This window comes from Vigna umbellata, chromosome 6, assembly GCF_029865625.1.
Source record: "Vigna umbellata cultivar VRB3 chromosome 6, Vumbellata_1.0, whole genome shotgun sequence".
Classification (NCBI taxonomy): Eukaryota; Viridiplantae; Streptophyta; class Magnoliopsida; order Fabales; family Fabaceae; genus Vigna; species Vigna umbellata.
Genome location: NC_142170.1, coordinates 17317527 through 17389615, shown reverse-complemented (window position 1 = coordinate 17389615; position 72089 = coordinate 17317527). Strand labels below are relative to the sequence as shown.

Below are 72089 nucleotides of genomic sequence, written 5' to 3'. Positions count from 1 at the left end.
AGCTGGACGTGGCAACCAAAGACGTAACACCACAATGCTGGATGCTCTCCAATGTGCTCATGGGCTGCCTCCGTGTGAAAGCAGACGCTGCTTCTTTGCTTGCTGGACCGTGAATGAAGATCTCCCTCTCGGTGGCAGCTGGACGTGGCATGAGTTCCTAGGCGTGTGTTTGGAGTGTGCTGGGCCATGGCTTCCTCGTGCACACCCGCTTTGATTTGCTGGATGTCACTCTCTTTCCAATAATGAAACACCCCTCTCTCATAGGCCCAAAAAGTAAAATCACCGTAATACCCTTTGTGCACACTTCTTTTGTGGAAAGTCTTGAATCATGTGATGGCCCTCTAAATGTCTCAAATTATATTTCCAAAATTTTCCCTGAAATCAATAATGCAAATAATTTGCTCAAATAATCCAAATTAATTAAAATTAGAATTTTTGGTCAAATTAAGCACAATTAGTAAAAATGGGAAAATACTAGACAATTAAGCACAATTCCCCGATTAATTCTAGCACAATAAACTAAGTGAAGTGAACAAAATATTAACTCATCAGGAACGTGTGGGGAAGTCTAGATCCGGGGAATTTCTCCCAATAGTATATTGGTTGCCGTTAAGCTCCTGCACTAAAAGAAGTAATTATTAGGAATGCTAGGAATTGTATGAACTCGTAATTAGAGATTGGCCTTCTTGCAAGGTAATTTAGAGAGTGGCATTAACAATGATGAAAAGAATGTTGAATTCCTAAAGTATATGAGAGTGGATAAGATGAAATTGATAACCCCAACAACATACTCATCCATATATTCCATTGAAGTGTTTGTATTTTGTTTTAGCCATTGATCACATTCATGCATACATGTTTATTTTCTGTTTTGCATATTAAACTTCACTTATTTCGTTCTTAAGTCTTAAATAATCAACAAATCACATAACTAAACTAGGCTGTGAGTCCTTTGGGAGAACGATACTTGGTCTTACCGAGTTTATTATTTGATACGATTCGTTCACACTTGCCGATTGTTCAACAAGTTTGTGGCGCCGTTTTTCGGTGTTCATAAATTTGTCATCAAGTTTTTGGCGCCGTTGCCGGGGACTCGTGGTTTAACTAGTTTATTTGTGTGATTATTGATTATCTTTGACTTGAATTTTGAATTTTGAAATTTGAATTTCTGTTTTTATTTTTTGTTTTTATTTTTCGGTTTTGATTTTATTTTATTTTATTTTATTTTATTTTGATTTGATTTGATTTTATTTTATTTTATTTTCTGTTTTTATTTTTTTCGGTTTTGTATTTTTCTGTTTTTTTTATTTTATTTTCTGTTTTTTGTTTTTATTTATTTTTTTTTTTCGTTTTATGTTTTTATTTTTTCGTTTTCTATTTTTATTTTTTTGTTTTCTGTTTTTATTTTTTTTTTGTTTTCTGTTTTTATTTATTTTTTTTTTGTTTTTTTTTTATTTTCTGTTTTTATTTTTATCTTCTATCTTGCTATCTTTTATCTTCTTATCTTTTATTCTTTGTATCTTCTCTATATTTTTGTGCTAACAACTATTTTCTAGAGTTTTGTGCCTAATGCTTGCAGGATGCAATTCAGACAAGAATTTAACTATATGGGCACTCAATTCTACCAAAGTAATCTCAACCACTGGTGGGAACCTCACTCAAGCATCGATCAAAGTCAATTTTGGCAAGCTGCTGGACAATTTGAGAATCAACCACAACAACAATGGCAGCAACAACCCTTTTTATCGGCAAGAATTCCAGCATTGGAGGACACACTTCAACGATTTTTGAAAAATTTCACCTCTACTCAGAAAAACATTGAAGCATCATTTAAAAGGATGGAGATGAACCTTCGTTACATTAGTCAGAGATTGAACGATTTTAAGGTTAATACTGAAGTTAACCCTAAGGAGGAAGGTGAGGCCATGGCCACTGAAAGTGACAAGATTTTTTATGAGAAAAAAATAGTGAGAGATGAGGAAAAGATAGAGAGAAAAGAAAAAGAAGAGTTGAGTGAGAAAGATAAATATGAAGCAAAAGAAAAAGAAGTGGTTGAGAGAGAAGAGAGAAAGAAAATTTGTTTGAAAATAAAGAAGTTGAGAAGAAAAAGAGAAGGGAAGAAAAAAATAAGAGAAAAGAAAAAGAGGAAAAAGAAAGTGAGAGAAAAGAGAAAGAGGACGAGAGGAAGAGAGAGAGAATCATATGAAAAACCCTTTCGTCATCCAAAGAAGTATCATAGGAAGGAAAAGAAATTTAAGTGCTTCATGGAAATCTTCAAGAAATTGGAGATTAAAGTTCCTATGATTGAGACACTGCAACAGGTTCCTGGTTTGATCAAATTTTTGAAGAAGTTCAGTAGAAAGAAGAAGAAAAAGAAGAAGGAACTTGAGCTTTATTGGGTCATGATGAGTCGTTATTTCTTGAATTATATTTAGTTTATTGCACTTAAATAAACCAGGGAATTGTGTTTAATTGCTTGTTATTTCCCCGTTTTTCCGAATTCTACTCAATTTGGTCGGAAATTTGTAATTGTGCTAATTTGGATTTTCTGAGCTGATTAAGTGAATTTTTAAAGTGCAGGAAAATTTCGGAAATACATTTTGGGACATCAGGAAGAGTGCCAAATAAATTCAAGACTCTCCACACAAACATTTGTGAATTAATTAAATTGTAATTCAGTAGTTTAGAATTTCTGTATCAACTCTTACATTTTGGGTCAATTTTTGGTAAAGTAGATTAGGCCCAAAAGTAGAGATTAGTGACTTGGACCTAGGGTTTTTCTTTTGTGTGGACCCCACCCTCATTAAAGGGGAGACACATGGCCTTTAGGTTAAGCCGCCACTTGCCATTTTCATTTTTTTACACTCTCGGTCTTGGTTCTAAGTTTTTTTGGTTTTGAACGTTTTCAGCATGAATGAAAGGACACTTTGAATTTTCCATTTCATTTTTCTGGATTCATGAGCTTTAATTTTGCTTCCAACTGCCATTGGCAACACGGGATGCATTTCAGTTTTTTTTATTAGAAAGGAACGCTGATTCATAGCTATGCTTTAATTTTGGAAACGCACCCTACTGCTGGATCTTTGCTGGGACGAGAGAAGAAGAGTCATGACTGGAATGGTGTGCACGGACGTGGAGAAGAAGGGAGCAGCCTGCCGCCACTTGCAGGGGTGTTAACGCTGGTCTCATCCTAATAAGCAAGCTGGTTCCTTTTTTTTTCTTCCTGGAGTGAAGCGGTGTTGAATAGAGAAGAGCCACGCAGCTGCTAGAATGAAGAGAAGGAGCTGGAAGCAGTCCTGGAGTGCTCCTTCCGTGAATGAACTTTCTTCTTTTCATTTTGAGGATGCGGTGATTAGATGAGATGGAAGCAGCACGGTGACTAATTGAGAAGGAAGAAGCGGTCTGGATGGGATTGCAGTGCACGAGCAATGTGTGTGAGTTGGAGCAACGTGTGCGGACTTTCTTCTAGGCGTACAGTGATTCACGGAAGCATTCCAGAAGCACGTCCAGGGGGAGAGAACGAACGTACGGGAATGGTGATTCAAGGTGCTGGAAGAAGTGAAGCACCGAGAGAAGTTGGCATACGCACGTTGGAACGCTTTGAAGAAGTGCAGCACGAGAAATGAAGAAGTGATTATAAGAAGGAGCATGTTGATTGGATGAAGTGGTGTGCACGTCCCATCATAGGGGTTCGGTCATTGGAAGCATTTATTCCACTTTGAAAAGCAATATTTAATCGTTTAGATGGAGAAAAGGGTGTGCACGGGGACATTTATCTAGAGGCAGTAGCATCATTTAATTTGGAGAGAAGAATGAATTTGTTTTCTTTTAAAAGCACACACACATGAACAATACAAGAAACATTCCAGCAGGTTGCTTGTCAAGCATATTCACGTGAATGTGGACCATAGTGTGCACGGTGATGGAGCACTTTCAAGAGGCTAGAAAGTTTTATTCTCTTTAGTTAATCATTGAAGGAAGATGGTGCAGAGGTATGGAATTTTATTTCGGAAAAGAAGTAGGATACGTTGGGAGATGTGGTGACACGGTTAAGGAGGTAGTTCTTTATAAGTATTTGCAAATTTTAAATTCTCTTGGTAGATGTGTGGGTCATGGTTAATGGTATAAAAGTTTTATTTTCTTTCATTTCTTTTGTCTTGGAATATTTTACATTGTATGTTTAAATGCTTTTCTTCTTTTTGGTGGTGAATGTGTAGGATAGCTTACAACATTGTGCATTTAATGTTCTAGTTTAGGTGTTTCAATTGAATATCTTTAATTGTATTCCGTTGTGTTTACTTTTAAGTTTTAATTCAGTTTATTAAAAATCAAAAAAACATTTTCAAAACCCCCCCCCCCCCACTGCGTGTTTGACTTGAGACTTGAACCAAAATTGGTCCTTGAGAGACGACCTAGGAGTCACTTCCTAGTACTATACTGCATTCTTTTATGCACAACTTTTGTTGGGAGGTGCGACCCTCTCATCAGGTCAAGCTAGTGACATTAAAAGAGCGCTTGTTGGGAGGCAACCCAATGATTTAAGAACTTTTAATTTTTGGTTTGGTGATGTAATTTTGAACTTTTGGGTATTTTTGTTTTTGTTATAAGTCTGTTACAGGGTTTACATCTACTGATGGATGTTAGGTGGAAGAGTATCTACTGAAGGATACTATGTTTTTATACACCTACTGATGGGTGTTGGTAAGAAATATTTGCATCTACTGAAGGGTGCTGGAGGATTTTGGGTCAGGCTCGTGACGTTAAACAAGCGCTACCTGGGAGGCAACCCAATTGATTGATTTTATGTGTATTATTTGTTTTGATTCTGCTTTAGTTGCATGATAGGGATTGAATGTTTGAGTGATCTGAGAACTTAATTACAGGGATCAAGTAAGGTGCATGAGTAGAAGGCACCTAGGTTAAGCTAGGAATAGGAAGAGCACTTCACGAAAGTGCCGTTGAGCGGCAAACTACCGCTGAGCGGTAGTGTCACAGAATGGGCTTAGGTTGCCCTTTAGCGGAACCCGAGCCCATTAGGGTATTTTTATACCCTAATTCATGCTTTGGCCTCTATTTTCAGGCTCTTCTCTGCACAAACACTCCCACATACCTTTTCCAACGTTCTCCACATCTTTTACCTCTTCTCTTTTGAAAAATTTCTCTTCCACTCACTTTCTCACTAGTGTTTCATCTAAGTTTGGGTTGGAAGAGAGCATCTTAGCTTGGAAGCATTCTCATTGCATCTAGTATCTCCACCCAAGTAAGTAAAAGCATTTTGTTCATTCTAGGGTTCTTGATTTTGAATGTGATTGTCAAAGCATGAATATTTAGGGGTTTTGATTTCTATGCATGATTTGATGATATAATTGATGTTTGAACCGATTAAACTGCATGATTTTGATCTGGAAAACTGAAAATTGCATTTGGGTGGAGTTAGGACAGCTTAAAAAGAGGTTTTTCAAAACTCTCCAGAGTTACAGCTCAGGGGTAAACTGCCGCTGAGCGACACTCTGCCAGACCTGAAATTTTTGAAAATTTGTGTTCTGGAATGTGGCACTGGTGGCGCTGACAGGTAATTCTGACCCTCAGTGGTGGTTTAGCTTCGAAAGGAGTTGTATTCTGTGTTTTACTAATGATTAACATCATGTTCTGTGATTTTGTATCTGTGTTTGATTGCAGGAATGGCATCCTCTTCAGGAAAAAGATTGAAAACCATGGCAACCAAGGGAAAGGAAAAGGAACCAGAACAACCCCATTCTAGTAGGTTCTTCTCTCGGAAACATGAGAAGCACTTAAAGGTGGTGCAAGACAAGAGACTCTTTATGGAGAGAAAAGTTGGAATGATACCTAATTTTGCTCCTCAATTTGGAGAGCAATTGTTAGGGAATGACTGGGGAAAGCTAGCCACATATCCTGCACCTGCCAGCATAGCTGTGGTAAAAGAATTCTACACCAATGCAAAGAAGATTGGTGATTATCCAGCTGAAAATTATCTGGGCTATGTCAGAGGCCATGCTATCAGGTATGATCCTGATTCTATTAATAACTTCCTGGATACTGTGTGGGCTGGTGAGCAGTGCCAGTTTGCTCTTTGCATGGAGGAAGGGGCTGATTTTGAGGATGTAGAGAGAGTACTATGTATACCTGGAGGACACTTCCAAAGGAATTGATCTGGTTCAGTGGTAAACATTAGGAGGACTGATCTGACTCCTCTTGCAAAGTATTGGATGGCATTTTCTCATGCCAACATTCAGCCATGTTCACATGTGTCAGATATTATGGCTTATAACGTGGCTGGGCTAACAAGAAAATTGGTTTTTCTAGATCACAAAAACCCTTGAGTTAAGAGAAACATATAAACACCATCATTCTTATTTATTCCCAACTTTCTTTTCCATTGAGCTTTGCTTTTTCTTTTCTTTTCTTTCTCTTTTTCTTTTTCTTTTCACATACTTAATTATTAGCTCTTAGCTCAATGCTTTCAATTTCCCTTTCCATTTTCCAACAACCCCAAACTTGAACATTTGTCAATACCACAAAATATTTTCTACTTAACTCAAGGTAAAGCTTTTCAACAAGGGTTTTCAAATCATGTTCAAGGCTAGAGGTTCAAAGGATATAACACATAGTGTTCTCTTTTAGTGGGCTAAATTTATGAATTTGGCTAATAGAAGGGTTATCAACAAATGGCCTTGATCATATGATGCACACAAGCAAGTAATTCAATCATAGAAAACCTGGGCAAAGTCATTCATGCTTCCAAAGGAATAACACCCAATCACACAAACTCTGGAGCTTAAAACCTCACATATAAGCTCATTCACATTTGACATACACATCCTGCTTAATATCATAATCACAATCATAACATCATGCATTTGTTCACAAAGCTTGTGAACCACCTATATAAGCATATAATGTGCACATCTCAACATCAATCTATATCAAAGCATCATGAAGCATTACTTTATCAAACAATCACAATCACAAGCAAACCATCATAACAGACAAAGTTTTCAATTGAGTACATCAAACCCTATTCCAAAAACATAAGTAATTTCATAACAAAACAAAAGCATAAATCCTGCTCTAGTTATGATAGCATTCATCATTAAATGCTATCTCAGCTCTTCATCAATCTCAGCTGTCAACTGTATCCTCCTCTTCTTCCTCATCTTCTGCATCCTCAAATGCATCATCATCATCAGCATCATCTTCATCCATCTCCATAGCTGAAGCTTCAGCTGCTCCAGCTTTGCTGCCTTGTACCTGCTCTTCTGGCCAAGCTACCACATTATGAAACTCCTCCATAGTCCACCTGTGTGCTGGAGGTGTATCATACATTCCAACAATCATCTCAGCAGTGGCCACTGCCCTTTGTGGATAGACTGTAACTGTGCACCTATAAGAGACATGTACATGTCCCTCATTTGGAAAGGTTCTGCTTCATGTGTCTCAGCAGATGCCTGACTCTATGCTTGCCCTCTTGTTCTGCGAGTACGGCGTGGTGGAACTGGCTGAGCTGCTTCCTCACCTCCATAGTATTGTATATAATAAGCCTCATCAATTGCTTTCCTTGGCCTTTCAAATGATGGAGCAGAAGTATCCACCCAGCTATCTTGCAGAGGTGTGTGATTAAAGAAGGATGTCCTAAGGGTGCTTTGTTGTTTGTTGTGTTAGCACACACCCTTATCTCATTAGCTATTACCTGTCCAATATTAACATTCAAGTTCCTGATTGCACAGTAAAGGAGGAGTGCCCTGCTAAGAGTAATGTCTGAGACATGAGAACATGGCTGAATGTTGGCATGAGAAAATGCCATCCAATACTTTGCAAGAGGAGTCAAGTCAGTTCTCCTAATGTTCACCACAGCGCCAGTTCTATTCCTCTGAAAATGTCCTCTAAGTACACATAAAATTCTCTCCACATCATCAAAATCAGCACCTTCTTCCATACAAAGAGCAAACTGGCACTGCTCACCAGCCCACACAGTATCCAAGAAGTTGTTGATGGAATCAGGATCATACCTAATAGCATGACCTCTGACATAGCCTAGGTAATTCTCAGCTGGATAATCAGCAATCTTTCTTGCATTAGTGTAGAATTCTTTCACCACAGCTATATTGGCAGGTGTAGGGTATGTGGCTAGCTTCCCCCAATCATTCCCTAACAATTGCTCTCCAAATTGAGGAGCAAAGTTTGGTATCATTCCAACCTTTCTCTCCATAAGGAGTCTCCTATCTTGGACCACCTTAAAGTACTTCTCATGTTTGCGAGATAGGAACCTACTAGAATGGGGTTGTTCTGGTTCCTTTTCTTTTCTTTTGAATGCCATGGTTTTCATTCTTTTGCCTGAAGAGGATGCCATTCCTACATCAAACACAGATACAAAACCACAAAACATGTTGTTAATCATTAGTAAAACACAGATAACACCTTATTTCTAAGCTAAACCACCGTTGAGGGTTAAAATCACCCCTGAGCGCCACCAGTGCATCAATCCAGAACGCAACTCAGAAAAAAAAAGCATGTCTGTCCGATTGCCGCTCAGCGGCAATTTACCCCTGAGCGGTGACTCTGCAGATATTTGAAAACTTCATTTTTAACCTGTCCTAACGCCACCCACATGCAATTTTCAGTTTTCCAGATCAAAATCATTCAGGTTAATCGGTTCAAACATCAATTAAATCATGCATAGAAATCAAAACCCCTAAAGATTCATGCTTTAACAATCAAATTCAAACTCAAGAACCCTAGACTGAAAAATGCTTGACTTACTTGGGTGGAGATGCTAGATGAAATGAGAATGCTTTCAAGCTATGATACTCTCTTCCAACCCCAAACTTAGATGGAAAACTAGTGAGAAAGTGAGTGAAAAGGAGATTTTTTCAAGAGGGATGAGGGAAAAGTTGTAGAGAACCTTTGAAAAAGTATGTAGGAGTGTGTGTGCAAAGAAGAGTCTGAAAAGAGCAGCTAAGGCGCAACTTAGGGTATAAAAATTTCCTAATGGGCTCGGGTTCCGCTAAGGGGCAACATAAGCCCAGTCTGCGACACTACCGCTCAACGGTAGTTTGCCGCTCAGCGGCACTTTCGGGAAGTGTTCCTCTTCTTCCTAGCTTAACCTAAATGCATCCTACTCATGCCCCCTCACTGGTTCCCTGCAATTAAATTCTCAGATCACTTATGCAAATCCCCATCATACAACTAAAATAGAACAAAAAGAAATATCATCAATCAACTGGGTTGCCTCCCAGGTAGCGCTTGTTTAACGTCACGAGCCTGACCCAAAATCCACCAGCACCCATCAGTAGGTACTAAACTTTCTTACCAACACCCATCCGTAGGTGTAACAAACCTAGTATCCTTCAGTGGATACTTAACCACCTAGCATCCTTCAGTAGATGCTATATCCAAAATCATATTTACAGAAATAATGTCCAACTAATTAAAAAAAAATTAGAAATCCAAAAGAAAAGTAAAAGAAATATTGTCCTCAAATCATTGGAATGCCTTCCAGCAAGCGTTCTTTTAACGTCATTAGCTTGACCCAATAAAGTTCAAGTTCCTTCTTCATGGTTGATGTCTATCTCCCACCAACTCCTCAACTGCTTCCGGTGTACTGTTTTGACTCTTCTAGAATATGGAGATTCTATCTCTATCATCTCCTTTTCTTTGTAGCCTTTCACAACCCACAACTTGTTTTTGAATCTCACAGGTGTACCCTGTTGGAGTTGTTCTTTCATCCAGTCATTAGGAACTTTTCTTCCTCTTCCAATCTTCTCTTTTTCCTGTACCTGAAACAATAAACAATGTGTACCTTTAACCTTGGGCTTTTCATCTTGAGGGCTAGTCATGAGTACATCTTGAAATGCAGCTTTATGACTAGCTTCTTCCTCCTGCATCTGCCTTTCTTCTTTGAAGACATCTACCGCAACTCTCTCTTTTCTGTCTTGAAGCACCACTATACCTCCGTTCACATCAATGATGGCTTTGGCCGTTTTCATAAACGATATTCCAAGAATAATAGGTATCTTTTAAGTTTCCATCTCCATCACCACAAAGTCTACCAAGAACTGGAGTTTGCCTACAGAAACTATAATATCTTCTGCTATTCCACAGGGTTCCTTTGAAGATCCATCTGCCATTACTAAGTTAACCTTTACAGGCTTCACATCAACATCACTGATCTGCTCCAGTAAAGAATAAGGTATCAAGTTAACACTTGATCCTAAATCAAGTAAGGCCTTTTTTATCCTTTTCTTCCCTATTGTGCATGGAATGGAAAAGCCTCCTGGATCTTTTGATTTTGGAGGGAATGGCTCCTTTTTAACAGCTTTATACTTTTTTGTATCATCATCTCGACGTCTTTTCTTTGTAGAGACTTTGTCCTCAGGTTTAGTATAAACTGCAATTTGTTGTAATATCTTATTCCAAGGTACATCATTGTCCACCATCTTGAATAATTCTGTAAAATCAAATTGTTTCTCTTGATTGATTGGAAAAGGAAAAATATCATTACTCTTTATTTCTCTTCTCTCTCCTTTCTCTTTTCTCTCTTCTTTTTCTTTTACTCTCTTTTCGCTCTCTTCTTTTTCTATCTCTCCTTTTTCTAACTCAACTGTCTCATCATTTATACTCTCCAACACTTTACATTCTTCTCTGGGGTTAACCTCAGTATTAGCCCCAAAATTTTTGTTTGGCCTCTCTTCCAACTGTTGCCATAAGGTTGGTTGTTGTTGTTGCTTGTTAAATTGCCCAATTTGTCCGGCTTGCCCAGTTTGTCCGTGACCAATGCTTGGGTGTGGTTTCCACACTTGATTAAAATTCCCCTGACGGTATTGATTGGCCATGAAGTTAACATCCTCTAAGGCTTCTGCTGGAAAAGCGCATTGACCATTGATATGGTCACCTCCACATAATTCACACAATTGTGATTGAGCTTGTGCAATAGTCTTTAACTCTTTTGGCAGTTGTGCAAGTGTTTTTGTAAGAGTCTCTAGTTGTTGAGTTAGTATCTTGTTCTGTGCTAGCAAGGCATCATGGGTTTGTAACTGTAGAACTCCTTTTTGTTGAGTAGGAGCTCCTCTTTCACTATTTAGTTCATTATCACTAGTAGCCACATTGTCAATTATTTCTGTAGCTTCCTCTGGAGTTTTTCATTTGATATTTCCTCCTGCTGAGGCGTCAAGCATCATCTTGGTTTGTGAACCAAGACCTCCAAGGAAGATTAGGACTACTTCCACTTCATCAAATCCATGCGTGGGTGTCTTTCTTAATAAGCTTTTATATTTGTCCCATGCATGCCCTAGTGATTCCTCCATGCTTTGCCTGAATGATGAAATCTCTTGCTTTCCTTTATTCACCTTTGATTGTGGAAAGTATTTGTTTAGGAATTTGGTCACCACTGCTTCCCACTCTGTAAAGCTTCCTTCTGGAAAAGAATTTAACCAAAGCTTAGCGTTGCCTCCTAATGAGAATGGAAACAGGCTAAGTTTGATTGCTTCGTCCGACACCCCATTTATTTTCACCGTGTTGCAAATCTCATTAAAAGTTGTCAGGTGCTCATATGGGCTTTCGTGAGACAACCCATTAAATTGATTACTCTTCACCAGTTGGATTAATGCTGGTTTCAGCTCCATGTTGGCTGCATTGACCCTCAGTCTTGCTATGCTATTAAAATGTTGAGGTCCAGCTATATTTGTGTAATCTGCAAGAGTTCTTCTAGCATTATTATTCTCCATATTCTCAGTGCTATGGTCAGAACCTTGTGGTGATGGTTGTAACAGAGTTTCCGGAGGAGGAAAAAGTTCTCTAGATGTACGGATTCTTCTCTTCCGTCTACTCTCGTCTAAACCTTCAAGAAGAGGTTCTGTAGTTTTCTTACTCCTCGTTCGGATTGTCTCTTGCATACACAAGAAAACAAAACCCTAGAAAAATTGGTTAGCACAAAAAGATATAGAAAAAGATATAAGATCATAGATAAGAAGATAAAATAAAAAATAGAGAAAAAAATAAAAACAGAAAACAGAAAAAATAAAAACAGAAAAATAAAATAAAATAAAATAAAATAAAGTAAAAACAGAAAAAATAAAAACAAAAATTCAAAATTCAAAATTCAAAATTCAAAATTCAAGTCAAAGATAATCAATAACCATGAGTCCCCGGCAACGGCGCCAAAAACTTGATGACAAATTTATGAACACCGAAAAACGACGCCACAAACTTGTTTAACAATCGGCAACTGTGACCGAATCATATCAAGTAATAAAATTAGGTAAGACCAAGTATTGTTTTCCCAAAGGACTCACGGCCTAGTTAGCTATATGATTTGTTGATTATTTAAGACTTGTTAACAATTGATTTGTAGGGTTTAAATGCAAAAGATAGTAATTAAACATGTATGCATGAATGTTGATCAATGGAAAAGAGGAAAACAAACACTTTAATGAATTAAATGGATGAGTATGTTGTTGGGGTTATCAATTTCATCTTGTTCACTCTCATATACTTTAGGAATTCATCATTCTTTTCATCAATTGCTAATGCCACTCTCTAAATCACCTTGCAAGAAGGCCTATCCTTAATTACAAGTTCATACAATTCCTAGCATTCCTAGTAATTAGTTCTGAAGTGCAAGAGCTTAAAGGCAACCAATATGCTATTGGGAGAAATTCCCCGGATCTAGATTTCCCAGTACGTTCCCATATCGACAAAATCAATAATCATGGCAATGAATGAGTTAAACAAAGCAAGCATTAAGCAAAGAGGAAAATCCCTAACTAAAGATGAAAGAAAGCATGTATCTTAATATAAGATGTTAAAACAAATTCCATATATGAGAGTTTCACAAGACTACATTGATTCCCCAACAACAATACAAGGTTTAGTTCACCATATTCATGGTGAAACTAGATGAACAATAATGAATGATAGAAAGATAGAACCCTAGAAAGATGAGGAGGTAGCCTGAGCGTCCAAGATCTTCCTTCAAGGGGTGGAAAAGAGAGTGTTTGCTTCGTCTCAGCCAAAGATACAAACCCTAGGACCACCTAAAGCTTATATACTATTCTAAAATATACAGAAAATTAGGCACAAGCCCAAAATAGTGCCGCTCAGCGATAAGTGCGTGAGTTGTTTTCGTCCCCTCAGCGGCCTTTTCACCCATCAGCGGATCCACCGTGATTTCCTGAGTGCCACTCAACGGTAAACTACCGCTGAGCGGCAGTTGCGGCTTCCCCTTTTGCACTTTTTTTATGTCTTTTCTGATTCCATCTCTATCCTTCTTCACTTCTTTCACCAAATTCACCTTAAAACCTGCATAAAACACTGAAATCAAGCATAAACCTGTCCAACTCTCTTATTTCTAAAAATCTACCCAAAAGCATGATTTCAAGCTAGTTTCTAAGTGTTAAAGGTTGCTTTTAGTATCAATTTTAAGCATGAAAATAACAGTTTTTCAACTGTTATCAATCTCTTCTCTCTCTTTTTCAATTCATCTTCTACTTCTTTCTTTTTCTCTCTCTCAACTCTTTCTTTCCACTCACATGTTTCTTTTTCACTCTCATTTTCTTTCTCCTCTCTTTCTGTTTTTCTCTCCTCTAACACCTTACCACTTCTGGTAACAATAGTCTTACACTCCTCTCTGAGATTACCATTTTTCATCTTGTCGACTATTTGCCCAATATGGATCTTCATATTTTTAAATGCAACTTCCACATTCTTACAATAAGATGCATTTGTCTTCAAGAATTGTTGGAAAGTCTCGTCAAGTTTTGTTGTCTTCCCATATGGAGTAGGTTGTGTTTACCATCTTTGCTGCTGCCATTGAACCATGGAGACATTTTGTATCTCTTGTGGTAATTGAGAAAGTTTCTTAATGACTTCTTCCAACTGCTGAGAAATAATCTTATTTTGAATAACCAAGGCATCATTTGATTGAACTTGTAGCAACTCCTTCTGACTAGGAGCTCCTCCTTCACTGTTCAGCTCATTGTCATTAGTAGCCATGTTTTCAATTATTTAAGAATAAGACTCCATTTAATATTGCCTCCAATTGAGGCATCTAGCATCAACTTGGTTTGTGAACCAAGACCTCCGAGAAAGAATAGGACTACTTCTACTTTGTCAAATCCATGCGTGGGAGTCTTTCTTAATAGGCTTTTGTACCTGTCCCATGCATGACCTAGTAATTCCTCCATGCCTTGCCTAAAAGATGAGATCTCTTGCTTCCCTTTGTTTACCTTGGATTGTGGGAAGTATTTGTTCAAAAACTTTGTCACCACAGCTTCCCACTCTGTAAAGCTCCCTTCTACAGAAGAGTCCAACCAAAGCTTAACATTGCCTCCCAATGAGAAGGAAACAAGCTAAGTTTGATTGCTTCGTCAGGCACCCCTTTTATCTTCACTATATTGCAAATTTCATTAAAAGTTGTGAGGTGCTCATATGGGCTTTCATGTGACAACCCATTAAATTGATTACTCTTAACTAGTTGGATTAACGCCGGTTTCACCTCCACGTTAGCTACATTGACCCTCGGTCTTGCTGTGCTGTTAAAATGTTGAGGGCCAACTACATTGGTGTAATCTGCAAGAGTCCGTCTAACATTATTATTCTCCATCTCCTCATGGCTATGGTGAGAACCTTGTGGTGAAGGTTGTACGAGATCTTCAAGAGGAGGGAAAAGTTCTCTAGATGTACGGATTCTCCTCCTCTGTCTACTCTCGTCTAAGCCTTCAAGAAAAGGTTCCGAGGTTTTCTTGCTTCTAGTTCGAATTGCTTCATGCATACACAAGAAAACAAGTCCCTAGCAAAATTTGTTAGCACAAAAAGATAGAGAAGATATGAAATAAGAGATAACAAGATAAAACATAGAAAGATAGAAGATAAAATAAAAATAGAAAAATAAAAACAGAAAACAGAAAAATAAAAAAAGGAAAAATAAAAACAGAAATTCAAAATTCGAAATTTAAAATTCAAAATTCAAAAAGAAGGCAAAGATAATCAATAATCACACAAATAAACTAGTTAAACCACGAGTCCCTAGCAACGGCGCCAAAAACTAGATGACAAATTTATGAACACCGAAAAACGGCGCCAAAAACTTGTTTAACCCTCGGCAAGTGTGACCGAATCGTATCAAGTAATAAACTCAGTAAGACCAAGTATCGTTCTCCCAAAGGACTCACAACCTAGTTAGTTATATGATTTCTTGATTACTTAAGACTTGTGAACAAGTTGTTATAAGTTTCAAATGCAAAAGACAAAAAGTAAACATGTATGCATGTGATGATCAATGGGAAAGAAGAAACAAAACACGTGAATTGAAATATGTGGATGAGTATGTTGTTGGGGCAATCAATTTCATCTTATCCATTCTCATACATTTTAGGAATTCATCATTCTTTTCATCAATGTTAATGTCACTCTCTAAATTACCTTAAACCCGATGTCTCGGCGAAGAAAGCCTAATCATAATCACTAGTTTACAATGTCTTGTCTACCTAGCAATTAATCATGCATTATAGTGAACGGAAGCTTAACGGCAACCAACCATCATATTCCTATGTCTAGGTTTATACTACTGTTGGGAGAGTTTCCCCGGATCTAGATTTTACCGCATGTGTCCATATCAATAAAACCAATAATCATGACATCGAATGAGTTAAACAATGCATGGTTTGAGCAAAGAGGAAAAACACCCTAACTAATGATGAAAGAAAGCATGTATCATAAATATGATGTTTAAACACAAAATTCCATATATGAGAGCATCAAAAGATTACATTGATTCCCCAACAATAGGAAGAGTTTAGTTCACCATATTCATGGTGAAACTAGATGAAATACAATAAAAGAGTGAAAGATAGAATCCTAGAAAGTTGAGTAGGTAGCCTTAGCATCCAAGATCTTCCTCTAAGGGGTGGAAAGGTGTGTGTTTGCTTCATACTCTGCCAAAGATACAAACCCTAGAAGTCTTAAAGCTTATATACTATTCTAAAAATTACAGAAAAGTAGGCCTAAGCCCAAAATAATGGCGCTCAGGGGTAAAATACCACTCAGCGGTAAGTGCGTGTGTTGAATTCTTCCCCTCAGCTGCACTTTCACCCTTCAGTGGTGCCAACGAGTGTTAATTAGTACCGCTCAACAGTAAAGTGACGCTGAGCCGTACTTGCGGCTTATCTTCTTTTGCACTTTTTGAGTTCTTTTACGATTTCATGTTTATCCTTCTTCATTTCTTTCATCAAATTCACCTTAAAACCTGCATAAAATACTGAAATCAAGCATAAACCTGTCCAACTCTCTTATTTCCAAAAATATAAACAAAAGCATGATTCCAAGCTAGTTTCTAAGTGTTAAAGGTTGCTTTTAGTATCAATTTTAAGCATGAAAATAACATTTTTTCAACTGTTATCAATACAATCCTAGCACACAGGTGGACTATGGATGAGTTCCATAATGTGGTGGATTGGCCAGAGGAGCAAATCCAAGGTAACAGAGCTGGAGCAGCTGAAGCTTCAGCTATGGAGGAAGATGAAGATGATGATGACGCATTTGAGGATGCTGTAGATAATGAAGCGGAGGAAGATACAGATGATAGCACAGGCTGATGAGGAGCTGACATAGCATCTACTGATGGATGCTATTGATAACAGTTGAAAAACTGTTATTTTCATGATTAAAATTGACACTAAAAGCAACCTTTACACTTAGAAACTAGCTTGAAATCATGCTTTTCTTCATATTTTTAGAAATAAGAGAGCTGGACAGGTTTATGCTTGATTTCAGTGTTTTTGTGCAGGTTTTAATGTGAATTTGGTGAAAGAAGTGAAGAAGGAGAGATATGGAATCAGAAAAGATATCAAAAAGTGCAAAAGGAGAAGCCGAAGTCACCGCTCAGCAGCAGTTTACCGCTGAGCGGCACTCAGGAGCTCACGGGAGGACCGCTGAGGGGCAAAATGGCCGCTGAGGGGAAGAAACGTAACACGCACTTACCGCTGAGCGGCACTTTAATGGGCTTGGACCTAATTTTCTGTAATTTACGAATAATATATAAGCTTTAGGGTTTCCTAGGGTTTGTATCTTTGGATGGAACGAAGAAAACACTCTCTCTTCCACCCCTTTGAAGGAGGATCTTAGATGCTGAGGCTTCCTCTTCACCTTTTTAGGGTTTTATCTTTCATTCTTTCATTGTAATTCATCTAGGTTCACCATAAATATGGTGAACTAAACTCTGTATGTTTGTTGGGGAATCAATGTAATCTTTTGAAGCTCTCATATATGGAATCTGTTTTTACATCTTTTAATTAAGACTTATGCTTTCTTTCATCATTAGTTAGGGTTTTTCCTCTTTGCTTAATGCTTGCATTGTTTAACTCATTCGATGCATGATTATTGGTTTTGTCGATACGGGCGCGTACGGGGAAGTCTAGATCCGGGGAATTTCTCCCAATATTATATTGGTTGTCGTTAAGCTCCTGCACTTATGAACTGATCATTAGGAATGCTAGGAATTGTATGAACTCGTGATTAGGGAGAAGCCTTCTTGAAAGGTACTTTAGAGAGTGGCATTAACAATGATGATTTGAATGTTGAATTCCTAAAATATATGAGAGTGGATAAGATGAAATTGATCCCCAACAACATATTCATACATATATTTCATTGAAAGTGTTTATCTTTTGCTTTTTGCCATTGATCAAAACTTCATGCATACATATTTAATTTTCGTCTTTTGCATATAAAAGCCAAATATTTCGTCTTTAAGTCTTAGCTAATCAAGAAACCACACAACTAAACTAGGCCATGAGTCCTTTGGGAAGAACGATACTTGGTCTTACCAAGTTTATTACTTGAACGATTCGGTCACACTTGCCGATTGAAAAACAAGTTTGTGACATCATATTTTGGGGTTCATAAATTTGTCCATCAAGTTTTTGGCGCCGTTGCCGGGGACTCTGGTTTAACTGGTTAATTTGTGTGATTATTGATTATCTTTGACTTTAATTTTGAATTTTTGTTTTTATTTTCTGTTTTTATTTTTTTCGGTTTTTTTTATTTTATTTTATTTTATTTTATTTTATTTTTCTGTTTTCTGTTTTTCTGTTTTCTGTTTTTATTTTCTGAATCTTATATTTTCTCTTATATCTTTTTGTGCTAACCAAATATTTTCTAGGGTTTTGTGTTCTTGTGTATGCAGGAGGCAATATTAAATGGAAAACTCCAGAGGAAGCCACAGAAATTATAGAAAACATGGCTACTAGTGATAATGAGCTGCACAATGAGAGAGGAGCTCCTATGCAACAAAAAGGGGTTCTCCAATTACAGACACATGATGCCTTGTTAGCTCAAAATAAAATTCTAACTCAACAGCTGGAAACTCTGACGAAAACTCTTGCACAATTACCTAAAGAGTTGAAAACTGCTGCACAGGTACAAACCCAGTTGTGCGAATTATGTGGAGGTGACCATATCAATGGTCAATGTGCCTTTCCAGTTGAAGCTGTAGAGGATGTTAATTTCATGGCCAATCAATTTCCATACCGTCAAGGGAATTACAATCAAGGGTGGAAACCACACCCAAGCATTGGTCAAGGACAAACTGGGCAAGCTAATCAATGTAATAAGCAGCAGCAGCAACCCAACTTTTGGCAACAATTATCTATGCTTAATGAAAGATCCACAAGGTTGGAAGAAACTCTTCAGCAATTCATACAGAAAACTGAATCTTCTCAAAAGAGCACTGAAGCTGCTATAAAGAATTTGGAGATTCAAATGGGTCAGATTACCAAGCAATTGGAAGAAAGGCCAAATAGAAATTTTGAGGCTAATACTGAGGTTAACCCCAGAGAAGAGTGCAAGGTAGTAAAGAGTGTGAATGAAGAGATAATTGAGTTAGAAGGAGGAGAAACAGAAGAAAGAAAAGAAATAGAGAGCGAAAATATTTTTCCTTTTCCAATAAATCAAGAGAAATAATTGGATTTCACAGAATTATTCAAGATGTTGGATAATGATGCACCTTGGGAGCAGATTCTACAGAAAATCACAGTTTACACAAAATCTGATGAGAACATCTCTACAAAGAAGAGACGTAGAGGTGATGAAGCAAAGAAATGTATAACTGTTAAAAAAGAGCCATTCTCTCCTAAAGCATCAAATCCAGGCAGTTTTTCTATCCCTTGTACCATAGGGAAGAAAAAGGTGAAGAAAGCTCTTCTTGATTTAGGTTCAAGTGTTAACTTGATACCTTATTCTTTACTGGAGTAAATCGGCAATGTTAAAGTGAAACCTGCAAAGGTTAAAATAGTAATGGCCGATGGATCCTCAAAGGAGCCATGTGGGATTGTAGAGGACATTATAGTTTGTGTTGGCAAACTTCAGTTCTTGGCAAACTTTGTGGTGATGAAGATGGAGACAGAGAAGATACCTATCATTCTTGGAAGACCGTTTATGAAAACGGCCAGAGCTATTATTGATGTAAATGAAGGTATAGTGGTGCTCCAGGACAGAGAGGAGAGAGTGGTGGTAGACGTCTTCAAAGATGAGACACAAGCAAGGGAGGAAGAAGCTAGTTATAAAGCTGCATTTCGAGATGCACCCATGACTAGCCATAAAGATGAAAATCTCAAGATTTCAGGTAACCATTGTTTGTTGTTTCAGGTACCCAAGGAAGAAGAGATTGGAAGAGGAGGAGAAATTCCTAATGACTGGGAGAAAAGAAAACTCCAACTTGGCTCACCTGTAAGAATCAAGAACAAGTTGTGGGTTGTGAAGGGCTTTAAAGAGAAGGAGATGATAGAGATAGAGTCTCTATATTCTAGAAGAACTAAAACAGTTCAAAGGAAACAGCTGAGGAGTTGGTGGAATGACAACATGAACTATAAAGAAGAAGGAACTTGAGCTTTACTGGGTCAAGCTAATGACGTTAAAAGAGCGCTTGCTGGGAGGCAACCCAGTGGATTTAAAGACTTTTGATTTGGTTTTGTAATTTTTAATTTGTGAACATTATTTTTGTAATTATTTTGTTGGAGATAGCATCTACTGAAGGATGCTAGGTGGTTAAGTATCTACTGAAGGATACTATGTTTGTAACACCTACTGATGGGTGTTGGTAAGAAAATTTTGCACCTACTGATGGGTGTTGGTGGATTTTGGGTCAGGCTCGTGACGTTAAACAAGCGCTACCTGGGAGGCAACCCAGTTGATTGAATATTTCTGTTTGTTTATTTTAGTTAGGGTTTGCATAAGCATTTTAAACATCGAATTGCAGGGAACCAGTGAGGGGCATGTATGGGAGGCACGTAGGTTAAGAAAAGAAGGAGAAGAGCACATCACGAAAGTGCCGCTGAGCGGCAACTTACCGCTGAGCGGTACTCTCGCAGATGGGCTTTAGTTTCCCCTTAGCGGGACCCGAGCCCATTAGGGTATTTTTATACCCCAAGCTGCGTTTTAGGTCATTCTTTCAGGCTCTTCTCTGCACAAACACTCACACATACCTTCTCCAAGGTTTTCCACATCTTTTCACTCTTGCCTCTTAAGAAAATTTCTCTTCCACTCACTTTTTCACTAGTGTTACATTCAAGTTTGGGGTTGGAAGAGAGTATCTTAGATTGGAAACATTCTCACTGCATCTAGTATCTCCACCCAAGTAAGTAAAATGCATTTTGTTCATTCTAGGGTTTTTGATTTTGAATGTGATTGTCAAAGCATGAAAAGTTAGGGGTTTTGATTTCTATGCATGATTTGATGATATATTTGATGTTTGAACCGATTAAACTGCATGATTATGAACTGGAAAACTGAAAATTGCATTTGGGTGGAGTTAGGACAGCTTTAAAACAAGATTTTCAAAAATCTGCAGAGTTACCGCTGAGGGGTAATCTGCCGCTAAGCGGCACTCTGCCAGATTTGGTTTTTCTGAATTTTTGCGTGTTGGAATGTAGCACTGGTGGCGCTGAGGGGGAATTCTGGCCCTCAGCGGTGGTTTAGCTTCGAAAGGAGTTGTGTCTATGTTTTACTAATGACTAACATCATGTTCTGTGGTTTTGTATTTGTGTTTGAATGTAGGAATGGCATCCTCTTCAGGAAAAAGATTGAAAACCATGGCAACCAAGAGAAAGGAAAAGGAACCCGAGCAACCCCACTCTAGCAGGTTCCTCTCTAGGAAACATGTGAAGCACTTTAGGGTGGTTCAGGACAGGAGACTTCTGATGGAGAGAAAGGTTGGAATGATACCTAACTTTGCTCCTCAATTTGGAGAGCAAGTGTTAGGGAATGATTGGGGAAAGCTAGCCACTTATCCTGCACCTGCCAACATAGCTGTGGTAAAGGAATTTTACACCAATGCTAAGAAGATTGGTGATTATCTAGCTGAGAATTATTTGGGCTATGTTAGAGGCCATGCTATCAGGTATGATCCTGATTCTATTAATAACTTCCTAGACACTGTATGGGCTGGTGAGCAGTGCCAGTTTTCTCTTTGCATGGAGGAAGGTGCTGATTATGAGGATGTGGAGAGAGTATTGTGTATACCTAGAGGACACTTCCAAAGGAATAGATCTGGCTCAGTGGTTAACATTAGGAGGACGGATTTGACTCCTCTTGCAAAGTATTGGATGGCGTTTTCTCATGCCAACATTCAGCCATGTTCACGTGTGTCAGATATTACTCTCAGCAGGGCATTCTTCATCTACTGTGCTATCAGAAACTTGAATGTTAATATTGGGCAGGTGATAGCTGACGAGATTAGTGTGTGTGCCAATACCTCAAACAACAAAGCACCACTGGGACATCCCTCTTTGATCACGCACCTTTGCAAGATAGCTGGGGTGGAGACTTCTGCTCCACCATTTGAGAGGCCAAGAAAAGCTATTGATGAGGCTTATTACAGGCAGTACTGTGGAGGTGAGGAAGCAGCTCAGCCAGTTCCACCACGCCGTGCTCGTAGAGAGAGAGGGCCAGCACAGAGCCAGACATCTGCTGAGACACATGAAGCAGAACCATTCCAGATGAGGGACATGTATATGTCTCTTATAGGTGCTCAGTTGCAGTCCATTCACAGAGGGCAGGTGGCTACTGCTGAGATGATTGTGGGGATGTATGATACACCTCCAGCCCACAGGTGGACTATGGATGAATTCCATAATGTGGTAGCTTGGCCAGAGGAACCAGTGCATGGAGGAGGAGCTGGAGCAGCTGAAGCTTCAGCTAGAGAGATGGAAGAAGATGAAGCTGATGATGATGATGCATTTGAAGATGATGAAGATGAGGAAGAAGAAGAAGATACAGAAGACAGCTCAGACTGATGAGGAGCTGAGATAGCATTTACTGATAAATGCTATCATATGATTATGCTTTTGTGGTTTAAGTTTTCTGAACTCATTTGCTTTTGTTTTTAGATTAGGGTTTGATGTACTCTATTGAACACCTGGTTTGTTATGATGGTTTGCTATTAACTGTGGTTGTATGATAAGTAATGCTGAATGATGCTTATGATTAATTGATGTTGAGATGATGTGCACATTAAAATGCTTATACCGGTGATTCACAAGCTTTGTGAACAAATGCAGGATATCATGATTGTGATTGTGAAATTAAGCAGGATGTGTATGTCAAATGTGAATGAGCTTATATGTGAGGTTTAAGCTCCAGAGTTGTTATTGTTGAATGCTATTACTTTGAAAGCATGAATGATTTTGCCCAGGTTTTCTATGATTGAATCAATTGCTTGTTTTGCATCATATGATCAAGGCCGTTTGATTGGAAACCTTTTTATTGGCCAAATTCGTAAAATTAGCCCACTAAAAGAGAACACTTTGTGTTCTATCCTTTTGAACCCTTAGCCTTGAACATACACTGAAACCCTTGATTGAAAATCTTTACCTTGAGTTAAGTAGAAGATCTTGTGTGATATTGTTAAATGTTCAAGTTTGGGGTTGTTGGGAAAACATGAAAAAGGAAAAGCATTGAGCTAAGAGCTAAAAAGTAAGAATATGCAAAGAAAAAGAAAAGAAAAGAAAAAGAAGCAAAGCTCAATGCAAAGGCAAAAGAAAGTTGGGAATGAATAAGATGATTGTGTTGTTATGATTCTCTTAACTCAAGGATTTTGTGATCCAGAAAAACCAATTTTCTTGTTAGCCCAGCCACATTATAAGCCATTGAAAAGTCCTTGTGATGATGCATGCTTGTGAATGTTTTTGATTATGGTAAAATGAAAGGCAAAGTTGATTCGGGTGACATTGTGATAGTAGAGTGAATGAGTGATTACCTTTTATACACTTGTGTGTTGAGTGAAATACTTTACCTAGTGAGGAAATATTCCATTAGCACATGAACATCCATGCTTAATTGATTGGTCATTCATGAAAAAGAGCATTTGTTGGGTATTAACTGATTTTGTGAAACACTAAAGCATGTGCACATCCTAATTGAAATCTTGATCATTGTTTGATTGATGTTTTTACTTATCTTGAAAAGAAGATTTTTGAATGAAGTGAACCATCATATGAATTGGTTGAAGATTGAGTTATATCTTGTTTGCTTGAGGACAAGCAAAGTTCTAAGTTTGGGGTTGTGATAACAGTTGAAAAACTGTTATTTTCATGCTTAAAATTGATACTAAAAGCAACCTTTATACTTAGAAACTAGCTTCAAATCATGCTTTTCTTCATATTTTTAGAAATAAGAGAGCTGGACAGGTTTATGCTTGATTTCAGTGTTTTTGTGCAGGTTTTAAGGTGAATTTGGTGAAAGAAGTGAAGAAGGAGAGATATGGAATCAGAAAAGACATCAAAAAGTGCAAAAGGGGAAGCCGAAGTCACCGCTGAGCGGCACTTTACCGCTGAGCGGCACTCAGGAGCTCACGGGAGGACCGCTGACAGGCAAAATGGCCGCTGAGGGGAAGAAACGTGACACGCACTTACCGCTGAGCGGTATTTTACCGCTGAGCGGCACTTTAATGGGCTTGGACCTAATTTTCTGTAATTTACGAATAATATATAAGCTTTAGGGTTTCCTAGGGTTTGTATCTTTGGCTGGAACGAAGAAAACACTCTCTCTTCCACCCCTTTGAAGGAGGATCTTGGATGCTGAGGCTTCCTCTTCACCTTTTTAGGGTTTTATCTTTCATTCTTTCATTGTAATTCATCTAGGTTCACCATAAATATGGTGAACTAAACTCTGTATGTTTGTTGGGGAATCAATGTAATCTTTTGAAGCTCTCATATATGGAATCTGTTTTTACATCTTTTAATTAAGACTTATGCTTTCTTTCATTATTAGTTAGGGTTTTTCCTCTTTGCTTAATGCTGGCATTGTTTAACTCATTCGATGCATGATTATTGGTTTTGTCGATACGGGCGCGTACGGGGAAGTCTAGATCCGGGGAATTTCTCCCAATATTATATTGGTTGTCGTTAAGCTCCTGCACTTATGCACTGATCATTAGGAATGCTAGGAATTGTATGAACTCGTGATTAGGGAGAAGCCTTCTTTTAAGGTACTTTAGAGAGTGTCATTAACAATGATGATTTAAATGTTGAATTCCTAAAATATATGAGAGTGGATAAGATGAAATTGATCCCCAACAACATATTCATACATATATTTCATTGAAAGTGTTTATCTTTTGCTTTTTGCCATTGATCAAAACTTCATGCATGCATATTTAATTTTCGTCTTTTGCATATAAAATCCAAATATTTCGTCTTTAAGTCTTAGCTAATCAAGAAACCACACAACTAAACTAGGCCGTGAGTCCTTTGGGAAGAACGATACTTGGTCTTACCAAGTTTATTACTTGAACGATTCGGTCACACTTGCCGATTGAAAAACAAGTTTGTGACATCATATTTTGGTGTTCATAAATTTGTCCATCAACTATCAGCACTAGAGCAGGATCTTTTCTATCTTTTGTTTTGTAATATTGAACTTATTTGCTTCTGTTTTTAGAATAGGGTTGATGTACTCAATTTGAAACTTGTCTATTATGGTGGTTTGCTTGTGACTATTGTGTGATAAGTAATGCTTGATGATGTTTTGATCTTGATTGATGTTATGATTGTGATTGTGATGCTAAGCATTGTGAACAAATGCATGATGTTATGATTGTGATTGTGATGCTAAGCAGGATCTTTATGTGGAATGTGAATGAGCTTATATGTGAGATTTTGAGCTCCAGAGTTGTTGTCGAATGTTATTACTTTGAAAGCATGAATGACTTTGCCCAGGTTTTATGAATCACTTGCTTGTTTGCATCATATGATCAAGGCCATTTGTTGGTAACCCTCTTGTTAGCCAGATGCATGAATTTAGCCCACTAAAAGAAAGCACTAAGTGTGCTATCCTTTGAACCCTTAGCCTTGAACATGATTTGAAAACCCTTTTTGAAAAGCTTTACCTTGAGTTAAGTTGAAAACATTATGTGGTATTGATAAATGTTCAAGTTTGGGGTTGTTGGAAAATAGAAAGGGAAAATAAAAAGCATTGAGCCAAAAGTTAAGCATGTGAAAAGCAGAAGAAAAAGAAAAGAAAAGCTCAATGAAAAAGAAAGTTTGAAATAATTAAGAATGGTTGTGTTTAGATGATTCTCTTAACTCAAGGGTTTTGTGATCCAGAAAAACCAATTGTTATTGTTAGCCCAGCCACATTATAAGCCATTGAAAAGTCCTTGTGCTGATGCTTTTTTGTAAGTGTTTTTGATTATGGTTAAATGAAAGGCAAAGTTGATTCATGTGACATTTTGATAGTAAATTGAATGAGTGAATATCTCCTATACACTTGTGGGTTTGAGTGAAACACTTTATCTAATGAGGATAGATTCCATGAACACATAAGAACATCTTTGCTTAGTTGATTGATCAGTCATGAAAATAGCATTTGTTGTATTATGTGATTGAGTGAACACTGAAAGCATGTGCAAATCTTGATTGAAGTCTTGTAGATGAGCTAAATTGAGTATTTTCTTATCTTGAAAGAAGGATTTTTGAATGTGATGAACCATTGAATGGATTGGTAGAAGATTGAGTTACATCTTATTTGCTTGAGGACAAGCAAAGTTCCAAGTTTGGGGTTGTGATAACAGTTGAAAAACTGTTATTTTTATACTTTAAATTGACTTCAATTACAACCTTTATGACTTAGAAATTAGCTTGCACTCATGATTTTGTTGAATTATTGGAAATAACAGAGTTGGACAAGGTTTTATGCTTGATTTCCTTGTTTATGCCGCTGAGGGGAAGAATTGGCAATGCGTTACTATCGCTGAGCGGTATTTCTTGCTGAGCGGCACTTTTCTAGGCTTGGGCCTACTTTTCTGTATTTTTTAGAATATTATATAAGCTTTAGGACGTTCTAGGGTTTGTATCTTTGGCTGGGACGAAGCAAAAACACACTCTTTCACCCCTTGGAGGAGGATTTTGGATGCTAAGGCTCCTTTTTTCAACTTTATAGGGTTCTATCCTTCACTCTTCTATTGTATTTCATCTAGTTTCACCATGAATATGGTGAACTAAACTTAATTTGTTGTTGGGGAATCAATGTAAATCCTTAGAAACTCTATTGTATGGAATTTGTTCTTCAAGATCATTTATATGATACATGCTTTCTTTCATTAATAGTTAGGGTTTTTCCTCTTTGCTCAAAGCATGCATTGTTTAACTCATTCGATGTCATGATTATTGGTTTTGTCGATATGGACACTTACGTGGAAATCTAGATCTGGGGAATCTCTCCCATCAGTATATTACCAACCTAGACATAGGAGTATGATAGTTGGTTTCCTTTAAGCTTCTGTTCACTATAATGCTTGATTAATTGCTAGGGAGACAAGACATTGTAAACTAGTGATTATGATTAGGCTTTCTTCGCCGAGACATCGGGTTTAAAGTAATTTAGAAAGTGGCATTAACATTAATGAAAAGAATGATGAATTCTTAAATACAAGAGAGTGGAAAGGATGAAATTGATAAACCCCAACAACATATTCATCCATATATTTCAAGTCACGTGTTTTGCTTCTTCTTGCCCATTGATCATCATATGCATACATATTTACTTTTCAGTCTTTTGCATTTGAAACTTAAAACAATTTGTTCTCAAGTCTTACTTAATCAATAAATCACATAACTGTCTAGGCCGTGAGTCTCTTGGGAAACGATACTTGGTCTTACCAGGATTATTACTTGATACGATTTGGTTACACTTGCCGAGGGGTAAACAAGCCTCCACTGGAAAAGCACATTGACCATTAATATGGTCAACACCACATAGTTCACACATTTGTTGTTGAACTTTAGCAACAATTTTTAACTCCTTTGGAAATTGAGCAAGTGTCTTTGTTAGATTCTCCAACTGTTGAGTTATAATCTTATTTTGAGCAAGCAAGGCATGATTTGACTGCAATTGTAGAACCCCTTTCGGTTGAACAGAGGCTCCTCTTTCACTATGCATTTCATTGTCATTAGCATCCATGTTCTCTATCAATTCTGTTGCTTCCTCTGGAGTCTTACATTTAATATTACCTCTAGCTGAGGCATCTAACATCAACTTGGTTTGTGAACCAAGACCTCCAAGGAAAAGTAGAACTACTGCTGCTTCATCAAAACCGTGCATGGGAGTCTTTCTCAATAAGCTTTTGTACCTGTCCCATGCTTGACCTAATGTCTCCTCCATGCCTTGTCGGAAACAAGAGATTTCTTGTTTCCCTTTGTTAACTTTGGATTGTGGGAAGTACTTGTTCAAAAACTTTGCAACCACAACTTCCCATTAGACTTTCATGTGATAGCCCATTGAATTGATTACTCTTTACCAGTTGTATCAATGCTGGTTTCACCTCCTTGTTTGCAGCATTGACCCTCGGCCTTGCTATACTGTTAAAATGTTGAGGGCCAACCACAGTGGTGTAATCTGCAAGAGTGCGTCTACCATTATTCTCCTCTGCCATATTTTCACTGCTTTGGTTAGACCTTGGTGGTGAAGGTTGTAAAAGTGTTTCTGGAGGAGGGAAAAGTTCTCTAGATGTACATATTCTTCTCCTCCGTCTACTCTCGTCCAAGCCTTCAAGAAGAGGTTCTGAATTTTTCTTGCTTCTAGTGCGAATTGCTTCCTGCATACACAAGAAAACAAGTTCCTAGAAACAATTGTTAGCACAAAAAGATAGAGAATAAAAATAGAAGATAGAAAGATAAAACAAATAAAATTAGAAATACAAAAAGATAAAAACAAAAACAAAAACAAAAAAGATAAACTTAAAGATATAAAAAAATCACAAATATACAAATCAAATCAAAGTAAATCAAAAATCACACAAATAGACTAGTTAAACCACGAGTCCCCGGCAACGGTGCATAAAACTTGATAAATAAATTTTCAATCCCCGACAACGACGCCAAAAACTTGTTAAACCCTCGGCAAGAGTAACCGAATCGTATCAAGTAATAAACCTGGTAAGACCAAGTATCGTTCTCCCAAAGGACTCACGTCCTAGACAGGGTTGTGGTTTGTTGATTAATTAAGACTTGTAAAATCGATTAATTAAGATTTAAATGCAAATACTCAACAGTGCGGCCTCGCTCTGCCCACAAGGCCGCAATTTCCTCTACGTGCTTTTGCTGCATCTCTTGCTGTGCGTGCGTCTGTGCCTGTATGGTTCTTGTCTGTGCCTGTATTTGTGTTTCCATCTGTGCTATCAAATCTCGAGTACTCTGCTGTTCGTCAATGCTCCTCGTGGTCACCAATTGGGCTTCTTCTGCCTGCTCTCATCCCCACGATGGGCGCCAAAATGTTTCGGTAAATATCTTGTGGGACCGAGACATTAACCTTTGCTAACGTGTCTTCCTTCCTTCCAAACGCTGGAATCGTCTCAGCTGCTTGCCTTTCTTGTGTCAGCGTCATTCGGTTGACTTCCGTCTGGGCCGTTCGGTTGCCTTCGTGCACCAGGGGGAGTACCTACAAAAGATACTCCCACGCTCAAGTTAGGCGTGTGATTTAAAGAGCCTCGGCTCTTGGTTCAGTACTTAGTGAATGATTATCACTATATGAATATTTGAGAATATGAGTTGAGTGAGAATAAACTTTGAATGGAATGTTGATGAGTGCATATTTATGCCCACATTTATGCTTTAAAATTAAAATTTTTGATGGGATAATTGTGCTTAAATGGTTGATTTTAAGTGAATTTGTGATAATTGGAATTGTTGGGTTTGGAAATTAAAGAGACATAAAAGGTGAGTTTTAGCGCATAAATTATTTTTGGATGATCTAATATTTATTTGTGCAGCTGAAATTAAAGCTTTATTGGTCCAAATTGCAAATTAAGACCCAAAATCATATTTTATTTGATAAATAATGTACAGATAGGCCAAACAGACAGTCTTTACCCTTGAATAACAGTTGATAACAGTTGAAAAACTGTTATTTTCATGCTTAAAATTGATACTAAAAGCAACCTTTAACACTTAGAAACTAGCTTAGAATCATGCTTTTGTTCATATTTTTAGAAATAAGAGAGTTGGACAGGTTTATGCTTGATTTCAGTGTTTTATGCAGGTTTTAAGGTGAATTTGATGAACGAAGTGAAGAAGGATAGAGATGGAATCAAAAAAGAACTCAAAAAGTGCAATAGAAGAGAAGCCGCAAGTACCGCTCAGCGCCAGTTTACCGCTGAGCGGCACTAATGAACACCCGTTGGCTCCACTGAGGGGTGAAAGTGCAGCTGAGGGGAGAATTGACTAGCGCTAGTACCGTTGAGCGTTGGTATTTTGGGCTTCGGCCCACTTTTCTATAATATTGCTAGAGGTAAGGAGAAAGAAAGAAAGTGAAGAATTGGATTGACTCAAGAGCAAAGGTAAGCTAGAATTTCATTTCTGCAGCAATTAGACTAAGCTCAAAAGTCCTTTACATGGTGAAAGAGGTCTCTTATTTATAGGGAAATAAGAGCCTCAGATCTGAAATGAAATTCAAAATGAAATGACAATTAAACTGAAATGAATTCGCCAATTTTGGTTTGGGCAGCAGCTCACACAGCTCATGTGAATTCTTGGGCAGCAAGTTTGAAAATGGAACGCGCCAAATTCAATTTTGGTGGTTTTGGCCAACAGCACACATGTCAAACACCTTTGTTTGATAGCTTGTGTAGCAAGCTTTTCCCCCAAGTCTTTATATTGACAGCTGCTTTTTATTAATCCTACAAAGCAAGGAAAAATGTGCTTTTAATTATGGGAAAAAGAATCAATGTAAATTACCTTCCATAAAAGCAAAATGGTAGGTGATCCTTCTTCCTCTTGAATCCTCCTTGCCATGGCTCTAGTAAGAGGTCCAATGTGCGTCTTAGATGGTCTTCCATCAGACCCTCCCTCTTGAAATGGATCTGTCCTCAGATCTGATTCACCCTGTTGATCATTCCCTGTGAAAGGAATTAAATCGCAGATGTTAAAAGTATGACTGACACCATAACTTTTAGGGAGATCTAAGATGTATGCATTATCATTTATTCTTTTGACCACCTTGAATGGACCATCTCCTCTTGGACTAAGTTTGGATTTCCTTTGAGAGGGAAATCTTTCCTTTCTCAAATGAAGCCAAACTAGATCTCCTTCTTCAAAAACTATTTTCTTTCTCCCTTTGTTGTTGTATTCTGCATATTTTTGAGTTTGTTTTTCAATTTGGATTTTGACCTTCTCATGTAACTTCTTGATGAACTCTGCTTTAGAATTACCTTCTTTATGAAAAAAGAAGATGATTCTGGAAGAGGTAGTAAATCAAGAGGTGTGATAGGGTTAAAGCCATAAACAACCTCAAAAGGAGAAAGATTAGTAGTTTTGTGGACTACTCTATTATAAGCAAATTCAATGTGAGGTAGATGTTCATCCCAAGATTTGTTATTACCTCTTAATATTACCCTTAATAGTGTAGATAAAGATCTATTTACTACTTCAGTTTTCCCATCAGTTTGTGGGTGACATGTAGTAGAAAATAGAAGTTTAGTTCCAAGCTTTTCCCATAAAGTTTTCCAAAAATGGCTTAGAAACTTCACATCTCTATCAGACACTATAGTTTTGGGTAAGCCATGCAATCTCACTATTTCTTTAAATAAGAGTCTAGAGATATAGCTAGCATCATCTACTTTGTGGCAGGGTATAAAATGAGCCATTTTACTAAAACGATCTACTACCACAAATATAGAATCATACCCCTTTTGAGTTCTTGGCAATCCTAAGACAAAGTCCATGCTTATGTCCTCCCAAGGGGTATTAGCTATAGGAAGAGATGTATAGAGTCCATGAGGCATAATTTTGGACTTAGCTTGTAAAAAAGCTATACATTTAGAACAATGCCTTTGAACATCTATTCTCATGTGTGGCCAATAAAATTTACTTTTCAAAATGTTTAGAGTTTTATCAACTCCATGATGGCCCATGAGTCCTCCTCCATGACTCTCTTTGATAAAAAGTTTTCTAATGGATCCTTGGGGTATACAAAGTTTTCCTTTATTAAAAAGATATCCTTCAGAAAGATAGAATCCATCAAAAGGCTTCTTAAGACATGATGAATAAGTGGATGCAAATGTTTCATCATTTTCATATAACTCTTTTATGTCATCAAATCCTAATATTTGGGATCCTAGGGTTACTAATAATGCATGTCTTCTAGATAAAGCATCTGCAACAACGTTAGTACTCCCCTTTTTGTGTTTGATGACATAGGGAAATTGCTCAAGGTATTCCACCCACTTTGCATGTCTTTTGTTTAGCTTTGCTTGCCCTTTAATGTACTTGAGAGATTCATGGTCAGTGTGTATGATGAATTCTCTAGTTACCAAGTAATGCTCCCAAGTTTTTAAAGCTCTAATGAGGGCATACAACTCTTTGTCATAGGTAGGATAGTTCAAGGTAGGCCCCCTAAGTTTTTCACTAAAGTAAGCTACAGGATGTCCTCCTTGTATTAAAACAGCTCATATACCTACCCCAGATGCATCACATTCTAGTTCAAAGGCTTTGGAAAAATCAGGCAAAACTAGAATAGGTGCATGAGTTAACTTGTGTTTCAAAGTCTCAAAAGGCAACTCTTGCTTATCACCCCAAAGAAAAGGCATATCTTTCTTGACTAGTTCATTTAAAGGAGCATCTATGGTAGAGAAGTCTTTCACAAATCTTCTATAAAAACTTGCTAACCCGTGAAAACTTCTCACCTCTCCTACATTTTTAAGGGTTGGCCATTCTTGTATAGCCTTGATCTTCTCTGGATCAACATGTACACCTTCTTTTCCAACTTTGAAACCAAGGAAAATCACACTTTCTTGACAAAAAGTACATTTGTCAAAGTTGGCAAAGAGATTATGTTCTCTAAGAAGAATCAAGACTTCTTTGACATGGTTAAGGTGCTCTTGAAGACTTTGACTATAAATTAAGATGTCATCAAAATAGACCACTACAAACCTTCCTATGCATTCCCTAAGGACATGATTCATTAATCTCATGAATGTACTTGGAGCATTGGTCAAGCCAAAGGGCATGACTAACCATTCATACAAACCAAACTTGGTCTTAAAAGCAGTTTTCCATTCATCTCCTTCATGAATTCTTATTTGATCGTATCCGCTTTTGAGATCAATTTTGGTGAAAAGATTTGCTCCATGTAATTCATCCAACATATCATCTAGCTTAGGAATGGGGTGCCTATACTTGACAGTTATGTTGTTGATGGCCCTACAATCTGTACACATTCTCCAAGTTCCATCCTTTTTAGGGACCAACAACATAGGCACAGCACAAGGACTTAGACTCTTTTTGATCCATCCTTTGTTCAATAATTCATTAACTTGTTTCTCTATTTCTTTTGTTTCCATGGGGTTGGTTCTATAGGCTGGCCTATTGGGTAGGCTTGCCCCAGGCACCAAATCTATTTGATGTTCTATTCCCCTCAAAGGTGGTAATCCACTTGGTACCTCTCTGGGAAATACATCATCAAATTCCTTTAAAAGATTTTGCAACCCCTTTGGTAGAGAACCAAGTTCTTGAGTGATTGAAACAAATGCCTCTTTGCAACAGAGAAGAAAATGAGGTTGTCCAAGAAAAAGATTTTTAGAAATGTTCAAAGTTTGTGGTTGGACAACTTCTTTATTTGAGGCATGGGTTATGGTCTTCTCCTTTCTTTCTTTCCTACTTTTCTTTTCTCCATCCAACTTATTTTTAAGAATTATTTGGTCCTCTCTTACTTGTGAAGGTGTAAGTGGACACAAAATAATTTTCTTTCCCTTGTGTTGAATGGTGATTTTGTTGGTGACTCCATCATGTAGAGCTTGCTTATCATATTGCCAAGGTCTTCCAAGTAATATGTGTGATAACAGTTGAAAAACTGTTATTTTCATGCTTAAAATTGACACAAAAAGCAACCTTTACACTTAGAAACTAGCTTGAAATCATGCTTTTATCCATATTTTCAGAAATAAGAGAGCTGGACAGGTTTATGCTTGATTTCAGTGTTTTTGTGCAGGTTTTAAGGTGAATTTAGTGAAAGAAGTGAAGAAGGAGAGAGATGGAATCAGAAAAGTCAACCAGAAACCAGAAAAGTCAACCAGTCAACCAAAAAGTCAACCAGTCAACCAGAATACGAAAAAAGTCAACCAGACGAGTTTTGGGCCAGTTTTATGCGATTTTATGATCTGTTTGGGCCTGGACCCGTTTTCTATTATTTTTATGTCCTATTTAAAGACCTAGATGTCTTAGGGTTGGTATCTTTGGCAGAAACGAAGCAAACACTCTCTCTTCCACCCCTTTGAAGGAGGATCTTGGATGCTCAGGCTACCTCTTCACCTTTCTAGGGTTTTATCTTTCATTCTTGCATTATTGTTCATCTAGGTTCACCATGAATATGGTGAACTAAACCTTGTATGTTTGTTGGGGAATCAATGTAATCTTTTGAAGCTCTCATATATGGAATTTGTGCTTGCATCTTAATCTAAGATTTATGCTTTCTTTCATCATTAGTTAGGGTTTTTCCTCTTTGCTTAATGCTTGCTTTGTTTAACTCATTCAATGCATGATTATTGATTTTGTCGATACGGGAACGTACGGGGAAGTCTAGATCCGGGGAATTTCTCCCAATAAGTATATTGGTTGCCTTAAGCTCCTATGCTAAATAAACTAATTATTAGGAATGCTAGGAATCGTATGAACTCGTAATTAGGGAGAAGCCTTCTTGAAAGGTAATTTAGAGAGTGGCATTAACAATGATGAATTGAATGTTGAATTCCTAAAATATATGAGAGTGGATAAGATGAATTTGATAAACCCCAACAACATATTCATTCATATAATCCATTGAAAGTGTTTGTATTTTGTTTTAGCCATTGATCAACCTCATGCATACATGTTTATTTTCGTCTTTTGCATAGTAAAATCCAATTATTTTGTTCTTAAGTCTTAGCTAATCAACAAATCACATAACTAAACTAGGCCGTGAGTCCTTTGGGAGAACGATACTTGGTCTTACCGAGTTTATTACTTGAAACGATTCGGTCATACTTGTCGATTGTTCAACAAGTTTGTGACATCATATTTTGGTGATCATAAATTTGTCCATCAATGTGCCCAGCTTCCATTGGTACTATATCACAAACAATTTGATCTTCATATTTGCTAATGGAAATGGGTACTCTTACTTGTTCTTTAACTACTATTCCATCATCCTCTTTGATCCATTGAAGTTTGTAAGGTTTAGGATGAGGAGTAGTGGTTAAGCCAAGCTTCTCTACCATTCTAGAACTACAACAGTTGCAACAAGAGCCACTGTCCACAATCATTGAACATGTATTTTCCAAAACTTTGCATCTTGTGTGGAATAGGTTCTCTCTTTGTGACTGTTCTAATTCTACATGTTTGCTTTCGAGGAGTCTCCTTACCATAAGTAAGTCACTATCACAAGGTAAAGTTTCTTCTTCTTCAGAAGTGGATGTTTCAGTCTCACTATATGAAGAACCCTCATTTTCATTCTCATGCTCAAGAATGTAAGTTGACCTTTTATTGCGGCACTCAGATGCATAGTGCCCTTTTCCCCCACATATAAAGCACTTAGTCTCCTTACTTTTATGATCTCTTGAAGGTTCTTTGAATTTTTCTTTCCCTCTCTCTTTCTCTCTAAATTCTTCATACCTTTGCTTGTTTAGACTACCATCCCTCTTGTACTCTTTCTTATGGTTGGAACTATGAGGGTAATCTTTCTTAGTGGATCTTTTCCTCTTGAGTTGTTGCTCCACCCTCACACAAAGTTGGACTAATTCATTGAGATCATTGTAAGGTATAAGTTCAACCTTATCTCTTATGTCATAGTTGAGTCCACTTTGGAATCTAGCAATTGTTATCCTTGGTTCCTCTCTTATTCCAGCTCTCAACATAAGTAACTCCATTTTCTGCCTATACTCTTCAACACTCATGTTTCTTTGTTGGAGTTTATGGAGCTTATCCATTAACTCCCTATCATAATAGGCTGGTACATGTCTTCTTCTCAAGTCGGTTCTCAACTCATTCCAATACCTGATGGGAGGTAAGTGTCTTAACCTATGATCCTTGACCAAGGCTGTCCACTAAATTAAGGCATAGCCTTGAAAACTTAGAGAAGCCATGGTGACTCTCTTTTCATCATCTATCTGGTGGCACTCAAACAATTGCTCAACTTTCATTTCCCATTCTAGGTATTCTTCCACATCATCCTTTCCATGAAAGGAAGGAAGATCAATTTTGGGCTCTCTTGGATGGTGCTCTCTAACTCTATGATGTCTTCTAGGAGGCATTTGGTAGTGGTCATCATTACGGTGACTACTATATTGCTCAAGCTCACTATGAGAAGATGATGATTCTTCTCTTCTCCTATGGGAAGATCTCTCTTTCTTTTTGTCTTGATTAATCAAAAGTTGACTAATCATGTCTTTGAGCTCACTAATCTCTCTATCCCTTTGTTCAAATTTTTGCTCAAATTCCTCCCTTAAAGAACTCTCACTATGGGGTTTCAAACTTCCTTGCACACTTGATTGACTCATTCTTGTCAAAGGAAAAGGTTTTCACAAAGTTTTCAAAATATTTGACAAGTAATTAGTGAAGAGATTTTCACAAGCTTTCTTTGTTTTTGGTGAAAAATTTCTAAAGAGATTCTAGAGGCAAAAGATGTTTCTAAGTAGCTCCCAGGAAGAAGAGGTGAGTCACAAATGGACAAGCTTAGAAACCAAGTTCTTCCTTAGCCAGAGTTTCCTTAGAGTTATCTTTTACCTTAGTTTCTAAGTAGAAATTCTTCAAATTCTTTTCAAATGTTATGAAATAACCTAAAACCAAAGAAAGGTTGACTAAATGCTATGCAATCCTATATACCACGGAGACTTAAAAAAACAAAAAGCTTAAGCAAGAAATTAAAGAAAGCAATAAAGATGCAAGAATGTAAATGCTAGACGGTCCTAAGTGAAAGTGCAAGTGACACTTGGAGCCCCTTGACACACTTCCACACTAAGAAAATGAAATTGGACTATTACAATGTTCAATTGTGAACTTGGAATTGCTTCAAGAGCATTTTTCCAAGCTCACTTGGCTCAAAAACAACAAAGAAAAAAAATACAATTTCAAACAGCAAATTCCGTGATATTTGGTGTAAATAAACTTGAAATGAGGCCTAGAAGTAATGTGAGCTTTGTCTTCTTGCTGCTGCAGAAAGCTACTCAAAATGAAGGTGTGAGTTGCTCTTTTTCCAGGTTTGAAATGCTGCTGTGACAGAATTTTTCAGCTGCTAGACAGTGGTGTTTGGGCTGCTGTTGAGTCTTCCTTCTTGCTCAACTTCCAATTCTCAAACCACTTCCTAAAAGGCTACCAAAGTAGGAGTAGGTCTCTGGTGATGGATGCCCCAAATAGCTTGCACACACACTCCAAAACTCATTAGAAATCACACCAAACAGATTAGAAATCTGCACCAAATTTCTGCACACTGCACCAGTATAGGCTGCTGTATTGAACACTTTAGATGCCAAAAAATAGACACAAACAATTAGAACAGCACACAAATGAAAGTAGGTACACAAGAGGAACTTATCAAAGGCACTAGAATGGATGAAGAAAGCAAGAAAAACACAAGCACAGTTCAGAAATCATTCCAAATGCAAACTGTTTGATAATTTTAAGAAGTGTTTGATAAAATGCCCCAATGAATTTCAGATTTTGTGTCTTTGATTTTTCAGGGCGTGTAATCTGGATTGGTTGGTTCTAACAGCTTTTTAACACTTGATACTTCTTCTTTTGATCATGTATCTTTTTTTTAAACATTGAACCAGCTCTTACTACAATAAAGAAATGAATTTGAACAAGAATGACCAAAACAGTTGCTGGAAAATGATTTCTGCATCAGAAAAAGTGGACTGAAGTGGTGGTTTTAAACCCAAAATTGATTGGAAGTGATTCAGCAGTTCAATTGATGCATCAAACAAATTTGTATCATCATTTTAAAGATGTTTAAACATTGAAACAGCTGGAAAACAGATTGCAATGTGAATTCACTAGTTGACTTCCATTTTAAAGGCAATTTTAAGGTTTAAAAAGGCAAATATGCATATAGGCTAGAAAATGACCAAATGAACAGTGCAAACAACTTTGGAATGACAATTTAAACTTGCTCAAATGTTGTAAATGCAAAGAAATAGCAAGATTCAACAATTCACCCTTGCTATAGCCTATTTATGCAGCAAATTCCCACCAAAACTGCACCATATTTAAGAAACTTGTGGAGATAAGGCTGGACAACACACACAATGACTCCAGAGAATGTTATTACACTGAACTAAGCTAGAATTAAAGTGCTTAGTATGAATAAACTCAGACTGGACTAAGCAAAGAATGATAGCACGGTGAAAAGCTAGAATAAAGCTGAAACAGTGACATGCTAGTGTTTATGCACAACCAAGCTATGCAAATTGCATTTCATTGCTTGTAATGGTTTGCTACACTTTTATCCATGTCCAACAACATCACACAAAGTTGTACAATGCTTCAAAATCAAAGGAAATTAACAGAAAACAGGTTTAAAGATTTAAAATCAGAAACAAAATTCTGCAATAGAATTCAAAACTGAAATGAAACCATATTTGAATTTCTTGAGCAGATTTGAAATCAGAATCAGTTTCTAGTGCTTTTGCTTCTCTCACCAAGGCTAGAACATATTCTCATTGCCTTATTTGGTTGATTTAAAGCTTTTCTAGCACTTGAACTCAAGCAAAACGAATTAAACCAACAGAAAAGAATACCAAAGTAGTGACAGAAATTAAAACTGCAATATTCACTTGCACATGACTTAAAACAATACAAAATTGAAATGTAAAGCTGGAAAGGACCCAAACAAGAAGGTTTCACCGATTAAAACGAAAGGACAATATAAGCACACAAAGGAAACTAAAATTGAATGACTGGAAAAGCAATACAGAATTGAAAACAGCAGCAAAACAACAGCAAAACAGAAACAGAATCATCACAAACTGGACTGAAAACAGAAATAGAAATAGCACAAAATGGACTGGAATTAAACAGCAGAATGGAAAGGCACTTAGTTATGGTTGGCATGGACAACCAGAGCTCTGATACCACTTGATGGAAGCTTGCTATGGGTGAGAATCATTGAACCAGGAAGCCAAACAGCAAATGTTCCAGTGAGCAGAAAAGGCAGCGAAATTCTGAAATAGATGCAGAGAATGGTGTGGTTTCAGTGAAGAATGGAGTGGGTTAGAACCTCTCAGCTCAGCAGGCCTTCTACTTTGGAAGGAAGCTAGAGGTAAGGAGAAAGAAAGTGAAGAATTGGATTGACTCAAGAGCAAAGGTAAGCTGGAATTTCATTTCTGCAGCAATTAGACTAAGCTCAAAAGTCCTTTACATGGTGAAAGAGGTCTCTTATTTATAGGGAAATAAGAGCCTCAGATCTGAAATGAAATTCAAAATGAAATGACAATTAAACTGAAATGAATGGCGCCAATTTTGGTTTGGGCAGCAGCTCACACAGCTCATGTGAATTCTTGGGCAGCAAGTTTGAAAATGGAAAGCTCTAAATTCTATTTTGGTGGTTTTGGCCAGCAGCACACATGTAAAACACCTTTGTTTGATAGCTTGTGCAACAAGCTTTTCCCCCAAGTCTTTATATTGGCAGCTGCTTTTTATTAATCCTACAAAGCAAGGAAAAATGTGCTTTTAATTATGGGAAAAAGAATCAATGTAAATTACCTTCCATAAAAGCAAACTGGTAGGTGATCCTTCTTCCTCTTGAATACTCTTTGGCATGGCTCTAGTAAGAGGTCCAATGTGCGTCTTAGATGGTCTTCAATCATCTTGGATGCTAAGGCTACGTACTCATTGATGGACAAATTTATGAACACCAAAATATGATGTCACAAACTTGTTTTTCAATCGGCAAGTATGACCGAATCGTTCAAGTAATAAACTTGGTAAGACCAAGTATCATTCTTCCCAAAGGACTCACGGCCTAGTCTAGTTATGTGGTTTCTTGATTAGCTAAGACTTAAAGAAGAAATATTTGGAGTTTAATATGCAAGACAGAAAATAAACATGTATGCATGAAGTTTTGATCAATGGCAAAAGGCAAAAGATAAACACTTTCAATGAAATTTATGTATGAATATGTTGTTGGGGGTCAATTTCATCTTATCCACTCTCATATATTTTAGGAATTCAACATTCAAATCATCATTGTTAATGCCACTCTCTAAAGTACCTTTCTAGAAGGCTTCTCCCTAATCACGAGTCCATACAATTCCTAGCATTCCTAATGATCAGTTCATAAGTGCAGGAGCTTAACGACAACCAATATCATATTGGGAGAAATTCCCCGGATCTAGACTTCCCCGTACGTGCCCGTATCGACAAAACCAATAATCATGCATCGAATGAGTTAAACAATGCAAGCATTAAGCAAAGAGGAAAAACCCTAACTAATGATGAAAGAAAGCATAAGTCTTAATTAAAAGATGTAAAAAACAGATTCCATATATGAGAGCTTCACAAGATTACATTGATTCCCCAACAAACATACAGAGTTTAGTTCACCATATTCATGGTGAACCTAGATGAATTACAATGAAAGAATGAAAGAATAAACCCTAAAAAGGTGAAGAGGAAGCCTCAACATCCAAGATCCTCCTTCAAAGGGGTGGAAGAGAGAGTGTTTGCTTCGTTCCAGCCAAAGATACCTAACCCTAGGAAACCCTAAAGCTTAAATACCATTCGTAAATTACAAAAAATTAGGTCCAAGCCCATTAAAGTGCCGCTCAGCGGTAAGTGCGTGTCTTGTTTTCTCCCCTCAGCGGCCATTTTGCCCCTCAGCGGATCTCCCGTAAGCTCCTGAGTGCCGCTCAGCGGTAAACTGCCGCTGAGCGGTGACTTCGGCTTCTCCTTTTGCACTTTTTGATGTCTTTTTTGATTTCATCTCTCTCCTTCTTCACTTCTTTCACCAAATTCACCTTAAAACCTGCACAAAAACACTGAAATCAAGCATAAACCTGTCCAGCTCTCTTATTTATGAAAATATGCAGAAAAGCATGATTTCAAGCTAGTTTCTAAGTGTAAAGGTTGCTTTTAGTGTCAATTTTAAGCATGAAAATAACAGTTTTTCAACTGTTATCACAACCCCAAACTTAGAACTTTGCTTGTCCTCAAGCAAACAAGATGTAACTCAATCTTCAACCAATTCATATGATGGTTCACTCATTCAAAATCCTCTTTTTAGATAAGTAAAAACTTCAATCAAACTTATGACCAAGAGTTCAATCAAGATGTGCACATGCTTTAGTGTTTCACAAAGTCAGTTAATACCCAACAAATGCTCTTTTTCATGAATGACCAATCAATTAAGTATGGATGTTCATGTGCTAATGGAATATTTCCTCACTAAGTAAAGTGTTTCACTCAACACACAAGTGTATAAGAGGTAATCACTCATTCACTCTACTATCACAATGTCACATGAATCAACTTTGCCTTCCATTTTACCACAATCAAAAACATTCACAAGCATGCATCATCACAAGGACTTTTCAATGGCTTATAATGTGGCTGGGCTAACAAGAAAATTGGTTTTTCTGGATCACAAAATCCTTGAGTTAAGAGAATCATAACAACACAATTTTTCTTATTCTTCCCAACTTGCCTTTGCATTTGCATTGAGCTTTACTTCTTTTTCTTTTCTTTTCTTTTTCTTCGCCTATACTTCCTTTTTGGCTCTTAGCTCAATGCTTTTCCTTTTTCATGTTTTCCTAACAACCCCAAACTTGAACATTTAACAATACCACACAAGATCTTCTACTTAACTCAAGGTAAAGATTTTCAATCAAGGGTTTCAGTGTATGTTCAAGGCTAAGGGTTCAAAGGATAGAACACAAAGTGTTCTCTTTTAGTGGGCTAACTTTATGAATTTGGCCAATAAAAAGGTTTCCAACAAACGGCCTTGATCATATGATGCAAAACAAGCAATTGATTCAATCATAGAAAACCTGGGCAAAATCATTCATGCTTTCAAAGTAATAGCATTCAACAATAACAACTCTGGAGCTCAAAATCTCACATATAAGCTCATTCACATTTGACATACACATCCTGCTTAATTTCACAATCACAATCATGATATCCTGCATTTGTTCACAAAGCTTGTGAATCACCTATATAAGCATTTTAATGTGCACATCATCTCAACATCAATCAATCATAAGCATCATTCAGCATTACTTATCACACAATCACAGTTAATAGCAAACCATCTGATGAGAGGGTCGCACCTCCCACAAAAGTTGATTGCATAAAAGAATGCAGTATAGTACTAGGAAGTGACTCCTAGGTCGTCTCTCAAGGACCAAATGTGGTTCAGTCTCAGATCAAACACGTAGTGGGGGGGGATTGTGAAAAGTTTGTGAATGCGGATGAACTAAATTAAAACTTGAAAATCGAACACAACCGAATATAATTGAAAGCATTAAAGTGCATGAAAACTTTTAAAGAAAACAATACAATAGATAAATATTCAAACACAATTCACCATCAAAAAGAAGAAAATCAATTCAACATATAACGTAAACCATTCTTAGGCAAAGGAATGAAAGAAATTAAATTTTTTTTCTACCACTAACCGTGACTCATGTGCATCCCTTAAGTCAAAGGTAAATTGGAATTGCATCTACAATGCAATCCGTGCCTCCATGTGGGTGTCACATGTGCATGCTACAATGAAATAAGAATTAAAGAGAGGCATTCTCTTTCTTCCAGTAACCAATACGGTGCTTTCCAAAGCAATGCACAAAACTTCATCTATTTCCCTCACACGTTCACGCGCACACCACACAGCTCCTAGAAATGCTTGCTTGAGTGCTTCCAGCTTGTCATCCCGTGACACCTCTGCTTCCACCACATTCCAGCGCAACACATTACTCCCTAGAAGAATCCAAATGAAAATTGCTCCTCATTCCCGTGAGCTGCTGCAATAAACCAACATTCACTTCCAAATTGCCGCTGGACCGCCACCTAATCTCCTTGCTATTCTCCACCAAAAATCATCAAGTGCTACCCTTCATTCCAGCACCGTTCACGCCATCAATTGAACAACAAAGGAAAAAAAAATATAGAACCGAGAGCTCCTGTCACTCAGCTTGCTCCTGCGCTCCATGTGCGTGCTTCACTCTCAATTTGACACCACACACATACTGGAAGAAAGAGTGAATATTAAATAAAGAACTTCTCCCTGCTTTCAACTCCACTTTCCGTGCACCTGCTGCACCGTTTTCCATTCAACACCGCTTCAAACTTCAAAATGAAATCAGCTCCTCCTCTCCATTCCAGCATCAGCGTGGACTGCTTCTACTCTCCAATACGTTGCCTTGCTGGACCGTGTACTGCTCTTCCAGCCCATCACCGTGCCAGCTCCTTTCTCTTCCGTGGAGCACCTCTTCTCCCTCTCAGTCACTTCCTTCCACCATGAATCAACACCTCCTTTAAAGTTTCCAGCCTTGACTGCACCTCCTACCTTGCTTGCATTCCCAGCCTTCAACCGAGTGCTTCTTCCGTTTTCATTTAATAAAAATTGGTCAAGAAAAAAGAAACAAATGAAGATGGCGGCTGCTGCCTCCTCTTCTAATTTAAATCTCTGTAACAGTATCAAGCACAGTGCATAAAACTGGAAGATGAGAATGCAATGAGAAATTAGCACCGGAACAAAGCATTCTCCTCATTAGAAATATCAAACTCAATGTAACAGTAGTTCATAAAACGTATACACACCAATACTCAAAAGTGTAAAACCGAGAGAGTGTAAAAGTGTGCCCTGCAGGTGGCGGCTCAACCTAAGGGCCGTGTGTCTCCCCTTTAATGAGGGTGGGGTCCACACAAAAACCCTAGAGTCTAAGTCACTAATCTCAACTTTTGGGCCTAATCTACTTTACCAAAAATTGACCCAAAATATAAGAGTTGATCCAAAAATTCTAAACTACTGAATTACAATTTAATTAATTCAAAAATGTCTGTGTGGGGAGTCTTGAATTTATTCGGCATTCTTCCTGATGTCCCAAAATGTATTTCCGAAATTTTCCTGCACTTCAAAAAATGCACTTAATCAGCTCAGAAAATCCAAATTAGCACAATTACAAATTTCCGACCAAATTAAGCGGCATTCGGAAAACTGGGAAATAACAAACAATTAAACACAATTCCCTGGTTTATTTGAGTGCAGTAAACTAAATCTAATTCAAGAAATAACGATTCATCAAAATAGACCACACTTAGTCTTTTGCACTCCTGGGCAAAACTAAAACGAAAACCAGGGAACTACTCAAACATCAGGGAGCTGACACAGACTCGAAAGACAGACAACAAAGACTCCAAAACAGAAACACAGTTGCACGTTTTTCACAAAATTCTGGACGGTAAAAGGTATAGGCAGAATCCAACACAGAGTCAACAAAAGCAGATACTCAAAGAATCATCCAAACAATTCAGTACAAGGAAAGCAGTCAATCAGTTCAAGAGATGAATCAACAGCAACAGAGCCTCACAGATGCACACAATCAGTGTTTCTCTCAAGTGTTTAAGGTAAATCAATGTCACTCAATGCACTCAATGCACTCAATGCACTCAAGAAAGCAAACAACAACAGACTTGGCAAGCCTCTAATATCAACACTCAAACACATATGCATGTTCAAATCAAAAGGTCTTTTCATGGTTGTAATGGGGCCAAGGACAAGGGAGGATATATCTAGATAAGAAGCTACAAACCATAAGGAACAGAGGAGCAATGGGGAACAAGTGTAAACACATACAAACACACCCACAACCTCTAATTCCATCCTCTTCTTGACTCCATTATTCACAATTATTCACATTTTTTTTTTCACTATTTTTCTGCTTTCTTTTTTTTTTCATCCTGTCTCTTTTCTTTTCTCTCTTTTCAAAACAAAACTGTAAAAGACAAGATACACATATATTTACCAAAGCAAAACAAGAATAGGAACCAACTAGCCAACTCATCAGAAACCCCCAAGAGACCACACTTGTTCCCAAAACACTTCCAAAGCTCCAAAATTCCCTATGGTTAAGGTAATCATTGTTTTTCACTGAGGGCTAGTGTATGAGCTTCAAAACAAGGAAATGGTGGAAAGTATAGGCTCAAAATGGGTTATCAAAGAATTAAAACAAGGTAAGCTTATTTGGCTAGAGAGGCTCAAGAACAAAATTGCCTTTATCACTTCCAAACATGCATATCAATCAAGAATTATCAACAAGAGTCAAGCCAAGGCATATGTGCAAGCAATCAAGAGACATATCACACACAAGAAAGAACATAAAATGGCTCAAATTCTCACACAGGGCATTTGTGTCACAATCAATTCAACTCTCAAACATCATGATCATCTTCCAAGCAAAGAAAAACAAGGAATCCAACATCTCAGAGTATCAATGAAGTGAAGGAAAACTGCCAACCTAACCCCAATCCAGAATTTACGAAAAACGTGCAAAACTGTACACAAGACACAACAAACTACATAAAAACCGAAACATGAACAAAGAAACAACCTCCCCTAATAGACCACACTTAAACGACACAATGTCCTCAGTGTGTCACAATCAGAACAATCATCAGATATCGACAAAGTGCAACAAAAGTGAGGAGGGAAGGAGAAAAGAAACTCCCTGAGTCAGATGGGAGGATAGGTGGGGTGGACCAAAGACGTCTCCTCCACCACTACATCCACTAAAGAAGGGTTGCTGAGGAAAGGCTTTAGTCTATGCCCGTTCACCTTGAAGCTTTTAGCTGTAGATGGACCTTGGATCTCTACTGTACCATAAGGATAAACATTAGTCACAACAAAAGGTCCAGTCCATTTTGATCTCAACTTACCACCCATGAGGCCGAGTCTAGAGTTATACAACAAAACCTGTTGGCCAACCTCGAAGTCCTTTCTAACAATAGAACTATCATGGAACTTCTTTGTCCTTTCCTTGTAGAACTTCGAGTTCTCATATGCCTCCAATCGGATCTCATCCAATTCATTCAGTTGCAACTTTCTTTCCTCTCCAGCTTGCTCCATGGAGAAGTTGCAAATCTTCACAGCCCAATATGCCCGATGCTCAATCTCGACCGGTAGGTGACATGCTTTTCCGAAAACAACCCGGTAAGGAGACATCCCTATCGGTGCTTTGTAAGCTGTCCTGTGAGCCCAAAGAGCATCGTCCAACCTATTGCTCCAATCTTTCCTGTTGGGCTGGACAATCTTCTCCAAAATCCTCTTAATCTCCCTGTTAGAGATCTCAGCCTGCCCATTTGTTTGGGGGTGGTAAGGTGTAGAAACTCTGTGCGTCACCCCATATTTCTTGAGCAAGGCTTGCATGGATCTGTTGCAAAAATGGGTTCCTTGATCACTAACAATTGCTCTAGGCACTCCAAACCTGCAAAAGAGGTGAGATCTAACAAAATCTACAACAACCCGAGCATCATTAGTCCTGGTGGCTCTAGCTTCCACCCATTTTGAAACATAATCCACAGCAAGGAGAATATAACAGAAACCAAAAGAAACAGGAAAAGGACCCATGAAATCTATACCCCATACATCAAACACCTCACAGAACAACATAGGTTGTTGAGGCATCTCTTGTCTCTGTGAAATTGATCCTCCTGCTCTCTGACAAGGCTCACAGGTGCTGCAGATCTTCTCCGCATCCTTGAAGATGGAAGGCCAATAAAAACCACAGTCCAGCACCCTGCGAGCTGTTCTCTGTATCCCCAGATGACCACCAGGTGAGGAGGCATGACAAAACTGCAGGACCGAGTCAATCTCATGGTCCGGAATGCATCTCCTAGTAACCTGGTCACTGCACAACTTCCACAGATATGGGTCATCCCAAACATAATACTTAGCATCACTCTTAATTTTAGCAATCTGAGCACGTGATGCTAAGGGAGGAAAAACAGAAGCAACCAAATAATTTACAATGTGTGCAAACCAAGGAGTGGGGTGAGAGTAAGAAATCATCAACAAACTCTCGTCAGGAAAGGTATCCTGTATGGGCAACACATCAGCTTCATCATCAGCTTTTTCAATCCGGCTTAGGTGGTCTGCAACCAAATTTCGTGCTCCACTCCGGTCTTCAATTTGCAAGTCAAACTCTTGGAGCAGTAGCATCCACCTGATCAATCTAGGCTTTGACTCCGCCTTTTTCAACAGAAACTTTAGAGCTGCATGGTCAGTATACACAATAACAGGTGATCCAAGCAAATATGACCTAAACTTATCAAGGGCAAAAACAATTGCCAACAACTCTTTTTCAGTGGTGGTATAATTCGCCTGGGCAACATCCAAAGTGCGTGAAGCATAGTAGATCACTCTCGGCAGCTTGTCAATTTTCTGTGTCAAGACAGCCCCTAATGCATAATTAGATGCATCACACATGAGTTCAAATGGGGCTGTCCAATCCGGTGCCTGAATGATAGGGGCGGTGGTCAAAGCTTCCTTTAGGCAATCAAACGCCTGCTTGCATCTGTCATCAAAAGAGAAGTCAATATCTTTCTGCAGCAGTCTGGACAAAGGAAGCGCCTTCTTGCTGAAATCTTTGATGAAGCGCCTGTAGAAACCTGCATGTCCAAGAAAAGATCGCACCTCTCGCACGCAAGAGGGGTAAGGCAACTGCGAAATCACAGATATCTTAGCAGGGTCTACCTCTATTCCCTTTTCAGAAATGATATGCCCTAGAACCAAACCTTGTCCAACCATGAAGTGACATTTCTCAAAATTGAGAACAAGGTTTGTTTCTATGCATCTTTTCAAAACTTTTTCCAGACTGTCTAAACATGCATCAAAGGAGGATCCGTACACAGTAAAATCATCCATAAACACCTCTATGCAATTCTCAAGAAAGTCGCTAAAAATGCTAAGCATGCACCGCTGGAAGGTACCAGGGGCATTGCATAGACCAAAGGGCATCCTCCTATAGGCAAAAGTGCCAAAGGGACAGGTGAATGTGGTTTTTTCTTGATCCTCAGGCGCAATATTTATTTGAAAGTAACCAAAAAAACCATCAAGAAAACAATAATGAGATTTACCTGCCAGGCGCTCCAGCATCTGATCAATGAATGGCAGGGGGAAATGATCCTTCCTGGTTGCTTGGTTGAGCCTCCTATAGTCAATGCAGACTCTCCAACTGTTCTGCACTCTAGCTGGGATAAGCTCATCCCTCTCATTCTTCACTACAGTGAGGCCAGTTTTCTTGGGCACAACATGGATGGGGCTAACCCACTGACTGTCTGAAATAGGGTAGATGATCCCAGCTTGCAAAAGCTTGGTCACCTCTTTCTTGATGACGTCCATGATCACCGGGTTTTGCCTTCTTTGTGGCTGTCTCACTGGCCTTGCCCCATCTTCCAAAAGAATTCTATGCATGCATGTGGATGGGCTAATTCCAGGTATGTCAGCCAAACTCCAACCAATGGCCTTCTTGTGCTTCCTCAACACACCAAGCAACTTCTCCTCTTGAACAGAATCAAGGGAGGTGGAAATGATCACCGGTTTCTTCTCATCATCCTCCAAGTACACGTACTTGAGGTTATCTGGGAGCTGTTTCAACTCAAGAGTAGGTGCCTGCAAGTCAGATTCATTTGTACTTCCTACAAAGTGGTTAGTGCATTCTGACTCCAAAGAATTCACAGGTAAAGGTGGGACACCTATCTCATCACGCTCCAAATCCATATCCATGACAATTACATTATCAACATCATCCATATCAAAAACATCATCAACATCATGGATATCAAAATTCTCTTCAAAATCAACCTCATTCTCAAATTCAGATTCAATGCATGTATGTAGAGAAGATAGAAAAGAATGATCTTTCTTATGCAAAGAATCAAAATCATCAACAACATATCTATCAATAATGTCATCCAATGCATCGATCCTAAACAGAGAATGGTCCTCAGCTGGAAATTTCATTGCATCAAGGATATTAAAATGAACAACAATATCAGCAAATTCCATAGACAAAGTTCCAGCATACACATCAATCTTAGTTCGGGCAGTTTTCAAGAATGGCCTGCCTAAGATAATGGGAGCGGATCCATGAGAGAATCCCTCCTCCATTTCCAAAACATAAAAGTCAGCAGGAAAAATCAATTCACCAACCCTAACCAAGACATCCTCTATGAAACCTGCTGGGTGGGTAACACTCCTATTAGCCAACTGAATGACCACACCCGTGGTTTGCAAAGGACCCAGAGACAAAGATGCATATATAGACAAAGGCATGACATTAACGGAAGCACCCAAATCAAGCATGGCATTTTCAAATTTATTGTTTCCAATCACACAAGGAATGCAAAATATACCTGGGTCCTTGCACTTTTCAGGGATGTGCGGGACCGACTTACCAATGAGCGCAGATACATTCCTTCCCATGCTTATCCTCTCATTTCCCTTCATCTTCCTCTTGTGTGTGCACAGCTCCTTCAAGAATTTGGCATACTTCGGTATCTGCTTGATGGCATCAAGTAGAGGTATGTTCACCTCTACCTTCCTGAAGGTCTCCAGAATTTCCTTATCCACATCTTCCATCTTTTTGCTAGGAATTGCCCGTGAAGGGAATGGTAGAGGGATAGGTCGGTCAACCAATGGAGAAGGTGCGGCAGCGATGGTGGTGGAAGAGGGAGAAGATCCACCTGAAGAAGAACCACCGGCTGGAGAAGAAGATTCACCCACCTCAAATGCCTTGCTCGGACCGTCATGGTCGTTGTTTCTAGGACAAGTAGCAGGCATGGGTGTAGGTGTAGAAGCGAGCTCTGAAGGTACAAAAATCTGCTTCCCTGATCTAAGGGTTATGGCACTCACATTCCTTGGGTTCTGCACAGTCTGGGATGGTAACTTATCCGAATTCTGAGACTGCGCCTGGTTTATCTGAGTAGCCATCTGACCCATCTGGTTAGTAAGACTCTGTATGGAAGCTCTAGTCTCCTGCTGAAACTGCAGGTTTTGCATAGTCATCTGTCTCACTAACTCTTCCAATGAAGGTTCAGACGAAGTGGAAGGTTGGGCAACTGGCTGGGTAGGTGCCTCTTGTTGCTGCTGTTGTTGTTGCCTCTGGTGTTGTTGCATTGGTGGAGGCACATATCTGTTAGGTGCTCCAGCATTCTGGAAAGGTGGTGCCTGCTGTTGATGCTGTGGCGCATTGTTCCATCTCAGATTGGGGTGATTCCTCCAACCTGGGTTGTACCTGTTGCTGGATAAGTCATGATTTTGCTGTTGTTGCTGCCTGTTGTTGTAGATGTTCGTAGCATAAGCCTGAGGCGCATCAGAGGCAGCAGAGTGCTGCAAAGAAGGACAAGCATCTGTATAGTGGTCACTGGAAGGACAAATAGCACATAGTCGTGCAACAGATGCAGATGGAGCTGCAGATCTCTGGTTGGTAGTCAACTGTGTCACCATCTTTGTAAGAGAGTCAATCTTTCCTTCCAACTTGCTTTCAACAGCTGATAAAGACTGGGCAACAACATCATGTACGCCCCTCACCACAATGGCATCATTCCTGGTGCTAAACTGCTGGGAGTTGGAGGCCATCTTCTCAATCAATTGCCTGGCCTCAGCAGGTGTGGTGTCTCCAAGAGCTCCACCACTGGCAGCATCAATCATACCACGGTCCATGTTGTTCAAACCCTCATAGAAATACTGGACAAGGAGATGCTCAGGTATCTGATGGTGGGGACAACTAGCACAAAGTGTCTTGAATCTCTCCCAATACTCATATAAGTTCTCTCCACCAAGCTGCCTAATCCCAGTTATGTCTTTTCTGATAGCTGTGGTCCGGGCTGCTGGAAAAAATTTATCTAAGAACAGCCTCTTCAGATCATCCCAGCTAGTGACGGATCTAGGCGCCAAACCATACAACCAATCCTTAGCAACATTTTCCAATGAATGAGGGAATGCCTTTAAGAAGATGTGCTCTTCAGGAACATCATGTGGTTTCATACTAGAACAGACAATGTGGAATTCCTTCAAATGCTTATGAGGACTCTCACCTGCAAGACCATGAAACTTGGGCAACAAATGGATCAGTCCAGTCTTGAGAACACATGGAACGTCCTCATCAGGATATTGGATGCACAAGCTTTCGATATCGAAATCAGGTGCAGCCATCTCCCTAAAAGTCCTCTCGCGAGGTGGAGGTTGTGCCATATTGTTCTCAGTGTGAAAAACAACAGAATCAGAATCAGAGTCACGTGCAGATGCAACAGATGCAGTAGATGCAGTATGCACAAAATACTCAGCAGTGGGATGCACAGTATCCAATGGAACAGACTCAAAAACAGACTCTAAAGATAAATTCCTAGAATGCCTAGCTAACCTATGAAAAGTTCTATCAATCTCAGGATCAAAGGGTGGTATAGGCCCAGGATTTCCCCTAGTCATGCACTAAGTCACAACACCCCAAAATCATGAAACGATATCACAAAAATTTTGAACACACAAAACAACCTAAACAAACAAATCACACACACTCAAACATACAAGACAAAAACCTAAGACCGAACCGTTGGTCCCCGGCAACGGCGCCATTTTGATGAGAGGGTCGCACCTCCCACAAAAGTTGATTGCATAAAAGAATGCAGTATAGTACTAGGAAGTGACTCCTAGGTCGTCTCTCAAGGACCAAATGTGGTTCAGTCTCAGATCAAACACGTAGTGGGGGGGGATTGTGAAAAGTTTGTGAATGCGGATGAACTAAATTAAAACTTGAAAATCGAACACAACCGAATATAATTGAAAGCATTAAAGTGCATGAAAACTTTTAAAGAAAACAATACAATAGATAAATATTCAAACACAATTCACCATCAAAAAGAAGAAAATCAATTCAACATATAACGTAAACCATTCTTAGGCAAAGGAATGAAAGAAATTAAATTTTTTTTCTACCACTAACCGTGACTCATGTGCATCCCTTAAGTCAAAGGTAAATTGGAATTGCATCTACAATGCAATCCGTGCCTCCATGTGGGTGTCACATGTGCATGCTACAATGAAATAAGAATTAAAGAGAGGCATTCTCTTTCTTCCAGTAACCAATACGGTGCTTTCCAAAGCAATGCACAAAACTTCATCTATTTCCCTCACACGTTCACGCGCACACCACACAGCTCCTAGAAATGCTTGCTTGAGTGCTTCCAGCTTGTCATCCCGTGACACCTCTGCTTCCACCACATTCCAGCGCAACACATTACTCCCTAGAAGAATCCAAATGAAAATTGCTCCTCATTCCCGTGAGCTGCTGCAATAAACCAACATTCACTTCCAAATTGCCGCTGGACCGCCACCTAATCTCCTTGCTATTCTCCACCAAAAATCATCAAGTGCTACCCTTCATTCCAGCACCGTTCACGCCATCAATTGAACAACAAAGGAAAAAAAAATATAGAACCGAGAGCTCCTGTCACTCAGCTTGCTCCTGCGCTCCATGTGCGTGCTTCACTCTCAATTTGACACCACACACATACTGGAAGAAAGAGTGAATATTAAATAAAGAACTTCTCCCTGCTTTCAACTCCACTTTCCGTGCACCTGCTGCACCGTTTTCCATTCAACACCGCTTCAAACTTCAAAATGAAATCAGCTCCTCCTCTCCATTCCAACATCAGCGTGGACTGCTTCTACTCTCCAATACGTTGCCTTGCTGGACCGTGTACTGCTCTTCCAGCCCATCACCGTGCCAGCTCCTTTCTCTTCCGTGGAGCACCTCTTCTCCCTCTCAGTCACTTCCTTCCACCATGAATCAACACCTCCTTTAAAGTTTCCAGCCTTGACTGCACCTCCTACCTTGCTTGCATTCCCAGCCTTCAACCGAGTGCTTCTTCCGTTTTCATTTAATAAAAATTGGTCAAGAAAAAAGAAACAAATGAAGATGGCGGCTGCTGCCTCCTCTTCTAATTTAAATCTCTGTAACAGTATCAAGCACAGTGCATAAAACTGGAAGATGAGAATGCAATGAGAAATTAGCACCGGAACAAAGCATTCTCCTCATTAGAAATATCAAACTCAATGTAACAGTAGTTCATAAAACGTATACACACCAATACTCAAAAGTGTAAAACCGAGAGAGTGTAAAAGTGTGCCCTGCAGGTGGCGGCTCAACCTAAGGGCCGTGTGTCTCCCCTTTAATGAGGGTGGGGTCCACACAAAAACCCTAGAGTCTAAGTCACTAATCTCAACTTTTGGGCCTAATCTACTTTACCAAAAATTGACCCAAAATATAAGAGTTGATCCAAAAATTCTAAACTACTGAATTACAATTTAATTAATTCAAAAATGTCTGTGTGGGGAGTCTTGAATTTATTCGGCATTCTTCCTGATGTCCCAAAATGTATTTCCGAAATTTTCCTGCACTTCAAAAAATGCACTTAATCAGCTCAGAAAATCCAAATTAGCACAATTACAAATTTCCGACCAAATTAAGCGGCATTCGGAAAACTGGGAAATAACAAACAATTAAACACAATTCCCTGGTTTATTTGAGTGCAGTAAACTAAATCTAATTCAAGAAATAACGATTCATCACCATCATAACAAACCAGGTGTTCAATAGAGTACATCAAACCCTAATCTAAAAACAAAAACAAATAAGTTCAGAAAACTTAAACCACAAAAGCATAATCATATGATAGCATTTATCAATAAATGCTATCTCAGCTCCTCATCAGTCTGAGCTGTCCTCTATATCTTCCTCTTCCTCCTCATCTTCATCATCTTCAAATGCATCATCATCATCAGCTTCATCTTCTTCCATCTCTCTAGCTGAAGCTTCAGCTGCTCCAGCTCCTCCTCCATGCACTGGTTCCTCTGGCCAAGCTACCACATTATGGAATTCATCCATAGTCCACCTGTGGGCTGGAGGTGTATCATACATCCCCACAATCATCTCAGTCGTAGCTACCTGCCCTCTGTGAATGGACTGCAACTGAGCACCTATAAGAGACATATACATGTCCCTCATCTGGAATGGTTCTGCTTCATGTGTATCAGTAGATGTCTGGCTCTGTGCTAGCCCTCTCTCTCTACGAGCACGGCGTGGTGGAACTGGCTGAGCTGCATCCTCACCTCCACAGTACTGTTTGTAATAGGCCTCATCAATAGCTTTTCTTGGCCTCTCAAATGGTGGAGCAGAAGTGTCCACCCCGGCTATCTTGCAAAGGTGCGTGATCAAAGAAGGATGTCCTAGTGGTGCTTTGTTGTTTGAAGTATTGGCGCACACACTAATCTCATCAGCTATCACCTGCCCAATATTAACATTCAAGTTTCTGATAGCACAGTAAATGAAGAATGCCCTGCTGAGAGTAATATCTGACACATGTGAACATGGCTGAATGTTGGCATATGAAAACGCCATCCAATACTTTGCAAGAGGAGTCAAATTCGTCCTCCTAATGTTAACCACTGAGCCAGATCTATTCCTTTGGAAGTGTCCTCCAGGTATACACAATACCCTCTCCACATCCTCATAATCAGCACCTTCCTCCATGCAAAGAACAAACTGGCACTGCTCACCAGCCCATACAGTGTCCAGGAAGTTATTAATAGAATCAGGATCATACCTGATAGCATGGCCTCTGACATAGCCCAAATAATTCTCAGCTGGATAATCACCAATCTTCTTTGCATTGGTGTAAAATTCCTTTACCACAGCTATGTTGGCAGGTGCAGGATAAGTGGCTAGCTTTCCCCAATCATTCCCTAACACTTGCTCTCCAAATTGAGGAGCAAAGTTAGGTATCATTGTTAAGAGGGTCGCACCTCACACAAAAGTTGTTTGCAAAATTAATGCAGTATAGACTAGGAAGTGACACCTAGGTCGTCTCTCAAGGACCAAATTTGGGTTCAGTCTCAGGTCAACACGAAGTGGGGGGTTTTGGGAAAGTGTTTTTAACAGTAATTGAACTTAAATTAAAAATGGAAATTAAACACGGATGTAAACACAAATATAAACACAGAATTAAAATGATTCGTCACTTAAAGCTACATCGTAACTAAAATATCACAACCATGAAAAATAGAGAACATCAAAATGAAAAACGCTTTAACCAAATTAAAAGTGCAACATTGAGCTAAACAATTTAAATGCAAACTGAGAATGGCGGGCAATTTAAATGAATGCTTAAAGAGATTAAACATTAAATGCTTGCTTGAATATGTAAAGAAAACTTAAACCCCTTCCGTGACACCACTAAAACAAATCACCCTTCTCCTCTTTGCTTCCAACCGTGGCACCTCAAGGTTCCAACACGTAACCGTACACACCACTTCACCTACTACATTCAACCACTTACCTCCAATTCATTCTCCGCATGAAACCAAATTAAACATTCTATTCTAATGCAAAATCAATGTCACATCTTCACGTGGGCATCACACGCTTGTTCTTCCAGCTACCATTCTCCCAATCTGAGAATCACCTTAAAAGAAGGAATAAGAACTGTGTAACATTCAAAAGCCGAGACACAACTTCACTTCTTCCAGCACAACACGCGTACGCCATTCCACTTCTTCTAATCAACACTTACCTCCATTTCATTCTCCATGTGAAAAGAAATCAGCTCACTCTTCGTGACAGAATGCTTTTGCTGGACGTGCAACACCTACTCCCACCTAATCTATTTCATTTTTTTTTAAATAAAAGAAATCTCCAACAAGCATTTAATGACAAAATGAAAAGTAAGCCTTTCTCATCCCAGCAGCAAGCGTAAGTGGCAGCTGAGATCCAGGCCGAGACACACCTTCAAATAAAATCAACGCTGGCTACAAATAAGAAATCACCTTCATTTCTAATAAAATAAAATGCATTCCAGGACTTAAACCTTGCTGAAATAAATTGTGTGCATCACCCAAAATCCATCACCGTGTGAGCCTTTTCTCCAAGAAAAAATAAGACAATAAACCAAAAGAGTGTAACAGTGTTCAAAGCAAAAAAAAAAAAAGAAAAATGAATGTGTAAGCTACATTCCCCTCAAGCCAAAATATAAATTCCTCCCCCCTTGGCGGCTCCAACACGTCGCCCCCCCCCCCCATCTGTATGTGGTTGCTGTTGCCCTCAAATCCAGAAGTGAATCCCCCTTTTTCCCTGCTGCACTTCCCTTCTTCTCCAAGCACACACCTGCTGGACCTGCTCCTGCTGCTGGGCCATGGAGGCTGCTGGAAAATGAAGCCCAACGTGCTGACTCCCAAGTTACTGGAACGCTTCTCGGAATGAAAGCCACTCCACTTCTCGTTGCTGGATCTGGAATTGAAGGCTTACTGGACAGGAGCTGCTTGGATGCTGGACCGAAAACTGTGTGGGCCGTGTGCTTCCTTGCTTCAGCTGGATGTGGACGCTCCTTCACGTGCCAGGCCATGTGCTTTAATTTGTTGGACGTCACCCCCATTCAAATTGCTGGAGCTGCTGGATAATGAAGAAACATTTTGGACGCGTGGCTGCTGGGTGCTTCTTTCTTCACGCACCACCTTTCTCAAGCTGCTGGCTGTCACAGCTTTTTACTGGACATGCAACACCTCTTGGACGCTGCAGTGCTGGGCCGATTCTTTGCTGGACACAAGGTTCCAAGTGTGGGCCGTGAAGTGCTTGCTGGAGTGTGCTTCTCTTCTTTTTGTAGACCCTTCCAATGCTGGACAGCGTGTGTGCAGGTCGTGAGCTCTTTCTCCGCGTGGTTTCTTTCTTGTGGGCCGTGATATGCATTAAATGGAATCAGCATGTGCATTTTTCATTCCAGCTCATATCCGTGTGTGTGCTTTGAACCGTGGCAGCTCATAGCCTTTTTCCTCTTAAAGCACAATTGTGAGATGTGGAGGCCGTGAGTACTCAAAAAAAATGTGGCAGCCTTTGCATCGTTTAAAATGAAATGTGCATGTTACATGCATCCACTAAAAGAAATTAATCCTTGGCTCAATTGTCATTTCTCATTTATCCTTTAAATTTTATCCAATAATTTCCCTACAATCAATAATGCAAATAGTTAGTCATAGATAATTCAAATTAATCAAAATAAGAATTTTTAGTCAATTTAAGCACAATTAGTAAAAATGGAAAAATACTGGACATTTAAGCACAATTCCCCGATTAATTCTAGCACATTAAACTAAGTGAAGTGAACAAAATATCGATTCATCAAAATAGACCACACTTAGTCTTTTGCACTCCTGGGCAAAATCAAGACGTAATTGAAGGAATAGTTCAGAGGACATCAGGGAAATGACACAAACACAGCACACGGAAAATAAAGACGAACAAGGAAAGAAACAGAATTACACAGTTCTCAAGGAATCTGGACCAAGAAAGGAAGTAGACAATATCCAACACAGAATCAATCAGAGAAAGCAGATACTCATGAAATCATCCAAGCAATTCAAGACATGGCAAAATGATCAATCAGCTCAAGAGGTGAATCAAAAGTAACAAATCCTCACAGATGCACTATCAGTGTTTCTCAAGTGTCTCAGGTAAAGAATTTCAACTCAATGCACTCAAGAAAGCAAGCAACACTAGACTTGGCAAGCCTCTAATATCAACACTCAAAACATATGCATGTTCAAATCAAAAGGTCTTTTATGGGTGAAGTGGGGCCAAGGACAAGGGACGATAAATGTGGATTGGAAGCTACAAACCAAAAGAAATTGAGGAGCAATGGGGAACAAGTGTAAACACAGTCAAATCACACCCAAAACCTCTAATTCAATCGTCTTCTTGACTCCATTATTCGCACATTTTTTTTTCTTCATTTTTTTTCATATATTTTTTTTCATCCTGTCTCTTTTCTTTACTCTATTCAGCACACAATTTCAAGAGACAAGATACACCACATATTTACAAAAACAAAACAAGAAGAGGAACTAACTAGCCAACTCATTAGAAACCCCAAGGAGACCACACTTGTTCCCAAAGCACTTCCAAAGCTCCAAAATTCCCTAAGGTTAAGGTAATATTGGTTTTTCACTTAGGGCTAGTGTATGAGCTTCAAAACAAGAAATAGGGAAAATATAGGCTCAAAAGGGGTTATCAAAGGTTTAAAACAAGGTAGGCTTATTTGGCTAGAGAGGCTAAAAAAAAACAAAACTGCCTTTATCACTTCCAAACATGCATATCAATCAAGAATTATCAACAAGAGTCAGGCCAAGGCATATGCGCAAGCAATCAAGAGACGTATCACACACAAGAAAGAACATAAAGTGGCTCAAATCTCACACAGGGTAATTGTCACAATCAATTCAACCTCTCAAACATCATAATCATCTTCCCAAGCAGAGAAAAGCAAGGATTTCAAACAAATCAGAGTATCAATGAAGTGAAAGACACATCTACAACCTAAACAAAGTCCAGAAATCAAGAGAAACATGTAAAATTGTACACAAGACACGACAAAATTAACCTAGAAAAGAAAAAATTTAACACGGAAAACAAAAACTAACAAAGAAAAATAAAAATCTCCCCCAATAGACCACACTTAACTACACAGTGTCCTCAATGTGTCATAAGCATAAGATCATAAATCAGAACAATCAACAGATCATAGACAAGTGCAATAAAAGTAGGGAAAGGGGGAGAAGAGAAAAGGAAAACTCCCCTGATCATGGTGGCAGTTGCCAATTTTGGACTTTCAGGGAGATGTCTTCCACCACAGGATCCAGCAAGGAAATTTTGAGGAAGAATTGCTTCATCCTCCAGATTTGATCTAGCAGGGAGATATCATCCACAGCTGGATCTAAGAAGCAAAGATTGTTGATGAGCAGGTTCAGCAGGTGCCTGTTGATGTTGAAACTTTCGTGAATGCTGGCACCTTTGTCTTCCAACATGGGTGCATGTTGGTCAAATTCATTTGTACCTCCTGCAATAGGGTTAGTGCAATGTGGTTCCAAAGAAATAACATGCAGGGGTATAACACCCAAATTATCATACTGAACCTCAGATACATCCTCAAAACATGAATCAATTTCAAAATCACAAGCAATATCAACTACAGACTCAGATTCATGTTCAATGCATGGAGAATAAACATTCGGATGCGACAGCAAAAGTTGGTTCTCATCATGCATAGAGGGGAAATTAAAATCAGACTCAACAACAATATAATCATCAGCATACCTCTCAACCACATAATCATCAACATAATCAAATTGAGGTATGCTTACCTCCTCTTCCTTGAAGATTGCTAAAGTGTGGGAAGATGAAGGTGGTCTACCTGGTTCAAGATTACTGCTTATTTCTGCCTGCTCCTCAAAATATTCATCACTCTCCTCAGGTGCAAGGGTAGGGACGTAGGATGATAGGAAAGTAGATGGCGCAACAATAAGCTCATGACTCTTCTCCCCATCTTCTATGTTGATGCCACTATCATCATCAGGAATCTGAACAGTCTGAAATGGTAACTCTGAATCTTGAGACTGTTCCTCAGTGAGTTGAGTGGCCATCTGCCCTATCTGATCAGTCATACTCTGAATGGCAGCTCCTATTTCTTGCTGGAACTGCATGTTCTCTTGCTGAAACTGAAGGTTCTGCATGGTCATCTGCTCCAACAACTCCTGCAATGTAGGCTCAGAAGTAGAAGGCTGAGGAGCTATTTGGGCAGGAGCATCATATTGCTGACTCTGATATTGCTGGACTGGTGGAGGCATGAAAGTACTCTGGAATGGTGGTTCTTGATATTGATGCTGTGGAGCATTATACCATCCCAAAGTAGGGTCATTCCATCCAAGACCGTTGCTGTAAGCATATTGCACAAGGGAAAATTTGCTCAGAAACTGATGCTCAAGATATCCCCAATCGGTAACGGATCTCAGAGGAAGAGAGTCTTTCCAATCCTTAGCTGCTCCTTGTAATGAATGCGGAAATGCGCTCAAGAAAATGTAATCAAGAGGGACATCTGGAGGCTTCATTGAAGAGCACATGATGTGGAGCTCCTCCAAATGTCTGTGTGGGCATTCTCCTGCAAAACCACGAAACTTAGGCAGCAAATGTATCAGTCTAGGGGTGAGATCGCAATGAAGATCATCCTCCTTAAGTGAATCTGGCTCACAAAGAGCACTCTCAGAAATTACAGGATGAGTCGTATTGTTCTCAACATAGAAATCAGCAGAATTTGTGTGATAAGTAATACTGAATGATGCTTATGATTAATTGATGTTGAGATGATGTGCACATAGGTGATTCACAAGCTTTGTGAACAAATGCATGATATTATGATTGTGATTGTGAAATTAAGCAGGATGTGTATGTCAAATGTGAATGAGCTTATGTGTGAGATTTTGAGCTCCAGAGTTGTTATTGTTGAATGCTATTACTTTGAAAGCATGAATGATTTTGCCCAGGTTTTCTATGAGTGAATCAATTACTTGTTTTGCATCATCTGATCAAGGCCGTTTGTTGAAACCCTTTTTATTGGCCAAATTTGTAAAAATTAGCCCACTAAAAGAGAACACTTTGTGTTCAATCCTTTTGAACCCTTAGCCTTGAACATACACTGAAACCTTTGATTGAAAAATCTTTACCTTGAGTTAAGTAGAAGATCTTGTGTGGTATTGTTAAATGTTCAAGTTTGGGGTTGTTGGGAAAATATGAAAAGCATTGAGCTAAGAGCTAAAAAGTAAGAATGTGCAAAGAAAAAGAAAAGAAAAGAAAAAGAAGTAAAGCTCAATGCAAAGGCAAAAGAAAGTTGGGAATGAATAAGATGATTGTGTTGTATGATTCTCTTAACTCAAGGATTTTGTGATCCAGAAAAACCAATTTTCTTGTTAGCCCAGCCACATTATAAGCCATAGAAAAGTCCTTGTGATGATGCATGCTTGTGAATGTTTTTGATTGTGGTAAAATGAAAGGCAAATTTGATTCATGTTACATTGTGATAGTAGAGTGAATGAGTGATCATCTCTTATACACTTGAGTGTGAGTGAAACACTTGACTTAGTGAGGAAATATCACATGAACACATGAACATCCATGCTTAATTGATTGATCATTCATGAAAATAGCATTTGTTGGAATTTAAATGACTTTGTGAACACTAAAACATGTGCGCATCTGGATTCAACTCTTGGTCATAAGTTTGAGTGAAGTTGTTACTTATCTTGAAAAAGAGGATTTTTGAATGAGTGAACCATCATATGAATTGGTTGAAGATTGAGTTACATCTTATTTGCTTGAGGACAAGCAAAGTTTTAAGTTTGGGGTTGTGATAACAGTTGAAAAACTGTTATTTTTATGATTAAAATTGACACTAAAAGCAACCTTCACACTTAGAAACTAGCTTGAAATCATGTTTTTCTTTATATTTTTGGAAATAAGAGAGCTGGACAGGTTTATGCTTGATTTCAGTGTTTTTGTGTAGGTTTTAAGGTGAATTTGGTGAAAGAAGTGAAGAAGGAGAGAGATGAAATCAGAAAAGACAACAAAAAGTGCAAAAAGGAGAAGCCGAAGTCACCGCTGAGCGGTAGTTTACCGCTGAGCGGCACTCTGGAAGTCACGTGAGGTCCGTTGAGGGGCAAAATGGCCGCTGAGGGGAGAAAACAAGTCACGCACTCACCGCTGAGCGGTATTTTACCGCTGAGCGGTACTTTAATGGGCTTGGATTTGACTTTTTGTAATTTACGAATGATATATAAGCTTTAGGGTTTCCTAGGGTTAGGTATCTTTGGCAGAAACGAGGCAAACACTCTCTCTTCCACCCCTTTGAAGGAGGATCTTGGATGCTGAGGCTTCCTCTTCACCTTTTTAGGGTTTATTCTTTCATTCTTTCATTGTAATTCATCTAGGTTCACCATGAATATGGTGAACTAAACTCTGTATGTTTGTTGGGGAATCAATGTAGTCTTGTGAAACTCTCATATATGGAATCTGTTTTTACATCTTTTAATTAAGACTTATGCTTTCTTTCATCATTAGTTAGGGTTTTTCCTCTTTGCTTAATGCTTGCATTGTTTAACTCATTCGATGCATGATTATTGGTTTTGTCGATACGGGCACGTACGGGGAAGTCTAGATCCGGGGAATTTCTCCCAATTTTATATTGGTTGTCGTTAAGCTCCTGTACTTATGAACTGATCATTAGGAATGCTAGGAATTGTATGAACTCGTGATTAGGGAGAAGCCTTCTGGAAAGGTACATTAGAGAGTGGCATTAACAATGATGATTTGACTGTTGAATTCCTAAAAATATATGAGAGTGGATAAGATGAAATTGACCCCCAACAACATATTCATATCTATATTTCATTGAAAGTGTTTATCTTTTGCTTTTTGCCATTGATCAAAATACATGCATACATGTTTATTTTCTGTCTTGCATTTTAAACCCCGAATATTTCGTTTGTAAGTCTTAGTTAATCAAGAAACCACATAACTAAACTAGGCCGTGAGTCCTTTGGGAAGAACGATACTTGGTCTTACCAAGTTTTATTACTTGAACGATTCGGTCATACTTGCCGATTGAAAAACAAGTTTGTGACATCATATTTTGGTGTTCATTAATTTGTCCATCAGGTAGCGCACTAGCAGAATACCTGGCTCATCAACCCCTTTGTGATTATCAACCAATGCAACCCGAATTTCCTGATGAGGATATCATGGCTCTATTCGAAGAGAACAAAGAAGACCGAAACGAAAAAGCGTGGACGGTGTTATTCGACGGAGCCTCGAATGTGATGGGACATGGAATAGGGGCAGTGCTTATCTCCCCAGAGCGTCAGTATATACCAATGACGGCAAGGTTGTGTTTTAGCTGCACAAATAACATCGCTGAATATGAAGCCTGTGCCATGGGTATTCGAGCAACAATTGAGTCTAAGGCAAAAATTCTGGATGTGTATGGAGATTCGGCTTTGGTCATCCATCAACTGAAAGGAGAATGGGAAACTAGGGATACAAAATTAATTCCCTACCAAGCTTACATCAGGGCATTAATGGAGTATTTCGATTCCATCACATTTAACCATATACCTCGAGAAGATAATCAATTAGCAGACTCACTGGCCACCTTGTCGTCAATGTTTGAGGTTGATCAAGATGCAGAATTACCAAAAATCAAAATGAAAAGCCATGCAGAGCCAGCATATTGCCACTTCATCGAGGAGGAGTTAGACGGTAAGCCTTGGTACTTTGATATCAAGCGTTATCTTAAAACCCGAGAATACCCTGAGGATGCGTCTGAAAACGATAAAAGAGCACTAAGAAGGTTGGCCGGCAGTTTCATCTTAAGTGGGGATGTTTTATACAAGAGAAACCATGACATGGTTCTCCTCAGATGTGTGGATGCAAAGGAAGCCGAGTTGATATTGAAAGAAGTGCACGAAGGTACATTTGGTACACACATGAATGGACATTCGATGGCTAGGAAGATCTTAAGAGCTGGTTACTTCTGGTTGACCATGGAAAGCGATTGTTGCATACACGTGAGAAAGTGTGAGAAATGTCAGATATATGCAGATAACATCAATGTGCCACTCACTATTCTGAACGTGTTGTCTGCAGCATGGCCATTTTCGATGTGGGGAATAGATGTCATCGGAGCTATAGAACCAAAAGCGTCAAATGGACATCGCTTCATACTAGTCGCAATCGACTATTTCACAAAGTGGGTTGAGGCTGCTTCGTATGCCAACGTGACTAGAAAGGTTGTGGTTAGATTCATAAGGAAGGAGTTGATCTGTAGGTATGGGCTACCTAACAAGATCATCACTGATAACGCTACCAACCTGAACAATCAGATGATGGCGGAGTTATGTGAGGAATTCAAAATTCACCACCATAATTCCTCTCCTTATCGTCCAAAGATGAATGGGGCAGTAGAGGCTGCTAACAAGAACATCAAGAAGATTGTGCAGAAGATGGTGGTCACCTACAAGGACTGGCACGAAATGCTTCCTTTCGCTTTGCACGGATACCGCACATCAGTACGAACATCAACTGGGGCCACGCCGTTCTCGCTAGTGTATGGGATGGAAGCGGTACTTCCATTTGAGGTCGAAATTCCCTCCTTACGCGTGTTAATGGAAACTAAGTTAGAGGAAGCTGAGTGGGTTCAAACCCGATTCGACCAACTCAACCTTATCGAAGAGAAAAGGTTAACAGCAGTGTGTCATGGACAGCTGTATCAAAGGAGAATGAAAAAGGCGTTTGACAAAAGGGTGCACCCAAGAGAGTTTCATGAAGGCGAACTGGTGTTGAAGAGGATTTTGCCCATCCAAAAAGATCATCGAGGCAAGTGGACCCCAAACTATGAAGGGCCATTTGTGGTGAAGAAAGCATTCTCTGGTGGGGCACTAATTCTCACAAGGATGGATGGGGAGGAATTACCGTTACCGGTTAATTCTGATGCGGTCAAAAAGTTCTATGCATGATGATTCCGTGATAAGGGTTGCCGTTAGCGAATATTAACATTGCCTTTTAAATTGTTGTAATCTGTGTTATTTCATTCAATAAATACCGTATATTAAATTTTTGTTCATACTTTCTGAAATTATTGCATGTCGCGTGATGAGTCAATATTTTATTCACTTCACTTAGTTTATTGTACTAGAATTTATCGGGGAATTGTGCTTAAATGTCCGGTATTTTCCCATTTTTCCTAATTGTGCTTAATTTGATCAGAAATTCTTATTTTAATTAATTTGAATGATTTGAGCTAATTATTTGCATTATTAATTGTAGGGAAAATTTTGGAAATACAATTTGGGACATTTAGAGGTAAAATGATTGAGGAGGTGTGGATGTAGTTTTTGGAGGTGCATGCGGTAATTTATTCTTGAAAAGAGAGAGAGCTACCGTGGGAGCCACCACATTTTTTCTTGGCTGGAATGTGCAACACATATACATGATGGCTTCACATTCCCAGCACATTTTGGTGAGCACACGGCTCTTGTACTCAAATGTGTGAAATTGAAGAATATAGAATGGATGGGGCTGCACACGTGGAAGTGGAGAGAAGTCTTTCAATTATTTATTAAATTTTAAGAAGCAAGACTTTGGAACATTGCATCTCACGGCCTTAAGGCTGCCAACACAAAATGGAATCTATTTTTCTTTTAGCAAATGGAAGACAAGGGCCCACATTGAAGCACACGGCCCACACTTGGAAGTAGCACAGCAACACCACACAGCTTTCGGTCTAGCAAAAAGAAGTGGCAGAAAGAAAAGGAACCATTGGTCCCCGGCAACGGCGCCATTTTGATGAGAGGGTCGCACCTCCCACAAAAGTTGTGCATAAAAGAATGCAGTATAAACTAGGAAGTGACTCCTAGGTCGTCTCACAAGGACCAATTTGGGTTCAGTCTCAGATCAACACGTAGTGGGGGGGTTTCAAAAGGTTGCTTTGTTTTTGGTACGGAAAAATTAAATTTTAAAATCAAACACAACCTAATATGACTAAAAACATTAAAATGAAAATTGCTTAGAACAAATTAAACATGCAACAAACCGAAAGGTATCAAACTGACGATTCCATAAACGCAAGTAGGCGCCAACTCATACGCACATAATTAAGCAAAATAAAAAAAATGCGGAAGTTGGTAATTGGAATGCACCAAAAGTCAATCTCAAACAAGAAAAACTATTCTCTTTTCTTCCAGCCGTGACCCTACTACCGTGACAACACCCCATCTATTCTTCATTTCTCAATCACCATGCACATTACACTACTCCCATCTAATCACCTTGTCACCACTTTGCTGGATCAGCTGCTGCAATGTTTAATTAATTTATTAGTTAAGCATTACTCTCTTAATTGAAGTTTTATTCCAGCTGTGTGCATTTGATTGTTGGTATTTTGATAGCTTTAATTGTGTTTGGATATTTACCTATTGCATTGTTTACTTTAATGTTTTCATGCACTTTGATGCTTTCAGTTATATTCGGTTTTGTTTAATTTTCGGTTTCAATTTAGTTTAATTGCATTCACAAAACACTTTCACAAAACCCCCCACTATGTGTTTGACCTAAGCCACGAACCACATTTGGTCCTTGAGAGACGACCTAGGAGTCACTTCCTAGTTTATACTGCATTAATTTTGCAATAAACTTTTGTGGGAGGTGCGACCCTCTCATCATCGCGCTGAGCTGTTTAGGTAAATAATTAGGAATGAAAACGAAAATAATTGAACGAATGTCAATAAAAGCATCACGGGTATTCAGTCGGCTTAGCTCGATCCTGGTGGGTGTCGTAAAAAAGTAAAAAAATAAAAATAAAAAAAAAACAAAAGAAAAGACACATGTTGAATTCGTTGTCAATGAGGTTGTCAAGGGCGTAGTGTTTTCGAAAAGCAAAAGCAAAATAAATTTTGAAAATACCAAAGTTGGGTCTTCTCCTGATGCAAGGTTTCGGGGGTAACCATCGTTCTTTTCCAGCTAGAGCATCTGCATTCATACTACTTGAACCCTCAACCTTTTCATTTCCCATTAAAACAAAGGGTTGTCATGAATACAATACTGGGGCAGTGTTCATCATGGTACACATCCCCAACGATCTGTTGATTGGGAGATAAAAAAATAAAAAAAAAATAAAAAAAAAAGGAAAGAAGAGAGAGAAAAATAATGAAGTCGATGTGTCAACCACTACCGAGTTTTATTCCAGGGCTAAGGTCGCGAGAAAGTAAGGTAAGCAAAGATTCAGAGTGACGTGTGGCCATTTTTTCTTTATCCAAACGTTAAAAGAAGTTTATCCAATTGCACCCCTTTTGAGCCATAAATTATATTTGTTTTCATCACCCCCGACAAGAATCATTAGCACATCGATGTCAACCTAAAGGGGTACATCAAGGGCGTCCAAAATCAAGGAGGGGATTTCTGAAAAAAAAGAGAAAAGTGAAAAAGAAATATAAAATATATAAAGTCTCAAAGAAGTACACAACAGAGACAACGAAGCAAGCGACCCAAAAGGGGAAGAAAAGAAAGAAAAAAAAACAACAATGAAAATAAAAGGAGGCCCGAAGTTTCAAATCCTTAAGGATAGTTGACTCGACACCTTGCAAATGATTCTTGTTGAAACAATTTAACCGCCAAACACTTATTTGAGCCTTCATTATCCATTTCTTTCAAAACCCTTTGACCTTTGGCCACGGTACAAGCCAATAAAAGTCCACGCTGACTGAAGACTGTTTGTCCTAATCTTTCTCACGATTTTAACCCTGAAACGAAATGATGTGGTGAATGACACAATCACTCAAAAGAAAAGAGAAAGAAAGAAGGAAAGAAAATGAAACATCGAAAAAAAAAAGAAAAGACAAAAAAATGTGAAGTCTCCCCGTCAATCAAGAATCGCCAAATTGGGGCAATCCTTCCTACCCGAATCTTTCCCCCTCTCCAAATCAAGTTTACTAAACGCAACAAAGTTGGGGCAACCCTTGCGGGCCATGCATGTGTAGATACTAAACAACACCTCCCAAAGTAAGAAAAATTCAAATGCTAACGTTACCCACAGGTAATCATTCAACCATCTACCTTTCATACTCATCTCTCGCACCTTTTCAGGTTCAAGCTAGTGCTAGAGGGAATTTGAACCCCTAGTTACGTTCTCTTCCTTTCATCAAAGAACCCACTGCTTCTTGACATTATTTTGATTGAATGCATTTCGAACGTACATCGCGTTTGACGTCAACATTGACAACGGATTCCAAGCATAGAATTTTCGCCAAAAAAACAGAGAGAAAAAAAAAGGTGTAAGAAAGGGAAAGCGAGAGCAAAAGAAGGGAACGAAACCAATGGCTCATATGCATTCATGCACCATCATAACATAACATCATTTCATAGAAAGCAAAGAAAATTGTTCAAAAATCCGTAAAGGGAAAATGAAGTGGTGAAAAAGGTTAGCAGACCTTTATATCTAAATCTCTCTAATGTTTTGCTCAGTATTTACCAATGTTTCTTCAAAAAAGATCTGAATCCAAGAGTTGTTTCTTCGATAGCTCACCTCAAGGCACTCGTCGAGCCTATTGATCCTCATTCCATTCATCCATAGGGTTTGTACACCCTCCACGAGGTTAGTACACCTCACATCATTCATCCATAGGGTTTGTACACCCTCCAAGAGGTTAGTACACCTCACATCATTCATCCACAAGGTTGGTACACCCTCCAAGAGGTTAGTACACCTCACATCATTCATCCATAGGGTTTGTACACCCTCCACGAGGTTAGTACACCTCACATCATTCATCCATAGGGTTTGTACACCCTCCAAGAGGTTAGTACACCTCACATCATTCATCCATAGGGTTTGTACACCCTCCAAGAGGTTAGTACACCTCACATCATTTGTTCAGGGTTTGTACACCCTCCACGAGGTTAGTACACCTCACATCATTCATCCACAGGGTTTGTACACCCTCCAAGAGGTTAGTACACCTCACATCATTTGTTCAGGGTTTGTACACCCTCCACGAGGTTAGTACACCTCACATCATTCATCCACAGGGTTTGTACACCCTCCAAGAGGTTAGTACACCTCACATCATTCATCCACAGGGTTTGTACACCCTCCAAGAGGTTAGTACACCTCACATCATTCATCCATAGGGTTTGTACACCCTCCAAGAGGTTAGTACACCTCACATCATTCATCCACAAGGTTTGTACACCTCATTCCCCTCAAGCACGGTTTTGGTTCAACGTTTTAAGCCCAGTCTTGTCTGGCGCCTCTAGTTTTTCTTTGATTTTGGGCCCCTCTGCTCGGCAATGATCGTTTATGTTGCAATCTCACATTCTTCATCGATTTGTTTAACTTATGTTTCGTATTCATTTTGCTTCCTTAGAAATCCAGACGAAATTAGTATTTCTATCTTTACTTATCTTTTACTAAATAATATGAAGACATCACATTGTCATATTATCTAGTAAAATCTAAGTAAAGAGGGGCAGCTGTCAATACCCAATTTCGTCCGGATTATTTTTATAGTTTTATTGCATTTTGGTTGTCACATATTTAACCTTTTTATTATTCATTTACCTATTTCTTTTTTAGTTCTATTTATTTTAACTTATTGTTTTTTATTACCCTTTTTCTTTATTGCTTATTTTGTTTTTATTCTATCTCTTTTATTTATTTTACTTTTTTTTTTCCTTTTATTTATTTATTTATTTATTATTTATTTTTATTTTTATTTTTATTTTTTATTTTCTTTTAATTCTTCGTTTTAATTTTAATTCTTATTTTTCTTAAACTTTTTATCTTTTCATAATTATTATTAGAGAGTAAAAAAAAAATGAAATGAATCAAAAAAAAATGAGAACAGGGACAAATTTGCAAAAAGGAGTTAGGCAAACGGTTTCCTGCTGTGAGGAGACAAACTGGTTTTGGGGCAGGCAAGGACAAGGCACGTTTTGGGATGGCAGAGACGTTTTGGGATGTACGGGATCGGTACAAGGGGATTTTGATACGGGGGCACAGAGAAAGGATCAAAAGAAACACACGGAGAGAGAGAGCGAGGAAGAGGGGATTATCATTCTGGTTTTGGAGAGAAAGAAAGGAGGGATTTTCGCACACGCTCTCTCGGGCCTTCACCATTGGCACCTGAAAAGAAGGAAGGGACATCATTCACAGGGAAGAGAAGGGGGAAGCCAGCCAGCCAAAGCAAAAGGAGAGACCCACTGGAGATACAAGGTTGGCAATAGCAAACGGATCTTCAAGAGGTAAGTGATGTCTTGCACTCCATGTTTTTTGTGAGTTGGTTGCTTGCCCTTCAACATATCTCTGTTACGTTGTAGCTAAGTTTGCATATGATTCTTGTTGGATACATTCCTAGTGTTGTGGATATTTGTATATGTCCATTGTTACCGAATATCATCGTCATTCTTATACCACCTCACCTCATACCTTCATCTTACTCCTCTTTCATCTGGAACACATGGTGACCGAGGCCAAGGGGGGCACTGGCTTCCCCGTCACTACAATACTCACACCCTTCCGGCCACCTTTTCCTTCCACTACCAAATTTTCACAGACCAGGGAACTAAGCTTTCAAGCCTCCCTTCATCTTCAACACCTCTGACCATACTCCATTGTCTCCAACCCGTCATCCATATTCACTTACTGCCATCTGCAATAGCTCACGCCCACGGCTACTACCAACATCCTTCCATCATCTTCATCTCAATCAAATCTCCATTCCCGTCCTTCTTATCATACTTCTCACCTATTTCCTATGTATTTAAAACCGGCCAAATCAACATCCTGTTCAACTCCAACCACCAAGAATCCCAAAGAGCCAAACCAGATATTGGGACTAAGCCATCAAGCCTTCTCTCATCTCTAATCACCACCGAAGGAGTTGAATCTTTGAACAGGAAACACACGCACACAACAGAAACCATAAAGCACACCACAACAGCAAATCAGAACTTCTAAAATCCCAAGCTTTTTTCGGCATAACCACCGGTAGTGGTGGGTCCGACCGTGGTGACGGTGGAAAGAGAGGGAGAGATCGGGGTGGTCACCGGCAACGACCTTGACGGCGACGCCCTGGCTCGTGGCTTGCGGCGGCCAACTTCGGTGGAGGCAGCGGCGTCGACGTTGCAATGCGTGGAGGAGCAACTCCTTTTGGTCAGAGAGAAGGAGACATTGGTCTCATCTGAGAGAAACGGCGTGAGTGAGTGAATGAGAATGGGAAGGCAGAACCCCTAGGGGAATTCTAGGTTAGAAATCACCCGGGTGGGCCAAGCCCATAATGAACGCACGTTTTTCGGCCTTTTTTCGAACGTTCGTCATCTACCTCCTCTCCGAACGTCCATCCGGCCACTTCTTGGACGGACCGTTTGGGTAACCATCTCCCCAACGAACGCTCGTCCACAACGAGCCTCGTCTTTCAGCCTCGTTTCCCAGCGTCCGTTCGCCAATTCCCCAACAAACGCTCGTCCCCCAACGAGCGCTCGTCCTTCAGCCTCGTTTCCCAGCGTCCGTTCGTCATCCCGCCTCATCTTCCAAACGAACGCTCGTCCCCGACGAGCGCTCGTCGACCAGCCTCCTCTTCTCAGCATCCGGTCATCATCGCCCCACGAACGCTCGTCCTAACGAGCGCTCGTCATTCAGCCCATTTCCCAGCATCCGTTCGTCATCGCCCAACGAACGCTCGTTCCAAACGAGCGCTCGTCATTCAGCCCATTTCCCAGCATCCGTTCGTCATTGCCCAACGAACGCTCGTCCCAACGAGCGCTCGTCATTCAGCACATTTCCCAGCATCCGTTCGTTGGGAACGAACGCTCGTTCCGAACAAGCGCTCGTCATTCAGCCCATTTCCCAGCAACCGTTCGTCATCCCCCAACGAACGCTCGTTCCAAACGAGCGCTCGTGATTCAGCCCATTTCCCAGTGTCAACACCCAATTTCGTCCGGGTGACTAAGTAATATGTCTTGTACTTTTTATTTTATTGTATGTATTTTCATCATTTTATTTTATTTTGTATTATTATTCTTAATTCTAATTTTATTTAATTTTGTTTTGTTTTATTTCATTTTATTTAATTTTAATTTTAATTTTATTTTTATTTTATTTTATTTTACATTTTATTATTTAGAGTTATTTCGTTTTATCCTTTGTTATGTTAGTTTCTTTTTACTGTTTAAGGTTTATTTTATATAAATGTTTTTAGTTAAACGTTAACAAACAAAAATCTAAGAAAAAAAAAGGAAAGAAAAGAGAAAAATATAATGGTCAACTAAGTCCTTTTAGGAATGGCAGACTTTTCTTTTCCCTATTCTCGGGCTATAGAAGCACAAGTTAAGCTTTCCTGCATAAGTTAAGCTTTCCTGCATTATGATGTTCACAATCTGCAACCCAAATGTCCATACGCAAAGTTACAATCATACATACATAAGGGGAAGGATCTCTGATATGCTTTGAGCAATTGACCCAACTAAAACATAAAAAGAGAAAAAAGACAAACAGAAAATTAGAAAAAGGATACGCCCCTGATGATAGAAGGAAGGATCTTTGGGAGGGGGAACTAGCTTCACGAGGATCCAGCTTTGGAGAGTCAAGAAGGGGGAGAGCCTGGCTACACAACGTTGGACTCTTCCTCATCTCCACCTTCAACCATAATCCACTCTGATTACCACAGCCAAAGGCAAAAATCTTAGACTCCCCTGACATCCAACACCAAGCCCCATTCACCTTTGTTACAACATCCATCATTCACTTACAAACAAAAAAAAACAAAAAAAAGAAAACCGCAAGGAAAGGGGTTTCATCTTAAGCACGAAGCAAACAGTATAGAGAAAGGAGCTCCAAGAGGTAAGCTGGCTGCATCTCATTTACAATCGTTGTTAGAATAGCTTTATGCTCTGCTTGTGTGTGATTGTTGCTTGAATATTCCAAACCGTGTATATATCATGGTCATCTTCTCTTCTCCATCTCTTCTCCACTCTGTTCGACACCTGAAATACAAAGAATAAACCATTTACTCATCTTCCGATTCCAAAGTTTCTTCCATTCCCTCACACAATTCAATGCTAGATTAAGAAACAAATTTACCACTACTCTCTTCAGCCACCATTGGCAATGAAGTTCTACTTTGTTGTAAAGACCCAACCCATC

General features: G+C 39.0%; 1 protein-coding gene across 1 annotated transcript; it reads right to left on the bottom strand.

Moving 5' to 3' along the window:
- Positions 1–43237: 43237 nt before the first annotated feature.
- On the bottom strand, positions 43238–50952 carry LOC148196867 (uncharacterized). Its single transcript, XM_088092516.1, has one exon. The coding sequence runs from the start codon at positions 50950–50952 to the stop codon at positions 45199–45201; it is 5754 nt and encodes a 1917-aa protein (XP_087948642.1). The 3' UTR covers positions 43238–45198.
- Between the last annotated feature and the right edge of the window lie 21137 nt (positions 50953–72089).

Coding starts and splice junctions, on each gene's coding strand:
- LOC148196867 (XM_088092516.1), bottom strand. CDS start 50,952: ATGACTAGGGGAAATCCTGGGCCTATACCACCCTTTGATCCTGAGATT.